The sequence below is a fragment of the Diceros bicornis genome, chromosome 19, assembly GCF_020826845.1.
Source record: "Diceros bicornis minor isolate mBicDic1 chromosome 19, mDicBic1.mat.cur, whole genome shotgun sequence".
Classification (NCBI taxonomy): domain Eukaryota; kingdom Metazoa; phylum Chordata; class Mammalia; order Perissodactyla; family Rhinocerotidae; genus Diceros; species Diceros bicornis.
This window is the reverse complement of record NC_080758.1, coordinates 51,240,856-51,301,803: the sequence shown is the minus strand read 5'-3', so window position 1 is coordinate 51,301,803 and position 60,948 is coordinate 51,240,856. Positions and strand designations below refer to the sequence as shown.

General features: G+C 50.8%; 1 protein-coding gene across 2 annotated transcripts; it reads right to left on the bottom strand.

The window, feature by feature from the left end:
- Positions 1-900: 900 nt before the first annotated feature.
- PYGB (glycogen phosphorylase B) lies at positions 901-52,750 on the bottom strand. 2 transcript variants are annotated; one of them, XM_058563364.1, is made up of 20 exons: positions 52,415-52,750; positions 38,323-38,424; positions 30,358-30,436; positions 27,863-27,966; positions 24,458-24,589; positions 22,280-22,391; positions 21,761-21,843; positions 20,428-20,571; positions 19,695-19,787; positions 18,394-18,540; positions 17,494-17,657; positions 16,431-16,545; positions 15,087-15,188; positions 14,239-14,386; positions 10,851-10,909; positions 8,921-9,062; positions 6,870-7,077; positions 5,320-5,454; positions 3,970-4,036; positions 901-2,368 (listed from the first exon to the last, which is right to left on the bottom strand). In XM_058563364.1, exons 1-20 carry the CDS (start codon positions 52,655-52,657, stop codon positions 2,216-2,218), a joined length of 2,532 nt encoding a protein of 843 aa, XP_058419347.1. In that variant the 5' UTR covers positions 52,658-52,750; the 3' UTR covers positions 901-2,215. The 2 variants fall into 2 exon arrangements, with proteins under 2 accessions (XP_058419347.1, XP_058419345.1); XM_058563362.1 differs by lacking the exon at positions 52,415-52,750 and adding an exon at positions 38,551-38,794.
- Positions 52,751-60,948: the final 8,198 nt, after the last annotated feature.

Genomic DNA, 60,948 nt, shown 5'->3' with positions numbered 1-60,948 from the left:
TTTTTGGGGGGAATGAGGTAGGATACAGCGTGAAAACACAAGCTGTTGGTGTTACAGGTGCCTGACAAGATGAGGAAGCGCAAGAGGGGAGCTCTGAGCTGGCAGCTGCTGGGCCATCGTCTGTCAGTGAGTCAGGTCCAAACACCCCCACCTGGTGGCTTCTGAGCATATCACCTTGGTCTAAGCAGCTAAGCTGAAACTGGGTTAGGACCGACCCTTTGATGATGGGTTACAAAATCAATTTGTAGTCAGGACCAGTCCTTAAAAAAGAAAAAAAAAAAAAAAGAAAAGGAACAGGGGAAAAGGAACAGAGAGAGATGTGCACAGCTGTGAACTCTTCAGTTACACTTGTGTCCTGGGAGCCACAGGACGAGCTCTTAGTGCCCCCGACCTGAGACTGGGAATGGGGAGTGGGCATTCCGGGTGCACCTCAGCTGCCCTCGACCAAGGAGAGCCTCGCAACGCCATGACCCCAACAGGAGTCCACGGTGCTAAGTGCCTGCAGTTCTCGGGTTCTTTGGATAACACTGGTTTTTGATTCAACCTGCAGCTGTACAGTCTAGGGGGACAATCTTTTGGTCCCCAGGGCATTCCACTTCCCAGGGTCAGGAGTGGGTGGCAGAAAACAGGTGCAAAGAGGGACCAATACAATGCACACCAAAAACGCCAATGCCCAGATGATGGTCTCCAATGTGGCTGGACGCGACGCTTCTTTAAAGAGCCAGCAGTTCATGCACAGAGGGCTGTAAGTCCCACCCAGGGCCGGTACAAGAGACCTTTCTGTCCTCAATCCCAGAACGATGGGCTGTAATGTAGCCCGGTCTGGTTAAGAGGGAAGGTCTGAGGCCCGCCCCGGGACCCGGCCATGCCCTCAGTGCTGAGTGAAACACAGAGGCCAGGTCAACCAAGCAGGGGCAGGTTTAATGGGCTTCTCTCACAAGGTAGCAACAGCCAGTGGCATGGTGATGGTCACATACAGCCTAAGGGATGGGACAGTGGAGGGTATTGGGGGGGCAACCACAGCCCCCAATGGCTAGGGTGAAGCGGGCCCATGAGCAGATCCTCCACGGCCTGGTTCCGTGAGCAATCAGGAGCCAGGATGAGGGCAGAGCTCCCGTGCCGCCCAGGTCCAGCATGAAGGAGGCAGAGGCTCTGCAAGGGTGCTTCCGCCCTGTGTCTCCAGCAACCCCACGGGAAAGGGCGTCACCTGCTCCTGGTGCTCTGGGCAGCTGAGAGGGGCTCCCCCGCCCTTCCAGCACCAGCCTGCTGTCTAAGAAGATGCAAAGTGGGCTCCCCTCAGGACCTGCTCGGTCCTTTTCCAGACCAGGGAGGCCAGCCTTGTTACAAGACAGGAAACACACCCTCTGGCACACTGCAGGGTGGTGGGGGGTTGGGTGGGGGGAGGCACAGATCTGCAGCAGGGGCTGGGCATCAGCCTCCCCCAGCAGAGGCAGTGACCCCACTAGGGGCCTCCAGGGCCCGGCAAAAACATCCCAGCATCACCTCCCACAGCGTGAAACTTCAGAAGGACAGTTTTTAGTTGCTAAAAAATAAAAAGCTTCAGCTAGCTTCATTTCCTTGTGAAGTTAATTTTCTTTTGAAAATGTAAAACCAAGCCAGCTCCGCATCAGCCAGCCTGTCCTAATCAAGGCCCCTAGATGCCCTCCCCAGTGTCACCCTCAGTCATCCTGGGGCCTCTTTATCTGATCAATCTGGAAACTGTGCCAGGGCACCCACACAACAGCTGTAAAGACATGGCCTGGAGCACTGGACCCACTCAGAACCAGGCCAAGGAGGACTGGGCCACACTGGCCAGCCAGACCAGGGCTACAGAAATAAACACTTCCCCAGGCTTCACTAAGGCCACCTGCCCAGACCTCAGAGTCCACAGGCTCAAAACCAATAACAAGCTCACAGCAAGGCGCGTGCAGGGGCTCCAAGAAGCGTGCGTGGGGGACTGAAGTGATGGGGCTAGCTGCCATGGTCAGTGCTGCGAGCCCTGCTTTCCTGCAGGAAGCCGGGGAGCACCTCACTCTCGGCACCTTTCCTTCCTTGCCCGCCCCCCTCGAGGCCACCACCATAATCCCCAAGGCCCTCATGGAAATAGCAATGAAAAAGCAGGGACCACTGGCTGCTGGCAAAGTGCTTGAAAACTGGCATGAGGTGCAGAGTCAACAAGAAAACAAGCCTGCTGGTCCCAACGGTGCCGGGGCACCTAGTCCCTGGGGAGGTTGGGGGGCGGGATCTGCAGGTCAGAGGGCTCCACACCCCAGATGTCCCGTGCGTACTCCGTGATGGTCCGGTCACTGGAGAACTTGCCCGAGCAGGCAATGTTCCTGATGACCTTCTTGGTCCACTCCTTCGGGTTCTGCAGAGGGAAGAAGGTGCTGAGTCAACTGCACAAGAGGCCCTGTGCTGCCAGAACTTGAGGATTGTTCCCAGATGAGCTCTTAGCTCTTGCGGCAGCCTGACAGAAGAGGAAATTACAACCTGAAAAGGGGGCCCCCACCGACCAGAAAAGCTACCAAATAACTAGAAATAGGGGCAAGGAGCCTGAGAAGGTCCTGGCCCTTGAAACTCTCCACGTCGTGCTAGGGCATGGCCCACGCAACAAAGACAGAAACCACTAGGTGACTGTTCGCCACTACGTGGATCCAATGCCCAGGGGAAATGGCCAAGCGGTCTCCTTTCTCCCAGGGCTTCCCCAGAGCCTGGCAGCTGCCCCCAGACTCAGCCAGCACCAGGAAGGGCCTACCCCAGAAAGCAGACTCTCCTGAGGCCCAGATGAGGGAAGCAAAGGCTCCTCCCAGATCCCTGCCCGTCCCTCCGTCTCCAGGCCCCCTCTCTCCTGTCCCTTCGCAGGAGGGAGCATCAGGAGATGCTTCCCCAAGGCAGGCAGGGCTGCAGCTTGCCTCGGGGGAGCGGGTGGTGGGGACTGGTGGCAAATCAGAAGCACAAACCCCTCCGGCCTCCTCCAAGAACCTGCTTAAACAGTTTGGGGAAATAGACTATCTGACCCAACTACTCTGCACAGTCACACCACTGTCACAGGGTCCCCTCCCACTGCTGTCCTTGGTGGGGTGCACAGGGTAGGACACCCAGAAAATCCCAGAAAAGGGAGGGCAGCAGGCACAGAGGATCACTCTCCTTAACCTCCCAAAGCTCAGGACGTGGGTCTTCCCAGGAGACCCCCATGGGCATGCCCACTCCCTGCAAGCCACAACAAGGAGGGGACACTGCTCCCACAGGTTGCCATGTGCCAGCTGGGTGCACGCTCCAGACAGTTGGGAAGGGGTTTCTCTCCTGGTCCACCCTCCCCAGGGAGCCAGGAACTGGCTCCAGCAGCCCTGCCTTACAAAGTCCACTCCTTACAGCTTCAAGACCCTCACTCTACTTAATACTTTCTCAGGAAATTGTTCACATTCTCACTCTAAACACAAACTTTCTGCGTGCACACAAAGGTCTTCACTGCTCACCAGGCCCTTCCCTCATCTTGTGCCTCGTGCGCTGCACCTTCTCCCCTGTGCCCTCCCGATCCCACCCAGAGGGGTGGTCAGACTGCAGGCTGGGGCACAGCCCGTCTCCTCCGCTGTCTGCTGGGGCCACGGCACAGACCTCAGGAAGAAATGCCTGTTCTGCTGACGCACTCTGGCAGCTGCTCAGAGGCTGCAGGGGAAACATGCTGGTGTGGACAGCAGCCTGGCCCCAAGGGGTCACAAGACACCAGCCTTGGAGAGGAGAGCAGAGGGACAGCTGAGGGTCCCTGAGTGGAAGACGATGAAGAAGCACTGGACAGCAGGACGGCCCACACCCATGATGTGCCTCAGCTCGCAGAGCCCCCAGCCACTCTGGTCTGGGCCACAAGCTGAACTGTGACCTCCCAGGAGTGACCAGAGACAGGACATAGGTGCATCCTGTGGCTCCCCTGCCAGGGCTGCCTCTGCCAGTTCTGGGGCCCAAGAACCTTACCCGGTACAGCTGGTCCACCTGGGCCTGGCATGCCATGTACGCTTCATAATCTGCAAACACTTTGAACCTGAAACGGGAGACAGGAGGCTGGGCCACAGTGGCGGGCGGCAAGTGGGAGGTCAGGAAACCAACCGCCAGTCCCCTGCCGTCCACGTCCCCATGCTCTGGGGTGATGGAGCCTATTTGGCCACAGGGGCTGCTCTGTGAGCAACACTTCTGTTCTGGGGACACTATTCTAGAAAAAACTTATTTTAACCCAATGTTTCTTTAAAGAAACGGCATTTACAGTGCACCCTCCCTGTGCAATGTGGGTTAGAACTACACAGGCTGAGAGCCATCTTGCCAATGTCACCTCCCAGGGAAGGAACACAGGATGACAACAAGGCTCCATTTAGTCGTCTGTTCTCTGGTCTAACTGGGCCGAGAACCGGTGATATAGAAAAAGGATGTTCTGGAGGAAAACCAAGATTTATGAATACAGAAATGCATTTTTGTTTACGATTGAGTCAGAAACACAATTCATAAAACCATTAAAAGTGTTCCTTGATCAAAGACCTCAGCCAGGGCCAAGTCCTTGGCTCAGCTACACGTGTGGAGGGACAATCTGGTCTGACTGAAGCCAAGCTGACAGCACTCAGCAAAACGCAACAAAGAAAACGAACCAAAAGGCAACTGAAAGTGGAACAGGGGTCAACTCTCACGTTCACCAGATTCAACTTGCACCAACGGGGTGAAACCAAGAACTGCCATGAGCCACGGCAATGCTGACTGGCTCTAAGTCAGGCCGCCTGTCTGGAGATGAGGGAGGACCACCGCCCCATGAGGATGCACTGCCCACAGAGCCATCTACAGCGTCACAAGCTGTGTCCCCTTCAACCCCTTGGTGTCCGCACGGCCAGCATCTGCTGCAGCCGGGACTCCTCTGTCTCACACACCTGCCCCGCCTGCCTCCCAGAGGTTTCTGGGGTGTCCTGCACACCCCCTCTTCCCTGAGGAAGAGAGGACCCAGGAATCGCCTCCAACCAGCCCCTTGTGACACCACCTCCTGCTCCTCACGCCCTTCCAGGGGGTCAGTGCTGGGGTGCTGGGGGGCCTGGGCTGGTCCATGAAGCCAGCCATTCCCACCACCAGGCCCCCAAGACATGCCAAGCACTGCCAGGGGCTCTTCAAGCTCCAGGCCCTGGGTGTAGCCGAGTCTGAGGCACTGCCCATGGGCTGAGGGGGCAGCAAGCCTTACCAAGACCCAGGTTTTACCCCCGAAGAATGTGCAGTTTTCAGCCCACCAGGAGGACCCGTCTGTCTGACTGTCAGTGGGGAGGGACGCAGGGACAAAGGGGAGGCCAGTCCCACCTGTCATGGTTCAGCAGCATGTGGACAACATCCTTGAAGCAGTCTGGCTCCTTGGGGGAGAAGAAGCCACTGCTGATCTGGTCCACAGCCTGCCTCAACTCGGGCAGACGGTCATAGAACTCTCTGGCGTTGTACCTGCGGGGAGATGGGGCCAGGCTCAGCTGCCCAGGGTCTCCAGGAGGCAGCCTCGGGGTCAGGCAGCGGGGCCGTCTGTGCTGGGCACTCCCCTGGCCCAGGACTGCCCCAGGCTCCAGGCCCGCGAGGTCCGAGGTCTGGGATGGCAGCCACTGGCCACGTGGGCTGCCGGGCCCTGGGGAGGGGCCGATGTGCTGCTGTAAAGTGCAAAGTCCAGCCCCCTGCTCCTTTTCCTGTTTACAGAGTCGTGGTCTCTAGAAGACACACAATCACATGCATAGCTCCAGTCCATGGACGTATTCCTCCGGGAAAGGCTGCTCAAGAACTTGCCGGACTGCTTGATCCCTGTTCCCCCCGCCCCCCCAGCCCCTGCCCTGTGCCCCTTGCCCTCACCCTGCCCCACCCTTCTGCTCCCCGCTTCTGCCCCCGTCTACTCCCTGCCCCTGTGCCACCATGATGACAGAGGAGGACGGGAAGGACCTGACATGGAACACCAGGCAGGAGGATACACAAGAGGCCCGTGGCCACCAGGGAGTGTGGGACGAGGGAGGCATGTGGCAGATGTGTCTGTCCCAGGACTTGGGGACGGGGCTGATGGAGCCTGAATGAGGGGTGAGTAGAAAAGGGCAGGTGGGGGTCTGTGCTCTCAGGCTGACATCTGGCTCACTCTCAGGCAGAGACTTTTTAGGTGACATTGGGGTTTTCATCCGGCTGGTGCCTGATGCCTCACCAACTTCCCAGTGAGCTTTCAGACAATTACGAAACGCTGCCTTTTCCTTTAACTATTAGTCAGGATTAGGCCGGGGCCAGACTCCTCAAAAGCATCCAGGGAAGTGAAAAGCGAGGACGGGCTGAGGATCTGTCAGCAGAGGAGATGGGAGACCTAAGGTCTAACACAGGGGTCACTGACTAGTAAAGACGGAAGCACCAGGGAGCCTGAGAGAAGGTCCATGGCACACTCTGTACTGTCCCTGCAACTTTGCTGTAAATCTGAAACTATTCCAAGACAAAAAGGTTATTTTAAAAAATTAGGCCAGGGAATCTCAGCAGTGGGTCAGCCCCAAATCCCCAAACTGGCCAAGAGTGCTCAGGGCCCCGTTCCCGAGGGCTCCCCTGACAGAGACCAGGCCCTTCCACCCTTCTGCAAACACTGGGTCTGGACCCTAAGGACTGGGCTGTGGAGAAGCAGCACAGAGCAGCCAGCTCCCACCCAAGCCGGCCTCCTGGGACAGCCCACTGGGTGCTCAGGAAGAAAGCAGACTTTGCCAGTGCACCGGCAGCCACAGAATGCCCAGCAGGCAGGCATTCACCCTGGCAAGTGGAGGCCTGGCCCTGAGAGCCCTCACAACCTCCCTGGTGCTTTGGGCAGTGCCCGGGATGCCGCTGTGTCCCTGATGTCGGGGAGAGACACATACCCTTTCTGGTCCAGGGCCTCGACATCCTCTACCCGCAGGCCAAAAATGAAGAGGTTCTCGGCTCCAGCTTCCTCGGCCATCTCCACATTGGCACCGTCCATGGTACCGATAGTGAGGGCCCCATTGAGCATGAACTTCATGTTGCCCGTGCCTGAGGCCTCAGTGCCTGCAGTGGAGATCTGCTGGGACAGGTCTGCAGCGGGGATCACTGCAGGGGGGCAAGTGCAGGAAGGCAGGTCAGCCACAAAGCACTCCCAGCACGAGAGCGACGGGAGGGCACAGGAACGCCACGCTGCCTCCTCCCAGCCCGAGGCCAGCACTGCCAGGACAAATACCACCTCCTGCTCACCGCAGGCCCCACCTCGCCTGTAAGGGCAGCCTAGGGCAGAGGGTCCAACATGGGGACCTCCTCCTGAGGAGAAGCCCCCCAGGTGGCAAAGGACCTTTATTCTGGAACCTTCCAGGGACCAGGGCGTAACCGAAGTATGGTGGGGCCCCAGGCCCTGGCCCATCAGTGCTGTCATTCCCAGTCACCCCAACATCACTTCTGTCTTATCAGCCCATAAGGCTCCTTAGACCACTTCAGGAAGAATCCAGACTCTTAGGGAACCAGAGGACTAGAAAAGCAGGGCAATTTCCTCGTGTTCACATGCACAGGAATTACCCTGTGCTGTACGCAGACTGGGCACAGCGGCCACGATGACAACCTAAATGCCACAGCCCTGCAGCTTCTCTCAAGCGTGGGTCCCCACGCCTCCAAGACGTGGCAGGTGGGAAAGCAGCCTCTGTCCCGCCTGCCTTGGCACCCCTGCCCCCACGTCTTCAGCTGGTCCACGGAGCTGAGGCTGCTTCCCTAGCCCAGCAGGCTGGTACTCAGGGTCAGCACAGAGCAGAGCCCAGCTCTTCTTCAAGGTGCCAGGGTAAAGAGACACAGGCGCCTCCTGCCCTGGGAAGCCCCACTCTCAGGACAGAGGAACATGAGCAGATGCGACCGTGGACGTGTTTCCACACCAAGTCCAAGAGCTGGGGGAGAATGAGGGGGCCAAGACCCCAGCTCTGAGGCCCCAGACTGGGCATCCCCAAGGTCAGCTCTAAAGATGTGCAGAGCCAGGCCCCCCCCAAATAATGGCGAGCGGGGAGTTCCATGCAGCAAAGGGCCCTAAGACATGTCAGGAGCCCGGTGACGGACTAACCACAACAGCACCCCTGATCCACGCCAGGCTGCAGCAGCCAGACCACAGCGATGTTCTGATGACCAGCCGAGCTGACGGGAGGAGGCGCGCATCAGCCCGCATACATTTACTCAGACCAAGTGCGGGAAGCGGCAGCTGGTCTGTCTGAACCACGAGGGGCCTGCATCTCAGCACCAGAATTCCAGGCTCAGGTTTCCCACCATTTGGTTGGGCAAATTGATTTCCTGCCCGGGTTTCCAGAAGCGGCCACTTTAGAAAGGCCCATCCAGGTCAGGATGGCCGTGCTCCAAGTACATCTGGCCGCAGGACCTTCTCCAGGCAGCAGTACACATCCTGGGTGAGTCTCCCCTGGACCCTCAAAGTGGAGCAGCCCCAGACAACTGTCAGCAGAATGGGGGGGACGTCAGCCCCGAGCTGCCTCAGAAAGGACAGAAGAGGCAGGGCTGGCCTAGAAGAGAAGTAGGTAATGCCCTTGAGAGCAAACAGGTGAAAAGCAGAAGCATCTTCTGGGGAGGGGAGAGGAAAAGGGGAGGGAAGAGGTGGCTGTGGAAGCTCATGCCGCCAGCAACAGCGAGCCCCAGGGGCAGAGAAGAGAGGGAGGAGGAGGGACAATGAGATCACGGGCAGAAGCGAGAAAGTACAGAGACTAAAACGTCCGAGGTTGAGAGTATTCTCCGCACCCAAAGACAGACAGAGAGCTTCCCCAGAGCCTTTCACTCCTAGAACAGAGGTCCCGCTCAGGCTGGGGGAACCTGGTGTCCTGGGCAGAGTTAACCTGCCTGACCAGCAATGACCACTCACGTTGTGCCCAGCAGGGGTAGCTTTTCCTATCTAACGTGGCCCCCCGCCCCGGGCTACCTTTCTCAGCCAAGGACACACGGTAGTTCTCCAGGAAGATGACTTTGAGCCTGTCACCCACAACTGGATCGTGGTTGATGACATCGCCGATGGACGTGACCAGCTTGATGATCATCTTAGCCATGTGGTAACCAGGGGCTGCCTGGAAAGGGGGAAGGCGGGTTAAGCATGAACACAACTGTGCTCGGGGCAGAGCAGGGTCCTCGGGGGTCCCAGCACTGCCACCAGTCACCGGAGCCTGGTGCCAGACACAACTGAGCGGTGCTGCCAGTGTTGGGGGGGGTGGTTCTCGGTGCCACAGAGGGACTGCGGCTGCGGCACCCCTGCCTCCTTGCACGCCATCTGGCAGACTGACTCATGACAGAAGCACCTGCACCCACACCAGCCACGATGCCCCACACTTGTCTCCCTCGGCTCCGACAACGTGTCTCGTGATGGCCACATCAGCCATAGGCAGAGATCTGTCAGTCTCAAGCTCGTTTTCTGATTCTAGTCAGTTTTTCAGAAATGAAGAGGTAAAAGAAACAGGACTTTTAGAACTGACTACGAACTTACAAGAAATACAGGGAAATAAGGAATAGTCTGGAACACACCAGAGGGATGCAGTCAGAAAAGGCCAGCCTGGGGAAGACACAGCCCATTTCTATAACAACTAAATTGCAAGGGAAAAAGAGGGAGACGTGGAGGAAACCTACAGATGAAGAGATTGAAGAGAAAGCAAGCAGCCGGCCCATTAGGCCCTCGCTAGGTCCTGATGCAAACAAACTGCTCAAGGCAGCTGTCACCTGAACACCCAGGGTGACGGTGGCACTGTGTGATGGGGTGCAAGAGTTGACCACCTCGGGTTCTGGAGGAAGACGGCACTGTGGAGACGTGAGGTCTGCAGGGTTAGGGCTATGAGGTCTGGGATCTGCTCTGAAATGGCCCAGCAGAGCCTGTGGAAGAGCTTCACTGATGTTCTACAATTCCTCCCACTCTTCTCTAGGCTTTTAATAACTAACATTTTAAAAACCGTTTGAAAGCCCATATCTTTAAGAAATGCATACTGAAATGCTGACAAATGAAAGGGCATGCTGTCTAGGTTTTGCTTCAGAAACAGCAGGAGTTGGAGCGGGCAGAGACCAAATGAGGTGGGTGTGAGCTGCTGTCAGAAGCTGGGTGGGCCCAGGGAGGTGCGTGGACCTCCCGTCCACCTTCAGACGTGCTTTAGTTGGAGGAGAGGACAGTGCCTGGGCCCTGCCCCACAGCCTCCCTTAGGAAGCTGCACCCCAGAGCATCCTTGTTCTCTGATCAGGCTCCTGGGGAAAAGTGGCAGAGGATGGAGACACCAGCCCTAGCGCACACAGTCCGATGATGGGACCCGCCAACGCCTAATGGCAATACGCTGGGACTCCACAATAGCATGTCCAAAAGCATGCGCCATAGTGAATAAAGTGAAATAAAGTCACGCTGAGCTCAGAGCAGGCACACCTCTGGTTGATGAAGCAGCCAGCACCTGTGTCCACTCAGCACATGAGTGCAGGGGAGCGAGTGGGGCAGCGTGCTGGGGCCGGAGAGCCAGGCACAGGTGCAGAAGCACAGTGGTCATGCAGAGAAAGGGCACTGCCCCATTGGATGGAGGGGCCAGCAAGCCCACTGGGGACTGCCCTTGGGGCTAGGGACTTCCACTCCATGTGTTGGGCACGGAGGGGTCCCATCCAGCTCCCTCCTATTGCTGAGCTGACGGTGAGCGAAACAACCCAGCCCACAAGCACCCTGGGGGCCAAGGGACCTCTGGCACTCTGTGCACGCCGGCTCCGAGCCACCCACAGAATCCAGCCCACTGGGAAGCTGTTGCCCGAGCTGGGACGCAGTGGCACTGCCAGAAAACATGGCGGTTTGTGCATTCTGACCAAATATCAAGCGAGGAGCAAAGCCGATGTTACCTCACCTTGCCCCCAATCACGACAGTCCTGGGCACGAAGGCCTTGGCCGGGTCCTTCTTTATTCCTGCAGGACAGACAAGAGATGCAGGTGAGGCAGCTGGAGCCGGACACACCACTGCCCTGGGGCTGCAGCAGCCAGAGCCCTCAGAGGCCTGCCCCACACAGACAGTGGGCATAGCCACCGGGCCCACGTGCCCGCCAGGATTCCCACTCACAGGATGGGGACGAGGCCCCTAGATTCTGCACTTGTGTCCCAGGCTGGTGAGGAACACCAGCCAGGAGCAGACTCTTCCAAAAGGCTCCTAGGAAAAGCTGCACCTCTGTTTCCAGAACAGCCCGACACAGGAGCGTGGTTTGGCCTGTCACCAGGACTCGGGGCCCTTGCACATGACGGGCACTCGCAAAAGAGGTGACCTTGGGATTGTGGCAATGGCACTGCCAGCCCTCGAGGGGAATCAGGTGAGACCCCAAGTCCCCCACTCCCGCGCTGTGACACAGAGGTGCGAAGCCAGTCCTGAGCTCTCTGCACAGGGCAGACAGAGTGTCAGGCCACAAGGGCCGGCTCACTCTCAGCCCCAGCAAACTGAGGGTGTCCTCGCCGGACCAGTGTTTTCAATTTCAGTGCGTGTCGGGGGCTGTTGTCTACACAGAGGAGATGACAGGAGGCCCCACACAGCATTCCCCAGAGCCGGAACCAGCCAGAAGCAGTAAAGAGGCTGATCTTGAAAACCTGACTTTAGGGTCTAGTAGGAACACAGCTGTTCCTTAGTTCTCAATCTTCCTGCTTCCAGAATCAGGCAGAATGACATGGAGAATAGTAAAAAATAAAAACACAAACTACATTTTCACCAAACCTACGAAAGAGAAAAAACATGCGAACTCCAGATCATTGAGCAGGTTCTGCCAGGTCATGGGGTGGGTGGGGGACAGGGCTGCAAGTGTGGAGGGTCCTGGGGCCTGGCCTCTCCAGAGGGGGCTGTTAATAGGGCTTGCGTCCTGGGGGGCAGGGAAGGAGCCCTGGGGGACCAGGCGGGCAGACCTGTCAGCGCCTCTCCTATAGGGAAACCTTGGGAGGAGGGTCTGACATCCTGGTGGACAGAGGCCCACAGGGCAGAAAGCAGAGAGCCAGGACAGTGGGGGCGCTCCTGAACCAGCCTGGACTCGGAGAGAAAGAGGAGACGGGCCCCAGGGAGCAGCACAGGCTGGGGAAGGCTGCAGCTGCCCTGGAGCGCCACATAGCCCCTGCTGGTGGCGCTGGGCAGTGCAGCTCACTCACATCCGAGCAACAAACGTGAACACACGGCTCGCGACAGACAAGGAAAAGAGGAACCAACCTGCCGCTGAGAATCTCCAACCTGAGATGACCATCAACTTGGAAAGGAGACCACGGGGCAGAAACACAAGCCCTCGAGGAGAGAAGGCAGCACACGGGAGCCCGTGAAATGAGAACTGGCAGGACACAGGAGCGAAAAGGCAGCACCACCACGCGGACATGCAGCCTGATTTCAGGAGCTAAGAGGGAGAGGAGACTCGCAGAAAGCACCACAGACCCACAGACGATGGAAACGAAAAAAGCAGACAACACAATGGAAAAACGAAAGAGCTTTGGAAACATTCAGAGAGAAATCAACAGACACGAAGACAGGTAGGAGAGACCACCACACCCCTCGCTGGAGTCCCAGAAGAAGAAAAGCAAAACAATGGCACCAAATAAATGTTGCAAATAGATTTCAAGAAAACTTCCTAGAAATAATACAAGACATCAGTCGACATATCCCAAGAGCATACTAGGCATCGGCAAAAACTGCCCCACAACGGTCAGGATCAAGACACAGCCGAGTGAAATGAGCACAGGCAGTGGGACAGGTTCACGCATGGGACCAAGACGAGCCAACAGCCCAGCCTCCAGATAGCAGAGGGCAAGCACCTAAAAGACACTCAAGGAAAAGAACTGAAGCCAATAATGTCACCTTCAAACTGTCCTTCATGTTGAAAGGCCACAGGCTGTTCTGACAAGCAAGAACTAGGAGTACAGGTCACATGAGCAGTTGCTGTGAACTAGAGGGAAAGTGGGGCACTGTGGGGAGTACTGAATGTGCTCATCCACAGACTAAGACACAACTCAAGTCCAGGACGGGGTGGCAGAGCAGAGCGTCAGCGTTGTCTGCTCCGACCATGGAGCAACCACGCGCACACACAGAGGCAGGAGGCGACGAAGGAGTGGAAACAAGCACAGGCCCCCAACGGCCTCAGGGGAACAGCCGGGAATCCCAGGGGGAGGAAGGGCAGGGCGCCTGCGACTGCACTGCTGTTCATAATCTGGGGACCAACAGGGCCATTCAAGCAGGGAACTTGGGGATACCACTGGGCAAATGACAAAGAAAATGCAGAGAACCACAACTGCAAAAGAAAGACATTGCAAAGAAAACCAAACAACGTCTCCATGAAACACTGTTTCTGGCCAGGGAAGCATCGTGAAGCACCTCCTTTGGCTGTGCACACAAAGGTCCTCCCCGGGGCCTTTCCTCAAGGCCCAGCAGCAGGCGCACTCGACCACACACACCATCTCTCCTGCTGCTCACCGTCTCCAGGGCCGGACTCTGCCCCTGACCCAGTCTTACCTACTGCTAACAGGAGAGCTGATGTTCTTGAAAGGAGCTCTGTATCTTGAAATGAGTATCTGTGGTTTCTTTGGTTTTCAAAATTAATGTCCACTTTACTACGTTACAAAATTTTTAAAACCAAGTTTTCCTTAAGGTTTTGTTATACTTATAAACCTAGCAAATATTCATATTTACTTTCAAGGGATCTTTGATTCCTGTTTGCTCTCACAATTAAATGCTGCTTAAACAATTAAGGTATGTGTATAAATTTAACATAGCTTTTTATTTTTATAGGTGTACTTTCAATGCCTCTAATAAGTAAAATCTTTCCACATAACTCAAGACGAATCTGATAAAGATAATAACTAAATTTAAAGTAAAAACTAAACTGAACAGAAAACCCGGCCTTCGAGTCCCACGAAGCCCCTGATCACCAAGGCCCCACTGACTCCTCAGGCTGCAGCTGAGGTCCCGCAGCCCCACAGACCCTCTCAGGAGTTCAACTGTTCACCTGCCTCATGTGGCTCAGGCCTGGTCCCCAACCAGACTGGAGGCCAGCTCACCTGCACTCCTCTGTAACCACTCTGCCACTGAGCACATACAAAACTACAAGGCTACTGCTTAAAATCAACGTGCACTGTCACACACACCCCTCCGCGCCAAACCCCAGGAAGAAGAGGCCCAGGTCCCAGGGTGAGCTGGCGAGGGAGAGCTGAGGGGTCCAGAGGAAAGACGGCTGGCAGAGGACGCAGAGGGAAGTTGGCGCTGAGGCCCCTAGTGGCACACTCACGGTTGTACAGTGTGACAATGTGCAGGCAGTTTAGCAGCTGCCGCTTATACTCGTGGATCCTCTTCACGTGCACGTCGAACATGGAGGAGGGGTTGATTTTCACCTTGTATTCCTTCTCCAGGAAGGCAGAGAACTTCAACTTGTTTTCCTGGGGAGAATAAACGAAAGGACAGTTAGACGGTTCACAGGAATGAACCCTACGAGTTCCCTGAGGCTCGACTAACGCTCTGGCTTCCCACCCAGGTGGGGGATGAGGAAGAGTGATCCTGAAAGTGTACACACCAGGAGCGACAGAAATGAACGGGAAACTAGACGAGAAAGCAAACCTGGAGCGAAGCAGAGGATAAGAAAAGCAGAATCAAAGGATACCAGCGAGTGTTGCATCAAGAAGACAGATGGGGGCGGCTGGGGAGAGAAGATGGAGGGATAAGACTCCAAAATGAAGGACCATTTCCGGGCCTCCAGGTCCATGGGGCGGCACAGCAGAGAGGCAGGCATTCGAGCACTCGGCGTCTCGGGATCGGTCCTCATTCTCCACCAGGCTGCCGCCTGTTTGCTTTCAAAGGTTTCAAGCAACCTGGGCCTGCTCGGCTGGGGGCCGGCTGCAGGGAGGGGCTTGGGTGCAGCTGACAGCACACCAGGTGCAGAGAAGCAAGGATCTGAACTGGCTTTCTGAGCGCTTCCCTCTGGACAAGCTTTTCCTACAGAACTCCAAGTGAAGGCTGCTCAGGGCCACTCCGGGCGTCTGCACTCACCCGCCCGCCCGCCCGCTGTGTGACCTGAGGTCAGTCAGGTCCTCCTCTGAAAAGCTGAGTGAGGTGGAAGGACTTCCATGCACGCGGGCCTACCTGCTTGACCTTGGCCACATCCCTGATGAGCGCCTCATCACTGACCAATGGCAGCAGTTTCTTCAGTTGGCTCAGGTCAGTCAGGAAACCTTCCCCGATTTTCTGGAGAATTGTAAAGGGACAGGGAGCTTCTGCTCATTGAGGGGACCCGTCCTCCTGAAGACTGTCCTCCTCCTGTTCTGTCATCCACACCTCTGCTTTCCTCCTGGGATCTGTCCCCTCCTCTGGGCTTGGCCCCAGGCCTGCGTCTCTCTCACAACACCCTACTCTCAGGAAACACCCTCACACCAGTGGCCCGACCACCACAGGCAGTCCCGCCCCAGCCCCCCCTCAGCCAGACGCGGTTGCGCTCCCAACTGCTCTGCCAGGACGCGCAAGTCCCATCAAGCTCAAATGTCCATGACAAACGCACGAAGCTCCCTCGCCTCCATCACAGGCCCAAAGCCTGGGGGCCAACCACGGCCCAGCAGCTCCTCACTGCCCGAGCCCCGTCTCCTACCCATCCCCAAGGCCCTGCACCCATCCCACCAGAAACTAATGAAGGTCTTCCAGCTGCCTCCGCACCTCGACCTGGGACCTCCCCGTCCTCCCCACACTCCAGCAGGGTGGTCATTTCCCAGTGAACGTCACAGCAAGTGCGCCCGCTCAAGTCTCCCTGTTGTTAATTCAGGATAAAGAGGAAAACTCTTGGCCTCCAAATACCTTGGCCATGTCTGTGGCCTGTCCTCCCTCTGCCCGCCTCACCCAGCACTGAGGCCTCACTGGCCTTCCAGACCCTGGGCCCGCACCCCGGGCACAGGACCTTGGAGCAGACGCTCGCTACACCCGGAGCGCTACCTCCTCTTAACTCCAGATCGCGCTCCACTGTCCCTTTCTCAGGGGTGCCTTCTCTGACACACACAGCCCCAGACGAGCAGTGTCCCCACGCAGGCCCTCACCGGGGGCACTGCCCCACAGTTGCCTGCTGCATCCTCGAGTTGTATACCGCCTGGCATCTAAGAGCGCTTGTTCCTTTCCTTCCTGAGTGAGCACATGAACAAGCCAGTAACTACCACATCTCCGGCTCATAAAACCTCTCAGGCCAGGCAGCCCCACCCAGGCCCCTCCCAAAGCCCAGGACCTCACTTCTGAACTGCTGTGGCCCGGGCCACTGGGCCCCAGCCCAGCCCAGACCAGCGCTCCCACAACTGGAGGCAGCAGCTGGACCCCAACCAAACCCATCCAGGAGGCACTGCTGGTCAACACACAAGGAGCAGATCGCTGCCTGCTCAGCACCCACTGGTGACAGGCCTGACGGCAGTGGGCAGACAGCAGCCCCTGTGGACTCAGAGGCGGCAGGCTCACCTCCACGATGGTGTCAGCCAGCCCTGGGTTACACAGGAGCAGCCACCGCCGGGGCGTGATGCCGTTCGTCTTATTCTGGAACTTCTCTGGCTCCAGCTCATAAAAATCCTTAAAGCTAAAAACATAGAACACAGGCAATAGTCATACAAGCTGTGTTTTTAACAAGATGAGCAACAGAACGTGAGGACCTTTTAAGGAAATACCCTGGAAAACACCAAAGCTCAGTTTTTCATTACCACACATTTTGAGACAGTGGGCATGCAGCACACACCTTTCAAAGCACTCCCCATCCGGCCATGTAGCGAGGGGCTAACTATAACCTTATGCACAAGTGGTCGAACCTGGCCACTTTCCAGAATGGAAACATCTCCACAACAGTGGAGAGTGTACAGGCTTTAGAGCTCAAGAAACCGGAGCTCATTCTGCTCATCTGTAAAATGGGGGCACACCCCACTGCGAAGTTTGCTGTGGGGATTAAAGACTTAACACATAAACCGTCGGGCCAGCACTGGGAACACACAGCCCCCACACGGACAGGCCTGCTCTAGGGCCCGCCTGGGGCTGACGGGGTGTGCTCCGCACGTCTGGTGTGATGATGGAAGGACAGAACCCCGAGATCATGTCCTACCAAGAGGGGGACAGGAATCATGAGATCTAAGAATTCCTCCTCCCTCTCAGTGACGAGCCCAGGCCCGCCACGCCCTCACCTCCACCCTGTCCAGGCCTGGGACACTTGTCCCGAGGTGGGGTGCTGGTGGCACTCAGCCAGCAGCAGATGGCTCCAGGAGCAGAGCCTCTGCCTGGACAGACCAAGAACACAGAAAACAGGAGGAGCCACTGTGACAAGAAGGCTCGGCTCCCCAACATCACCTGCTAAGTCAGGTCCCTTGATGTCCCCAACCACCACCGAGTGTGCTTCGGGCAGTCCAGTCACTGGCCCCAGGGCAGCAGGTAATGGTGTGGAACATGGGCCGTATGCCTCAGCCACTGTGCGTATGGGTGGTTGACAGTCCCTCGAGGCAGGTCTGGGGTCAGAAAGGGGGTATGCCCCGGCCCCACTCACACTGACTGCTTCACGATCTCCGAGTGGATCCTCGCCACGCCGTTGACAGCGTGGGTGCCGATCACACACAGGTGGGCCATGTTAATCCGCTTGCAGTCCCCTTCCTCGATGACAGACATTCTCCGCAGGCGGGCCACATCCCCAGGGAACAGGGCAGCCACGTGCTGTTGCCAAATTGGAGAACCATGACGGGAGAGCAGGAAGTCCCAGAGGCTCCCCGAGGGAAATTCTGTTTCCTCAAGGAAAATCCCGGGGCTGCCGCACCCCCAGACCTGCACTCGAGCATCCTGGACGCCCCTCCGAGAGCCCCGAGAGTAGGGGCCTCTTCTCACAGGCCTCAGCCCAGGGCAGGCCCGGCCTGGCCGGAGCACTCGGCAGAGCCGCTGTCAGAGGCAGAGGGCGGGCCAGCGGAGCCGAGGAGCTGAGGACACGCCACGTAACCTACTACACAGAAAGGCGGGACTGGTTCCCCCTGTCCTTGTACCATTCTCCTCTCTCCAAGTAACAGGGAAAAGACAAATGGTGCTTTGTTTTCAAATCACCCAAAGGCTGCTCAGGACAAAGGTCTCTGGCATTCTAGGAATAGACACATCTAAACCCTGCTCGGAACTGGAACGTTTTAAAAAGACCTGAATCCACAATTCCCACATACATAGCAGGGGTCTAGGCAGGGGACTAGCCAGCAGCTCTGCCAAGTGACAGCCCCTAGACCCTAAAGTCCTCTGCTGGACAGAGGCTATTCCATTCAAGAAGTAAAGCACTTGTCCCAGGCCAATTAGATCAGAAGGACAGAGGAGGGCCCATCAGCATGGTGTCTCCCGCCACCTCCGCGTTGCTCATGACAAGAGGGGTGGCCACCACGGGTACAGCCCACCCCTGTCCCAGCAGGCTGGTGCTCACGTCCAGGTGCCTCTGGTTGATGGCGTAGATGATCTCCAGGTGCCGTGGCAGCAGCTGCTCAAACATGGACACAGGCCAGCGCTCCAGGGCCTCCGGGAGCACGGTGTGGTTGGTGTACGCACAGGTCTTCTTTGTGACTTCCCAGGCCTAGAACATTCCAGTGTTTTGTTTAGAAACAAGCAGCTCTTTTGCCAGAGGCCTAGGCAAGGAGATCGAAGGCAGACTTTCAGATCCCACCAGAAAGGGGCCCAGCCAGCCGCATGTCTCTGCTCTCTGAGAGGCCTGTCCAGAACCTTCTCAAAACCCGAAATTAAGCCGTGTCCTTCACTTCCCTGACGTGACCCACATACTGTGCACATGCTGACACAGTGCACACACATATCCTACCACCTGGGAATCACCCCGATTGTTTTCGTGTGTAAATCATTTTTTATTAGTAAATGAAACGAGCCCCAACCAGTTTTCTATTTTATTTCCAGTAAACTGACTTCACACCCATAGTCCGGAGATCACTGGCAAACTGTGTGGCCCTACCCTCTGCTGGCCAGGAGCAGACAGGACCTGAGTTGGGGCTGCCCAGCCCGACCCAGAAGTGCACCCCAAAACCAGAGGGACTCTGGGTGCTATAAAATGGGGTGAAATTGCTTTATGGTTTTACAAGTTGATTTAGTTAAACTAGATCAAGAAAATCCCATTACACTAAAGAATCTAGGACCAAAACATGTCGAGTCAGGAGAAGAAACCTATAAATATGTCAAGATATTTTCTTTAAACTTAATACTTCCAGGTTTTTAGCCACAATTCTAAGACGAGAAAATACATGTGAGAAGCTCAAAGAAGTGTCAGAATCTTTTCTTGTCTTCCAGAAAATTGCTCTTCTGTGCTTTTGCACCACTGCTTGCACTCACTGTGTGCCAGTCCCTCAGGAGAAACCCGGACCTGCTCCTGGAACGTCCTTCTCATCCCTATGGCCCTGTCTTTTCAGGAACAATACCCCTCTGTGCTCCCAAGGCCACAGGGTAGAGGCCTCCCTCAGGACGCCTCCTAGGACTAGTTGAGTACTCACGACTGTTATTGGGATAGGCTCAAAGGTCAGGGAAACACCGTCACCCCATGTGCCCAGGTCTGCGGGGACACCATCACCCCACGTGCCCAGGTCTGCGGGGGACACCATCACCCCATGTGCCCAGGTCTATGGGGACACCGTGACCCCATGTGCCCAGGTCTATGGGGACATCGTCACCCCATGTGCTCAGGTCTGCGGGGACACCATACCCTGCACACTCGTCCTCAGTGCTCACCTTGTCCCAGTCCACTTTCTCCACGTCCACCAGGATCCGCATGAGCTCAGGGATGGCGAGGGCCGGGTGGGTGTCATTCAGCTGGATGGCAACCTGCGGTTTACACAGGGGGATCCCTTCAATCCCCTTGCCCGTGTGGGTGCCATGGTGGTCGGCACGCATAGAACTGGGGTCCTTAGCCGCTCCCCCCACCCCAGGAAGCCTGGTCTACAGGGTAGACAGTAGGAAGCAGATAGCACCACACAGGTGCTGGCTCCAGCGTGAAAACCAACCAAAGAGCAGGGAGCAGGAACAGGGCCCGAGGGGCCCAGGGAGGGAGCAGGAGGACCCTGTGGGCTGGCTCTGCAGCCCAGTGTGCTCTGCAGCAGGTGTCCAGGAGCTGCAGCTTGTGGGTCCCTCTGAGGCCCGCGGTGGTACAGGGGGCTCTCCCTGACTCAGAATGTTCCTCCCACCTAGGTTATGTTGCTTTGTTTAGAATCACTGAACTCAGCCTGCCACACACGTCAGGCTTTGCCCACAGTAGATTTTAGTGTCCCTTGCTGCCTCAACTCCAAAGCATGGCCCTGGTCGGGGAGGAAGGGGGCCCAGCCCCTGTCAATGAGGAGACCAAGATTAGGGGTGCTGCTGTCCTGCCCCAGCCTCTTCCCGCCCACGCCATAGCCTAGAGGAAGAAACGGAGCCTGAGAACGTCCTGTCCTTCCACATGACCTCAACCCCCAACAGACAAAGGCACCTTGTCTGGGAATGTCTCGAAACAGGTTCTCACGGGGTCCCGGCAGCCGAACTTGGAGGACTTGAAGCGGCGGATGATGTCCTGGAGGGTGGCAGCCACCACAAAGTACTCCTGCTTCAGGCGGAGCTCCTTCCCCTCAAAGAACTGCAGACACAGGACAGCTCTGGCACCAACAGCTCACCCAGCAGGGCCACCACAGGCCTCAGGGGTCCCCCAAGCTGCAGGACGGAGTGCTAGGCCAGGGGTCCTGCCCCAGGGACTGCAGAGATGTGCACACAGACGAAACAATAAGAGCCCTTGAGAACCAGAGTGGTGCTGACGCCTTGACCTCACCACTCTGGGGCCCAAAGGTCAGGGGACCTGCCTCAAGGGCACAGGCAGAAGATCTTAAGCGATCTAACCTGCACGTGACCTCTAGACAAGGAGGGAGCAGAAGGGCAGCAGCAGGGGGTCACGCGGCCCTGTGTGGTGTGGGGTAGGCAGGAAGGTCTAGTCCCTGTTCATAACGCCTAGCCAAGCAGGAGGAATGCCAGAGCCACTCAGAAATGCACTCTCCAAAGTGCAGGCATTATAAAAAGGCCTTGCACCTGAAACTCCAGCACCTGCCCCCAACCCCGGGATAGGGGGACGGAAGTACGTTTTGTCGTGCGCCTTTCAGTACCAACGCCCTTCGTTATTATGTGCAGGTGTTTCTCTGATAAAACAAAACAACACGCGACCCACTGAGATAGGCAAATTCCAAGGGCTCTTGTCTAGCAATAACCAACCAACCACCAGATGCTAAATTCGGTGGTAATGGAGAATATGGCTGTGACCTTCACTCAGCACACGGTGGGCACATGCTAAGAGCTTTTCAAATCATGAAAGTCTTGTCTCGAGATGTCACTACAAAATAAGAGACTGCTGTCCCCACTTGACAGGTGGGTCATCCAACTCTTGGGGAGGCGGCATCACATGCAGGAAGAGCAGGAACCGCTGAGCTCGAGGTCTGACGGGCTCCGAGGACCCACACGCCTCATGTGGAGTCGGCTCAGACCCAGCCCTTGGGGGTGGCCAGGTATCACGGGAGAGCGCAGGTGTATGCAAGAGGCCAAATCTCCTTAAGTGTCCTCTCAGGGAGAGAGGGCAAAGGGGAGACGCCAACAGGCACGGCTGGACTCGCTGGGCTTCACCAAGGATGCCTTGCCCGTCCTCACTTCAAGGAGCCACTTCCATGGTCTCACCTGACAACCGTGAGGCCAGCAAACAGGTTCCACCAGAGAGCCCAGCCTTGCAGTTGACTTTCGTCCTTGGAGGACGGCACAGACAGGAACTAAGCCTGGGAGCTACTCACATTGTCATTTGGATACAGGACTCTGGAGATGTTCTCGGCCAGGTTCCTGTCCAGGACCGCCTCGATGTAGCCGCCCACGTTAACTAGGAGCAGAGATGGTGAGGTCAGGACCCGCAAGCCTTACCTCGAGACTCCCTGTGTACCCTTACATTGCGGTTCCTCACTCAGTTCCCTCAGCAGTCTGAGGACAAGCGCTCCAGAACAGAAGGTGCCCCCAGAGTGACCGGTTTGCTCGGCCGCACACCCTACCCCTTAGAGCTGCGCTGGGAACCATGCATCCCCGACACCCTGCAGTGCCCCAGGCCCCCCGCTCTGTCCTGAGAACATGGGGCCCACGAGTGCGGACTTGGCCTCTGAGCCTTCCCTGTGCAGCCCTGGCGCTCATGAGGAACCGGCCCCCAGCCCTCCCACAGCAGAGGAGCCATGTGGTCTCTGCAGCAGTGAGAGTGCAGAGACGGGACAACAGTGCATGGAGCGAGCTGGGGACAAGCCACCCGGGGACGAGCCAGCAGAACACACAGTCGTGGAGCTTGAAGTCGTTGGGCGCCTTGGCGGACCACAGCCTCATGGTATTGACAGTGTTGTTCTTGTAGCCCGGCACTGGCGTATCGTAGGGCATGGCCAGCACCACCTGGTCGAGGAAGAGATGGTCAGGATCGAGTCAACCAGAGACAGTCCCCAGTCCTGGGGCGCGCTGGGCGGGGCAGCTCCAGCCTCGCAGGAAGCAGAGTTCCACCTCCCTGTTGGTGGCCCGCCTACTCACCCTCCTCCGGCTTTTCTCCTTCTGCCCGAAACACACTCAACCCACCCTGTGCCCGGCCGCAGTCCTAACCCCCTCCCACCCTGTCGCTCACCTGTGCCACAGCCCCAGTTCATGGACGTCCTGAGGTAGGAGCACACAGCCTTGCTGGCAAGCCCCTGACCACACGCCCAGCGTCACACTGTCTTTCTAGCTTTACCTTCTGCGATACTGGCATCGCAGACTTAAGAATGCCTCCTCAGCTCCTCGAGGGGCTGCTATGTTCACCTGGCTCGTGCTCCCTGAGCAGCCACTCCTCACGTCCTCGTCCTCGTCCTCTGTCCTCCACACCTTCCCTCTTCTCACTCCACTTTGCCTGAGCAATGTCAGGACTCAGCTAACTCCTGACAACAGACGACTTTCACCTCTGTCCTCCACTTCCCAGTGTCTGCAGCCAGGCTTCTGTCAGATGCCTTGACCTCTAACCCTCAGTGAAACCAACCAGCCCACACACTCCACTCCTGAAAACACGGGACCTGCTCTCCTCCACAGGGCCTGCATGCTCCTTCCCAATTCCCATCTGTCCAAAAGCACCCGCTTTGCTCTTGCCAAGCACAGAAGCACACAAGCCTCAAGGCCACTTCCAGCCCTCGGCCTCTCTGATGGGTTCCTCACACTCGGGCAGGCTTATGGTGGCCCAGAGCGCAACTGTGCAACTTGACAAGATGAAGTCAGCTCTGACAGGCACAGGGGACTGTGTAACGGCATCAAGTTCAAGCCCAGTATCATCTTTCCCTTCCTTTGTCCTCTCAGCCCTTGCCTCTGCCCCCGGCTCCTCGCCCCCCATGGCCTTGTCCACGCCAGCAACAAGCACTGCAAAGCATCTCCAACCCCCTCCCTCCCTCTCCACGGCCAGCCCTCCGGGTCAAGGCCCTCATCATACCCCGTCTGGGATGCCCCAGCAGCCTCCAGGCCTCCTTACCCACAGGGACACGTTTATCTTCTACAAGCACACACACACTTAGAAAACCAGGTGCTCTGCTCTGCTTTTTCAAATTAACTACTACTTATTATGGCATCTGAGGCTTCCACAACGTGGCTCCAGCCAGCCCCAGCCCTACGTGTCCTTAAAACTTATGTTGCAGAAAATCTGGACGACTCATTTGCGCATGTCTGCGACTTCCCCAGTCTCCCAGGCTCACTCACTTCTGCTCATCCTATCTACACCATTAGACAACTAAGTCTCACTCTTTACAACTACTCCTCTTCTCATGAGGCCTCTCTCCTGCTAGCCTCCTCCACCCTCTAAAGCCATTGAGATGTGCACTCTCTGCTGTCTCTGAGCCCGGACTGGACTCTCCATGCTTGCGCCCCACTATGGCTGGCACTACATTAAGCCAAGCACTCCGTGCTCTTGTCCTGGCCCCCTCATCAGGGCACAACTGGCGGGGAGGGCCTGTGCCCCATGCCAGGACATCCACCTAGGTCTCCCCACACGCTCAGGGTTCTGATAGCTCAGAGTAACCCGTGGTCTGCACCCGGGAGACACTACTGAGGTCCATGGGCCACACGTGGGACCAGGAGCATGTGGCGAGGGAGCACGTCGAGTGCCTGCTCTCCGGAGATGCTGGGGGGCTCTTCATGTCCCCCAGGGGATCAATGCCCTGTCCCTGTCACAATGCTAGCCTGCTTGCCAGTAAACAACTGCTGGTCTCCACCCCAACACACCTCCTGTTAAACCACAAAGAGTGTGGCCTCACATTCACCATTTCCTGCTGTCTGGACAGCTCCTGACGAAGTGTAAGAGGAGCAGAGAGCGTCCCAGGCTTGGACCTCAAGTTAGGTCCCCCAGGGGAGCAGCACGCCTCCCACTCCCAAAGGGAAGCTGCTGCGACAACGAAACACAAGCAGTCACCATCCTCAGCCCCACGCTTCCCGGAAATGCGCTGGTCGGATACCTGCGTGTCCAGCCACCTCACGCCCTCCGGGGTGTGCTCCACTCTCCCGTAGAAGTGCACAGGAAGCATGTACTCGGGCCGGGCTTTCTCCCAGGGGTTGCCGTAGCGCAGCCAGTCATCAGCCTCCTCCACCTAGAAAGGGGCCAGCAGCGAGGTCAGCTCTCAGGAAGGAGGAGACAGTCTTGGGCACTGGGCTGACCCCGTCCTGGCCCACACTGACCACACTGTCAAGATGATGCCGCCGAGCACTGAAACCAAACTGCGGCCTCTGTACGATGCAAAGATTTCAATTCCAGTTAAGGCCATGTGGTTAAAAATTAACACTTTGGGCTATTAAAGAAACAAACTCATAAAATTCAGAAAAATGCATCAACGTAAAAAGACACTAAGAATCAGCTGAATTCAGCAATAAAAACGAATGAAGTCCTGATGCATGCTACAACATGAATGAACCTTGAAAACATTATGCTGAGTCAAAGAACTGTGTAATTCCATTTATATGAAATGTGTAGAACTGCCAAACTCATAGAGACAGAAAGCAGAGCAACGGTCTTCAGATACAGGGGTGTGACTACAATTCCGTGTTTTTCTATGGGGTGATGAAAACATTCTGGAAATAGATAGTGGTGATGGTTACCCAACTTTGTGAATACATTAAAAACCACCTGCTATGTCAAAAAAGCTGCTATTTAAAAAAAAAAAGAAAGAATCCCTGGAAGCCCGCTGCTTTGAAACGACACCACAACGTGTGGGGCCAGGGCCGAGCTGCCCCCGGGAGCGCCTGCAACAGGGGCACCCGCTCACCTGCCGGAAGACACCGCCTTTCCTCTAAGCCTTCCTCAAGGCATCTTATTTTCCAAAAACTGCACCCAGTGGCATCCAAAATTAGTAAATTTTGTAATTTACTAGTAAATTTTGTTCTAATAGTAAAAACAAAGAACACTCCACCGACAAAATACCAAGTCATCCACAGGCTCTGCCGGTGCTTTGAGTAGACGCACTTGGGGGAGCTGCTTTTCCCTCCACACTGTGGGATTTATTCTGCTTACAAGCCATGGAATAAATTAATTTGGTAAGGCACTGAATGAAGAATTATAAATACAAATTAACTAAAACTTCAATGAGGTCAAGTCTTTTCTGCCATCTTAATAGACAACCTTATGTATGCTACTCGGAGGGTTTTTTAATGGTCCTCACATAGCAGCAGCTGGTCACTAGAGAGAGCACAGCATTTATGATGTGGGAAGGTAACATGGCTGAGGCTACAGCTCCGACAGGCACCTCTCCAGCTCCTCCTGGCTGCCACTGGGTGCGGCAGATGCTCCTCATGGGACCAGCCCTGCCGTTGACCTGGCGGCACGGCCCATACATCAGCGAGATTCCCTCACACCACAGCCTGGCCATCTCCCGCACAGTAAGTGGCTCTATGAGTCACCTGCAGAAGCAGCATCTTCCCAAATACAAGAGACATCGGGGTCTCCCCTCTGGAGCCCCTGTCCCTGACAAGCAGGTTGGCCTGTGACCCCCATCGGCCACAACGCTGCTGTGCAACCACTGCCCACGCTAACTTCTGCTACAACTAAACTCTACTAAAACGATTCCAGCTGACCGGCTCCCAGGAAAACAGGGTGGGAGGAGGGCAAGTTCACCACTCACCTGTCATCCAAGGACTGTCTTTAAACTGTGAGGCAAGATGGCAAGAGGTAGAGGACCGAGGAACCAGAAGAAAGAAATGTCTGTGGTCAAACAAACAGAAAACAATACCAAACACCTTCCTGCTCTAAACCACGACAACAACCAGGCGAGGAGGAGCCTCCGAGTTTCTGTCTTATAAACACACACATTAACGGACTATAAGAGCCAGAATGGGTCCAAGAACACAAGTGCACGAGGGTGGAGTACATCCAACACACACACACACACAGAAGTGTGAATGAAATCACTGGAAGGCACCAGGAGGAAAGCTGTGTTTCTCTTCTTCAGGTTGGAGAGAGTATGTCTATAAATTAAGCAATGGATACAAATCTGTTTTAAGTTTTCTTTTATTTTTAGCCATACTTTTCTTTGCCAACTTTTTATTATGAGCATTTTCAAACACACAGAAATGTCAGAATTGCCAGTGAACACCCACATCCACCACCTAGGTTCTAGAACTGTTAACATTTGCCATACTTGGGCCGGCCCCGTGGCTTAGCGGTTGGGTGCTCGCGCTCCGCTGCTGGCGGCCCGGGTTCAGATCCCGGGTGCGCACCGACGCACCGCTTCTCCAGCCATGCTGAGGCCGCGTCCCACATGCAGCAGCTGGAAGGATGTGCAGCTATGACATACAGCTATCTACTGGGGCTTTGGGGGGAAAAAATAAATAAACAAAATCTTAAAAAAAAAAAAAAAACATTTGCCATACTTGATTGATCGCACATCCATCCATAGATCCAGTAAAGTTTTGAGAATTTCAAAGTAAGCTGCTGACATCTGCACACTCCTCCACTGAACACACCAACATGCAGTCACTAATCACAGTTGTGTGTTTACTTGTAGGTTAGGATGTATATGGTGAAATGTACAAACTGAAAGGTACCACTGAGGAGTTCTGACAAGTGCACACACCCATGTGACCCAAGTCCCATCAGGACACAGGACACTTCATCACCCCAGTCGGCACCTTATCATGTAGACTCTGCTACCCGCATATAAACTTCTTGATCCTAACCCAGCCCTGCTTTACCTGTGACTTTGACATCCCAAATTACATTCAATAAACTATTCTCCATCCAAGTAGAATAGTTTTGTCTTCCACTTTGAGGTTCCATGAGAGAAGCGGCTGCCGACCTGTGGAGGGTGCTCAGACTGTATTTGGAGATTCCCTTTGTACCAACGAGGTCTTGACCGCCTTACTTAGCTGTCTGCTGCTTTAGAACCAGGCTCACTCTTCCTAAGGGCCACTTTGCTTTGCAGAGTCCATCCTCTCAACCCACAGGAGGCCGTCCCTTCCATGGTATCAGGGAGTGAAGACAAACGGTGGAAACAAAAACTACAATAACTGTTTTTCCTACTATTCCAGGTCAACTTTCCCACTGGGGGTGAACCAGAGAGGGCCACCTTCGCTCTGCACTGAGGTGTCACAGGAAACCAGCACACAGACCACGGCGTCCTCACACCTTGGCGTCTCCTGTAAGGCCCAGCCCACCAGACCTCCCCGCCGCCACGCAGAAGCTGATGCAGTGAGCTTGCACGAGAGCTCCTGGCCTCGTCCTGACCTGCCTCACCTCCGCTCTGCCTGGGACTGGCATGCAGTCTCTCCGGGGAGGCGGGTAAAGTAGAAAAAGCCAACCTGATAAGTGTCCCTGTCCATTTTCTCGTGTGAACGAGAGCTGCAAATGAGTGAAGGAACCAAACCTTACCCACCTGCCAGCCGTTGACAATCTTCTGGTTAAAAATCCCAAACTCATAGCGGATTCCATAGCCGTATGCTGCCAGGCCTAAGGTGGCCATTGAGTCAAGGAAGCAGGCTGAAAATTCCAAACACAAAGAACTTCTTGAGATCAAGGACAGCAGATTCGAGGCCCACCAGAAGCAACACCCAGACACCCAAGTTAAGCAGGCGACGAGAGGCCGGCCTCCAGGGCACCAGTGGTTTAGTGGGGACCAGTCAGCCTCAGGTTCAAGAGAAGGAAAACTGAACTCCCCTTCTCACCCCCCGCAGCTTGGGAGCCTGGGGCTGTGCCAAGAAGATATCAACGTGGGGGCTATTTGGGGGGTGTGGGAAGAGCAGAAGGGAAGAGGTAAAGAATCCCACAGAAAATACCCTCAAACTCGGCACGTCTCTAAACGCACTGTCCCCCCACTACCAACCTTCTCTTAGAGAGGCCCCCTCAGGCTGAAGGCCTGCCCCTCCCCACACACATTCTACTTACAGTCCAAGCTACCTGGAGAGTAGGACAACATCACAAAATTATCTCCCCCCACGCTAGTGAAGAAGGCACAAAAGCCGGGGCTGGGAATGGGCATTTCACAGTCCACAACGCCAAACACCCAAGGCCAAAGTGCCACCAGGCCCCCCAGAAGGTGGCTGGAGCAGCATGCCACCAATTTGAGCCTTGTTCCAATCAAAATGTCTTGAGAAAAAACCCACAATGTATTGAATAAAGATCCAGAAGACAGCTTATTAAACTTCTGGATTAAAAAGAATAGAAAAGCAGAAAAAACTCCACACGAAACACCAGCAAATAAAATACATGCCCAACTCAGCAAAAGTGCACAGAGCCGCGGCACAGAGCTGCTGAGGGGGAAGAAGATACACGAGTGTCAGATCTGGGCTCTGGTTTTGAGGAGATCATTCCCACAGGAGGGACACACAGCATATCAGGCTATGGCAGCCTGGGAGTGCCCCTGGTCTGCACAGGTGAGAGGAATCCGCAGAACCAGAGGGGCCCAAGAGGAGATGCCGGCACACAGTTCACAGGGAAGGCCAATGAGTGACACTGCAGACATGGCAGGAAAGGTGCCTGAGAAGTCGACAGGAATCAGATGGCGAAAGGCCTGAGAATGCCTGAAGGGAGGCAGATGCCCATGGGCGGGGGTGGGACAGCCCGCTGACGGGCACCTCCTTCAAGCGAGAGGTTAGCTGAGGCAGCCATTCCAGTGAGGCAGACCAAGGGGTCTTCTAGACCCCTCGAGCTTAGGAAAACAGGTTCTGTTTTTACTGACTGAGAAAGGACAAGATGGGAAGACGACCACGATCAACAGAACGTCATCGGGCGTGAAGGGGACTGCAGGGGACTGAAGCCCTAGGGGCTCATGGTTCACTGGGGCTTCCTGGGGTCTGCACTCTGCCGCTGGCCTGGACGCCACGATGTGGTCTGCAGGGGAGTAAGCTACAGCCTAACATGTTTGGTATGATCTCAGCTTCGTAAACCAGAACAGAGCCCTGCATCTGAGGCAGGATGCACAGGACACACATAGGCTTTCACACTAGGGGGAGGTGAGGCAGGCCTTGAGAAGTGTTTCTTTATATAGATCCATGTGTTATTTTGTTTGAGAGAAACACATGCTACATTTATAATTTCTGAAGAATTTAACTTAAAATTTGAAAACATACACGTATACCCCACGGACAAATTTTAGTGTGTGCTCCCTTTACAAAATGACAATTCCATTAAGGGGCAGTGATGTGAAGTGGCAGGGCCCAAGCCCACCCTCTCAGGGACTCTCCACACACCAGGGCAGCACAAAACTTGACTTACTTCTGCCCCAGAAACACTGTGCCCACAAAGTGGACCGCTAAATCAAATTCACCATGACTGCTACTGCCACTTCCGTGTGCTTAACCCAGCTCCCTCTCCCCAAAAAGCCCGGCAAAGTAATTAAAACAGAAAAAAGCAGAACAAAACTAAGTATGCTCAGAGTGGTCCAAGACAGCAATATACCCAAAAAGAATGGCTCTGTTACTTCAGGGCCATTTTCCTGTCTACTGTAGGAAAGCAGGACTATCTTGCTGTAAGCTGGGCTACATTCACAAACTCTGTGTGTGTCTGTGTGTACCTGTGTCTATGTCTGTGTTTCTATCCATCTGTCTTTCTCCCAATTACTGACTTTTGGATGGTGCGAGTGCTTGGCATATTGGAAACTCCTCCTAGCACCAGTTACCCAACACTGGCAAGCCTGGTCTTCGTGATAATTATGAAATGCCCCTTGTGAAAGAGAACACATATTTTTTATTTTTTTTTCCACTGGTGGCAAAGATTTCAACCTGGAGAACACACTCTCCCATCCACTCTCAGGGACCTATTCACCCCAACCGACCAGCATCGGGAACACAGCTGAGCTCGGCCTCACTAGGTGACCACCGACAAGGCACCAGGTCAGGAAAGACCTTGTCCTAGACAGATGCCTGGGGTTACCTGCCAGCCTCCCCAAGCCTCCGTTCCCAAGGCCAGCATCCTCTTCTATTTCCTCCAGTTCTTCCAAGTCCAACCCCAACTGTGAATAAAAACACAGGTCACATTTTCATATCACTTAATATTTTCCCTCAAGCAACAAGTGGAAAGATACTTAAATCTTGTGAGCTTATATCAAAGGTTAGAGTCTGCTTTATTTTAGACTTGAAAATCCAATGTTAAAATCTGGTGTTAAATCAATGCACGAAAATGAAAGTTTCCAGGTATTTTAAAAGGTGCCAAACTACTTAAGAATTAACAGCCAAAATGTGACATAGTTTAATAGCTAGAGATATTTATTGCCAGGTTATTAACCTACTTACAGTGGACAGATGATAACATGTATCCTAAAAATTCTGAAACCAACGGTTTCAGTAATTGTCTAATTTCACCTGGTCTAATGATATTTATGTGACCTCTTTTTAAACCAAAATCTAAAAGCACTTTCGCCATGGCATTCCAAATGCATTCAAACAATCTTATGAAACAGATATGGCACATAAAAATCAGAGAGAGAGCAACAAAGTCATAACTCCTTCACTTGACTTAAAACCATTCCAGAATGCAGATCTTTAGGCTCTCAGTTATGATAGACAGATAACTGTTCTATTAATCTGTCTTTAGTGTATTCAACTTGACAAATTGTTCACATTAATTATCTTAATCAGTGGTTTTTAAACTTTCTGGTTTAGGAGGACCCAAAAAGCCGTTGTTTATTGGGATTATATCTATCAATATTTATCAAATTATAAATTAAAATGGAGAAATGTTTTTTTAAAGTATATATGAATTCATTTTAAAATAAAAATAGGCCCGGTCCTGTGGCTTAGTGGTTAAGTGCACGCGCTCCACTACCGGTGGCCCAGGTTCGGATCCTGGGCGCGCACTGACACACCGCTTGTCTGGCCATGCTGAGGTGGCATCCCACATACAGCAACTGGAAGGATGTGCAACTATGATATACAACTACCTACTGGGGCTTTGGGGAGAAAAAGAGAAAAAGGAAAAGGAGGAGGATTGACATGGATGTTAGCTCAGGGCTGATCTTCCTCACAAAAAAATAAATAAAAATAAATAGGGCCGGCCTCGTGGCTTAGTGGTTAAGTGCGCGCGCTCCGCTACTGGCGGCCCGGGTTCGGATCCCGGGTGCGCACCGAGGCACCGCTTCTCCGACCACACTGAGGCCGTGTCCCACATACAGCAACTAGAAGGATGTGTAACTACGACATACAACTATCTACTGGGGCTTTGGGGGACAAAAAGGAGGAGGATTGGCAATAGATGTTAGCTCAGAGCCGGTCTTCCTCAGCAAAAAGAGGAGGATTAGCATGGATGTTAGCTCAGGGCTGATCTTCCTCACAAAAATAAATAAATGAATAAATAAAAATAAACCCATTATACGTTAACATAACACAGTTTAATGAAAAACTACATTTTTTAAAACAAAAAAAAAAACTTTACTGAGAAGAGTGGCAGTGTTTTCTATTTTTACAAATCTCTTTCCTTGGTTTCAATCTGTTGATTACATACAGCCTCTGGAAAACTCCACCGCATACGTGTGAGAGAACGACCTAGCAGACCCCAGCAAAGGTCTCAGGGGCCCCGGCCATCTCCAGACCACACTGTGAGAATCTGATAAATTACAAAGGGTGGAAGAAAAGTTGTGAGAAAATGAAAACATCAAAGTCCTAAATGAATGGTTTAGTGTCTATGAAGTAAATTGAATGGTATTAACACATAATAATCTGATTCAGAGTAAAATTTCAAAATATTGACTTTATTCCCATAGCAATTTCAAAGAGTGTATTCCACCAAAAATATTTTGGGTGAGTGTGTGCCAGGGGTAGAATTTACCCAATAATACATTACTGGCTTGAAGTTAAGAAATATGTTTACAACATTTTCCAAACTTATCTGACCATGGAACCTCTTATTCACGAAACATCTATTAAACTCAGAGACCAGTAAACTAAATAAAGACAGGCTAAGAGTAGATATGGAAAGATGTTTTGTTCGTTTAAGCTTTTACTTTGAACGTTATAGGCACACACAGCCTAGTAGCGCGAATTTTGCCTTGAGTTTGAAAGTGTTCAATACAGACACAAAAAGTAGCTAATTGATAGACCCTAAAACCTTGCTAAAGTGGACTTCTGAACTGAAGACAGAAAAAGAGCATAACAGAGCACTCTTAACAACCTGTTTTTTATTGAGATATAATTCACATACCATAAAATTCACCCTTTAAAAGTGAACAACTTAATAGTTTTTAGCACATTCATCAAGTTGTGCAACCATCACCACTGTCCAATTCCAGACCTTCATCACCCCAAAAAGAAACTTCACACTCATTAGCAGTTACTCCCTATTTTCTCCTTCCCTCAGGCCCCGGCAATCACTTTTCTACTTTCTGTCTCTATAAATTTGCCTATTCTGGACATTTCATAGAAATGGAAACATACAATATGTGGCTTTTTGTATCTGGCTTCTTTCAACTAGCATGTGTTCAAGGTTCACCCATGTCGCAGCCCGCATCAGTACTGCATTCCTTTTTATCACTGTATGGCTCTACCACATTTTGTTTATTCATTCATCAGTTGATGGTCATTTGGGGTTATTTCTACTTTTTGGCTTTTGCGTAGACTTTTGTTCAATTTATCTATTTTTTCTTTTATTCCTTGTGCTTTTGGTGTCATTTTTAAGAATCCATTGCCAAATCATGAAGATTTACCCCTATATATTCTTCTAAGAGTTCTATGGTTTTAGCTCTTATATTTAGGTTGTTGATCCATTTTGAGTCAATTTTTACATGTGGTGTGAGGTAGGGCTCCAATTTCATTCATTTGCATGTGGAGATCCAAGTGCTCTAGCATCATTTATTGAAAAGACTGTTCTTTCTCCACTGAACTGTTTTGGTATTCTTTTCCTTTTAAAGATTTTATTTATTCATTTTTTTCCCCCCAAAGCCCCAGTAGATAGTTGCATGTCATAGGTTCACATCCTTCTAGTTGCTGTATGTGGGACTCGGCCTCGGGTTGGACGGATAAGTGGTGCCTCGGGGCGCACCCGGGATCCGAACCCGGGCCACCAGCATCAGAGCGCGCGCACTTAACCACCAAGCCACGGAGCCGGCCCCTTCTTTTCCTTTTAAAAAATCAATTGACCATACACGACACCAAAAGCACAGGTAACAAAAGAAAAAATAGATGAACTGAACTTCATGAAAATTAAAAACTTTTGTGCATCAAAGGACACTATCAACAGAGTGAAAAGAAACCTACGGAATGGGAGAAAATATTTGCAAATCACATATCTGATAAGGGATTAATATCCAGAATGGACAGAGAATTCCTAAAACAACAACGATAAAAAACAAACAACCCAATTCAAAACCAGGCAAAGAAGTTGAATAGGCATGTCTCCAAAAGAAGACACACAGATGGCCAATAAGCACAAGAAAAGATGCTCAACATCACTAATCATCAGGGAAATGCTAACTAAAATCACAGTGAGAGACTATCTCACACCCTTTAGAATGGCTACTATCAAAAAAAAAAAGAAGAAAACGACGAGTGATGGTGAGGATGTGGAGAAAGTGGACCCCTTGTGCACTCGGTGGGTAAGTAAAATGGTGCAGCCATTGTGAAAAACAGTATGGTGGTTCCTCAAAAAGTTAAACATAAAATTACCATATGATCCAGCAATTCCACTTATAGGTTTAAACCCAAAAGAATTGAAAGCAGGGTCTGGAAGAGATATTTGTACACTCATGTTTATAACAGTATTATTTACAATAGCCAAAAGGTGGAAGCAACCCAAGTGTTCACCAACAGATGAATAAATAAGCAAAATGTGGTATATACATACAATGGAATATTATTCATCAGCCTGAAAAAGGAAGAAGATTCTGACATATGCTGCAGCATGGATGAACCTTCAAGATATTAAACCAGTCACAAAAAGACAAATATTGCATGATTTCACTTATATGAGGCACCTAGAGTATCAAATTCATAGACAGAAAGTAGAACAGTGGTTGTCAGGGGTTGGAGGGGGATAAGAATTGGGAGTTAGTTTTTACTGGCTATAGAGTCTCAGTTTGGTAGGATAAAGAGAGTTCTGGAGATGGATGGTGGTGATGGCTGCACAACTTAATACCAGCGATCTCTACTTAAAAATGGTAAAGATGGTAAATTTATGTTATGTGTATTTTACCACAATTTTTTTAAATTGGTAAAAAAATCACAGGGCCAGCCTGGCGGCATAGTGGTTGAGTTTGGTGTGCTCCGCTTTGGCAGCCCGGGGCTCGTGAGTTCGGATCCTGGGTGCAGACCTACACCACTCATCAAGCCATGCTGTGGCTGTGTCCCACATACAAGATAAAGATGGGCACACATGTTGGCTCAGGGCTAATCTTCTTCAAGCAAAAAAGAGGAGGACTGGCAACAGGTGTTAGCTCAGGACCAATCTTCCTCACCAAAAAAAAAGGGGGGGGGAATCAATTGACTATAAACGTGAGGATTTATTTTTGGACTCCCAATTCTATTACACTGATCTATATGTCTATCCTTCTGCCACTACCACAGAGTCTTGATGACTGTAGCTTTGTAGTGAGTTTTGAAATTGGGAAGTGTCAGTCCTCCCACTTTATTCCTCTTTTTCAAGATTGTTTTAATTATTGCTGGTCTGTTGCATTTCCATGTGGATTTTAGGATCGGCTTGTCAATCTCTGCAAAGAAGCCAACTGGAATTTTAGTGGGGATTACACTGAATCTGTAGAACAATTTGGAGAGTACTGCCAGGTTAACATTAAGTCTTGCAAGCCATTAACATGGAATGTCTTTCCATTTTTAGGTTTTCTTTAATTTCTTTCAACAATATTTTATAATTTTCAAATATAAATTTGCACCCCTTTTGGAAATTTATTTCTAAGTATTTTATTGTTTTTGATGCTATTTTAAGTGGAATTGTTTTCTTTTCTTTTCTTTTTTTTTTTGTGAGGAAGATCAGCCCTGAGCTAACATCCATGCTAATCCTCCTCTTTTTGCTGAGGAAGACCGGCCCTGAGCTAACATCTATTGCCAATCCTCTTCCTTTTTTTTCCCCTTTTCTCCCCAAAGCCCCAGCAGATAGTTGTATTTCACAGTTGCACATCCCTCTAGCTGCTGTAAGTGGGACGCCGCCTCAGCCTGGCTGGACAAGCGGTGCGTCAGTGTGCGCCCAGGATCCAAACCCAGGCCGCCAGTAGCAGAGCGTGCGCACTTAACTGCTAAGCCACGGGGCCGGCCCCTGGAATTGTTTTCTTAACTTTTTTGGATTGTTCATTGCAAGCATCTAAACACACAGCTGATTTCTGTACATTGATGTGTCTGCAAACTGGCTGCACTGTCATTTGTTCTCATATATTTTTACTGGATTCCTTAGGATTTTCTAGATCATGTCATCTGCAGATAGAGATAGTTTTCCTTCTTCTCTAATCTGGATGCCTCCTAATTCGTCTTCTTGCCTAAATACTCTGACTAGCACCATCAGTACAATGTTGAGTAGAAGTGGTGAGAATGACACCCTTGCGACAAAGCAGCCGGTTAAACCCCAGCTGGGGACGCAATCAGTCAAATGCAGATGGCAGGACACTCCACTGGACAAACCTAGTTTTCAACAAATAAACTGCAAGGCAGAAAAATAAAAGAGAGGAGAAGCCTATAGATTAGGAGAGATTTAAGAGACATATCAATCGGGCCGGCCCCGTGGCTTGGCGGTTAAGTGCGTGCGCTCTGCTGCTGGCGGCCCGGGTTCGGATCCCGGGTGTGCACCGACGCACCGCTTCTCCGGCCATGCTGAGGCCGTGTCCCACATACAGCAACTAGAAGCATGTGCAGCTATGACGAAGCATGTGCAGCTATGACATACAACTATCTACTGGGGCTTTGGGGGAAAAAATAAATAAATAAAATTATAAAAAAAAAAAGAGAGACATATCAATCAAATGCAACTTAGTTTCTGAACATACTGTTGAAAAATTATAAGGCAATCAGAGAAATTTGTGCACGGTCTGAAAAACTGATACTAAAGAGCTATCAATATTTTAGGGGTCATAATTGTATGACCCTGTCTTTTAGAGATACCTGCTGAAATACGCAGAAATGAAATATTATGCTATCTGATACTGGCTTAAACAATCTGGGCATGGTAGGGTGTGAGTGGGACAAGACTGGCCATGAGTGGAGTGTGGCAACTGGGGAAGCCAGCTAAGGGGTGTGTGGGAAAAGTTCACGCGAACAGTCACTCCATTTTTGTACATATTTAAAATTTTCGATAATGAAAACACTTTTAAATGTGTCCTTGATAGCTCAATCAGGAGACAGCGGCTGCTTCTGAAGTCCTAGCTTCCGTTAAGTGGCTCCCTGGTACTCCTCCCCACCTGTGAGGCAGCGGGTCCTGTTTTATGTCGGACATCACGTCATCAGTGTGGGCTGGGGAGGAGGCCCGTCCAAGCCCTGCATCCTCGTTTTGTTTCCCCTCAGAGCATCTGGACTCTGCTTCACAACTAGAAGGGCCCAGCGATGTGTGCCTAGAGACACTAAAGCTTCCACCATCATAAAAACCTTTCAAACGCAAGATTAATTAAAAGCTATACAGCCAGGGAGATACCACTTTTAAGGAGAAAACAATATAATGTTTAAAAAGATATATGCTTCCCTGTATTTTCTAAATCCCTACAATTAACACATTATTTGTGTAATAAAATTTATAAACAAATATTGCATATCTACAGTATAAACACTCCGTAAAATCTTTACTATCTGTAAGAACTATATTAAGAGAAAATGTTTTGAAAAAGAAAACATTTTATACAACTGTCAATTGCATTGAAGATCTAAGTCACTGTATGTTCTGTAGTCCTTACAGACATGTTCTAACATTCATGTTCAGTAAATGGAACTCAAACGACAAATCACCTGCCACGATACTCTCTATCTTTTTAGATAACTTTGAGCATAAGATTCCTATTTGGAGGAGTCAAACTTTTGTTCCAAAGTTTTATTGTGCCAAGTGAAATGGCCTGCCGCAGACACTCCTTGTCACTGAGTCCTGGGAGACAGGAGCCCCGCAATGCTGGGCTGACAGTGGTGTGAAGCTCACACCACAGCGCCTCCAACAAGGCCCCCAGAGCGCCTACCCCACCAAAGAAAACCGAACAAAAGCAGACCAGTGAAGGTGCTGGGAGGAGGGACGACTCTGGTGAGGACCCTTCTATGTACTGCAAAAGGGCAGGAGTGCTGCATGTTCACATCCTGGCAACTCAGACTGAGCGTCCTGGTGGTGGCGGAGAAAGACGGCATCCAGGGAGAGGGGACAGACACAGAAAACAGAGGCGACCAATTCCAGCTCCGCTTTAAAACTGCAAATGAACTGTGAAAGGCCTCCAAGTGAATAACTTAATGAAGAACCCTTAAGCAAAGGCAGCTTCTATTCTGATTAGGGAGAAAGGGCAACTTCATAAGTAGAGGGTAGGATGTGTGCAAGAGGTTATCTTAGGGGTAGGGGAGAGAAACCGGAGAGAGGTTACTAGTTCAATAAAGCAAGGAAAACTAGGACAATACCAGCCACTTCTGCCACAATCTGCCCTTGGGGTGGGGGTGAGGAGTACAATGGTTTCCAGAAGCCTCCAAACCTTAGCAGCACAATGCAACCCAGTCCTTGAACCCCAGAGTATTAGCTTCCTGTCCAATTCTTGCTTTCTCCCCTTGAGAAAGAGGAGCGTTGCCCATGAACTCATCCTCCCCCACGTGGGGTAGAATACACCATACGACATCTCCCAGGTCCCAGATGGCTGCAAATCTTACCATCAGTGCTCGCCTCTGTGGGGCCTGGATTAAAAACCTCAGTGCACCATTAGGCTACCCAGCAGCTGGCCCCAAGGACCCCTACCTGATAGATGGCTTCATCACAAGCATTCTGAAGGCCCAGGTTCACCATCGTGTTCTGCAGTGTACGGCCCATGTAGAATTCCAGGGAAAGATAATAGATGCGCTGAGGAAGCAGAAGAAAGCATCTTAGATTTTTTGCTCTGTCCCCACGCACAAGGCAGAGTACAGTGATGAGTGGACCCATAAGAGCACCTGCTCAGGGGCTTCACTTACGTTACCCTGCACTTGCCTGCAAATCCCCAAATGGGCTCACTCCTTCACCGTGGCCATCCTCAGCTTTCCAAGGGCAGCCCACCAGGGGACCCTTCTAAAGCAAAGCCTCTGTTCATCGCCCTTCTGGAGTCCTCAGGGGATATAAACCAACCTCCCCCTGCTGGTGGGGATCAAGGCTCCCAGAACCGGACATAGCCTGATCTGGGCTTAGCTGGGCCGGTCCCCAGCCGTGCACCCTTGAGCAAGTGACCTCTTCACATCTGTAACATGGGATAAAACAGCCCTGTAAGGGGGGAATATTTTCAAGTATTAACAGCTTCTGACACCCACCTTAAGTACTCAATAAACAGCACAGTCAACACACTGGGATGGATGGGAGGACGCATCCATTGCTACCAGGCAGCAGTCTGGTTTCTGCCTGCTGTTTGTTTGCTGGTTTTGGGGATTGAGATATGTGACAGCTCCGTGTAAATGAGGAAGACGATCAGCAACACTTACTGGGCACCAAGGAGGGTTCTGAGTGCTTCCCTTGCCTGGTACCATTCACTCCTCACAGCCCCCCAGGGGCAGGGATGGTGGTGGCTGACGGCTCGGAGTCCTGCTCTTACACAGGACTCCGTGCTGCCTCCTACTGTGCCATCAAAAGTAAGGCCTGGGAAAACTGTGCAGGCAAGAAGGGAGAAATCTTCCAATTAATAAACGTAGAAGGAATGAGAGGAACAGAAAATCACCACAGGAACATCACGGGAGTAACTGCTGCTGACGACAGCCAGTGCGAACACTGAACTCAGTGGGCACAGCTCTGAGGACTGACAGGATACCTGCACAGCTTCCAAGTGCCTCCCCCAGACACTTATTAAATGCCATGGTGGTTCTAACAAACATCCCCAAATTCTCTGATAGCCTTCACTCCCGGAGGTGGTGCTCAACTCCCCTCCCCTTGAGGGTGGGCTGGACCCGGTGACTCCATTCTAAAGAATAGTTTGGAAAGGGAAAACTAACTTCACAACCAAGAGACCTGACTGACGCTGCCTTCCCCAAGTCATGGAGGTCAACTCGCCAGTAACAAGTTGTGGTGATAAGCTGTGATGAGAAGGGGACTTCGCTTCTGTGATATTTTTTCCAAACCTGCCTAACCCCAGACTAATTGTGAGAACACATCAGATAAAACCAAACTGAGAGACGTTTCTATGAAATGCTGATCAGGATTCTCTGGATTTGTCAAGGTCGTGAAAGACAAGGAAAGATCAATAAACTGTGGCAGACAGGAGGAGACTAAGGAGACACCACAACTGAACACAGTGAGGATCTTGAATCAGATCCAGGGACACAGAAAGGACACCAGAGGAAAAACAATCAGAAGTGCGTGCTGAGCCAGCGCCAACCTCTTCATTTGATAACTGTGATCACTGCAGTCATGCGAGGTACTAACACGGAGGAGCCGAGTGAAGGGTACATGGGGACTCCACACGATCTCTGCAGCCCTCTTAAATCTAATAGTCCTTCTAAAGAAAACGTTAGGAAACAAAATCAGGCTCACATCTGTGAGTGTGCACATGCATGATGAGAGAGTGCACGACTCGTATTCAGGCAAGGGTACTGAGTGTATCATGTTTTATCTTTCCTGTGGGTTAAAATTTCCAAAATACAATCTAAAAATCTATTTCCCTATGGGTTGCAGAATTCAGGGAGAGAAAAGGCCTGGATCCACTCTCCTTAGACTGCAAGGAGGGCTTCTGAGGCTGTGGAGTTTACTGGGACGCCCGTGCAGGGCAGCCTGTCTGAGCAGAGGGGCCCTCGCCACCACACCATGAGCTTCGGAACCCGCATTCCATGCAGTGATGTCCTTAAAGTGTCTTTTTTACACCCCATTTAGAATTTTGACCAGCAGCTGACCAGCAACATTGTGAGAAACCCAGTGGCCATCTGCCAGCCAAGGGGCATCAGCAGAGTCCCCTTCCGGGTTTTCCAGCAGCGTCTGTACCATGACTCCCCACTTGACTGCAGTAGTTTTTAAACTATTCTCAGAATGAAGAAGCAGCCTCAAAGGAGAGGCTGGGTAGAAAGCGGCTCTCAACTTCCAAAATACACAGGTAGAGAGCCTAAGTAAATGGAAAGACATCCCATGTCAATGGACATTGGACAAGGCTTAACATTGTTAGGATGCAATACTCCCAAAACAGATGTATAGATTCAACATAATCCCTGTCAAAACTCCAGCTGGCTTCCTTGCAGATTCACAAGCTGATACTAATATTAAGATGGAAATGCAAAGGATCCAGAATAGTCAAAACAATCTTTCTTGAAAAAGAAGTACAGGGCCGGCCCCGTGGCTTAGCGGTTAAGTGCGTGTGCTCCGCTGCTAGCAGCCCGGGTTTGGATCCCAGGTGCACACCGACACACTGCTTCTCCGGCCATGCTGAGGCCGCGTCCCATATACAGCAACTAGAAGGATGTGCAGCTATGACATACAACTATCTCCTGGGGCTTTAGGGGGAAAATAAATAAATAAAATCTTTAAAAAAAAGAAGTACAAAGTTGGAGGACCCACACTTCCTAATCTCAAACCTTACTACAAAACTAAAGTCATCAAGACTGTGTGGTACTGGCACAAGGATGGACACATGGAGCAACAGACTAGAACAGAGTCCAGAAATAAACCTTGACATTTACGGTCAAGTGATGTCCTTCCACAAGGATGCCTACAGAGTTCAGTAGGGAAGAATCATCTCTTCAAGCAATGGTGCTGCTACAACTGGACATCCACATGCAAAAGAATGAAGCTGGGGGCCGGCACAGTGGCGCAAGCGGTTAAGTGCGCGCGCTCCACTGCCGTGGCCCCAGGTTCGCCAGTTCGGATCCCGGGCGCGCACTGACGCACCGCTTGTCAAGCCATGCTGCAGCGGCGTCCCACATAAAGTGGAGGAAGATGGGCATGGATGTTAGCCCAGGGTCAGTCTTCCTCAGCAAAAAAGAGGAGGATTGGCGGATGTTAGCTCAGGGCCGATCTTCCTCACAAAAAAAAAAAAAAAAAAAAAGAATGAAGCTGGAACCCTACTTTACACCATATACAGAAATTAATTCAAAATGGACAAAACACCTAAACGTAGGAACCGAAACTACAAAACTCTTAGAAGAAAACACAGGAGTAAATCTCGATGACCTTGGATTAGGCAATGGCTTCTTTCGATGATATGACATCAAAAACACAAGTAACAAAAAATAGATAAATTGGACTTCACAAAATTAAAAACTTTTTATACCATAAATAAAGTAAAAAAGACAACCCACAGAATGGGGGAAAATATTTGCAAATCATATAACTGATAAGAGATCTGTATATAAAATATGTATACAACTCAATAATAAAAAGACAACCCAATGGTTGGGCAAAGGATCTAAATAGACATTTTTCCGAAGAAAATACAAATTGTCAATAAACACATGAAAAGATGCCTAACACCACCAACCACAAGGGAATGCAAATCAAAACCACAATGAGATACCACGTCACATCCACTAGGACGGCTATAACCAAAAAGTCATCAGATAATAACAAATGTTAGCTAGGACGTGGACAGATCAGAACCCTCATACACAAATGGCGGGATTATAAAATGGCACAGCTACTTTGGAAACCAGTCTGGCAGTTTCTCAAAAAGTTAAACAGAGTTACTACTCGGCCCAGCAAGTCCACTCCTAGGCATATATCCAAAAGAAATGAAAACCTAAGTTCACTCAAAAACTTGTATGTAATAGCCAAAAGGTGGAAACAACTCAAATGCCCATCAATTGATGAATGGATAAATAAAATGTGGTATATCCATATAATGGAATATTATTCAGCCATAAAAAGGAATCAAGTACTGACACAGGCTACAGCAAGAATGAACCTAGAAAACATTATACTAAATGAAAGAAGCCAGTCACAAAAGACCACATACTATATAATTTCTGTTATATGGAATATAGGTAAATCTATAGAAACAGAAAGTAGATTAGTAGTTGCCTAAGGCTAGGGGGATAGGGAATTTGGGGTGATAGCTAAAAGGTGTGGGGTTTATTTTTGGGGTAATGAAAACATTCTAAAATTAATTGTGGTGATGGTTGCACAACTCTGTGAATAAACCAAAACCACTGAACTGGGCACTTTATTTGGGTGAATTATATGGTATGTGAATTTTATGTCAGTAAAGCTGTTACCAAAAAAAAGTTGAAATAATGTACAAAAATTGGAGAGATTACAGTAAAATAAATGCTGTATATAAAACATACACTTGTAAAGACAGTAGAATAAAAAGGCCTCTGCCTGCTTCTCTCTAACACTCACCAACTATTAGAAAATAGAGGTGGAGGGGCCGGCTCCATGGCTTAGTGGTTAAGTGTGCACGCTCCACTACTGGAGGCCCAGGTTCGGATCCTGGGCACGCACAGATGCACCGCATGTCCGGCCATGCTGAGGCCGCATCCCACATACAGCAACTAGCAGGATGTGCAACTACGACATACAACTATCCACTGGGGCTTTGGGGGAAAAAAGGAGGAGGATTGGCAATAGATGTTAGCTCAGAGCCAGTCTTCCTCAGCAAAAAGAGGAGGATTAGCATGGATGTTAGCTCAGGGCTGATCTTCCTCACAAAAAAAAAAACAACAACAAAAAAAGAAAATAGAGGTGGAAAGTTAGCGCAGGTAGAACTAAACTAGAAAACTGGCCCTTGTGCCACTTTGCCACCAAGGAGCAGGGTGGGGACAAGGGTGACTATCCAGTGCTTGTCTCTGCTTTCTGAAGACAAGGAAATGATAAAGCACTTCACATTCACATATGCACACTCACACGTGCATGCACACACTCACACACACAGGTGCACACTCATACACGCATTCATGTGCATACTCGCACGTGTGCACACTCACACTCGCACACATGCACATTCACTCACGTGTGTGCACACACACTAACGCACACACTCACAAATCTGGGAACACAAATGTGCTCCCTCCAGGCTGCACACACCAAGCCCCTGCCCTACAGTCCAGCTGTAAACAGCTGGTTCCCGAAGAATTCTCTCCACTCCGAGAGATGGAGTGAAGGATCCACATCCTGAAAATAAGAACAGGAAGACAGGACAGGAAACATAGTGGGCAAAGTACACCCAGCATTTACCAAGAGGCAAATGAAATGTGTAAACACAGACGCCTCCAAGAAGCCAAGAAACACTGATAAGACCAAGCACGGGCAAGAGTAAAATGAATAAGAAATGAAACAACTACAGAGAAGGAGGTGCCACTGAGTGCACACCAAGGGTGAAGCTGGAAACAAACACCTGGTTGAGGAAAAGTGAACAAAATGGCGGAAAAGCATGAAAAGGAGAGAAAAATGTCCATCTGGAAGACAAAGGATACCTAACATCTGCATAATTAGTGTCCCTAAAAAAAGAAACTGAAGAAAATGTTAAAATTTTTTTCAATATATAATTTAAGAAAACTTCCTATACGTTTTAAAATCTACAAATTAAAAGAACATGCATACATACAAAAAAAACCATACAGGGCTCAGTCTTTGACGGCCTTTCTTTACTTTTTTGATCATTAGAATGTACGGCTTCTAAATTACTATCCAAATTCTAATATCCTTTAAATCACAAACACAGCAGTATAATGAATGAATTCACACCGCACGCTAAGTACCCTACTGTCCTGTCTGCTCACGGCCCATTGCTTCTTCCTGACTTCTCATCATCCTGGACGTTATTTACACTACACTTCAACTGAGCTATTATTATATGGGGTTTTCATAGCACTGAGCCCCCTCCCTCCAGACAGGGCTTAATGACCAAACTTGAGAACACCCCGAGCCCAGTAAACCCAGCTATCTGAGCAGAGCGTGGAGACGGTTTCCAGCACGATCATTCCCTTTCCCTATGCACACACGAAGGCTTGTTTCTCCCCCACACACCCACTTCTGGGGTTCTCCCCAAGAGGTTTTATAAAAAGTAGGTAGGTCAGGAATATAATCAAGATGTTTTTATTCTGCCCTTTACTATACATATGTATTTTTAAAGTTGCTGTAGCTTGATCTTTCTGCTAAAGTTTCTAACTTTTAACTAGTATTAAGAAAATAACTTGATTACCTCTTTTTGTACGGGATGGATAGTGAGGCATAAAACGTTGGCTTAGTTTTTAAATCTTTGAATTTCTTTCATTTTTCTCCAAGCTGAGCAGATGTCAAGGGTTCAGCAGTTTATTTAATTCTGCAGTGAGCACTGGGCAGCCTCCTGCTGCAGCTCTGCATAAGAGGGGAGCAGAAGCAACATGGCAGCCAGGTGCCCTGGAACCCCACCCTCTCACAAGAGATGGGCGAGTCAGCACTAAGCCAGGCACTGCTGCAAGACCCTGCTTGCTGCAGCTCTGGACTCAGACTCGGCTTGTTGTTTTAGAGATCTGTTTTAAGAACTTTCATAGTTTCCTCAAATATGTGGATTTTGTTTTCCCTGGTTTCCTTAAGATGGTTCAGAGTGAAAACCATCAAGCTGAAGAAGGCTTGCTGGAGGAGCTAGCCAAGGAGATGCATAGACTTTTGAACCGTGTACACTGGGCTCTAAGCCAGAGGGGTGACCTAAGTCCCTTCACCTCTCTGAGAACACCACGTCCACCTTGGTGTTCAATACAGGGCTAGACCTGGACTCAGACAATGCTGGTGCCCTCACCAGGCCAGATTTTCAGGGAGCATTGGCAGTTCTGGAAAAAACTGCCTGAGAGCACAGGCTTGGTCCCAGAAGAAGCCTGGGGGACTGCCTGCAAAGGGCCAGCTCCTCGGTGGCCCTCAACTCTGCTGCTGCAGGCCCAAGGCCATGCCAGGCCCAGTCCAGCCTCTCTCCTGCCTCCCTGACCAGCATCTGTGCAACCTTGCAGCAGAGCCGGGAGCGCTGGCTGGAGAGCCAGATGCGCCCTGCTTCAGCCTGAGAGAAAGAGGGACCCCTCCCCCTCTCTGCAGCAGCTCTGGGGGCCTGCTGCCTGCGGGGCTGAACTGGGCCACTCATCTCTCTTGCACGGTCCCTTCTCGCAATACGACCATAACAAGTGTTAAGTGGCCCAGAGGCAGCCTTTCTTTTTCTTTAATTGGGTTTATTTATCACATGCAAAGCCTACACCAACAGGCAACATCACAGAGAAGCATAAACGAAGCTCTTCGGCACAAACAGATGGAAAGATGATCAACAATATATTAATCTTCTAAAGATATCTTAGGAGGTAATGAACTCTACCTGTGGAAATGGAGTTTAATATCAATAGGTAGAGCCTTATTTTGCTCTTTACACAACTGAGATTAATTAATAGAACTGGACTTTTAGAGCTCTCCAATTTCTTTTCCCTCTCCTAAAAGGGTGTTTAGAGTCTTTGTTTAACAGGAGGGTCTGAACGTTCTGTAGGAAAAGGAGAGAAAGAACTTTTCCAACACTCAGGGCAAAAAAACACAGATCGGGGCAACAGCTCTCACCACGAGGAAGAACCTGATTCTACGGGCAGGTCTGGCCAGAGACGTGTCATCTTGTGCCCAGGAAAACACAGCGACGCTGCTCTTGTCTATTAGAGTCGCTGTGCTGCAGCCACATCTTAACACACCAGGTGCCATCTCGCTGTGGCTAGGTGGGCACAGAGTGGCTCCCAGGCAGACTGCCGGCTCCCTGCCGCACAGGACAGAGCTGGCCCTGACATGACACAGGGACACTGACCACTGACCCAACACAGTCAAGTGAGCACAGCGTTCCGCCAGCCAGCTCTGGTGGATCCCCAGCCTCTCCAAATGCACCAGGGCCGCCTCCCTGGCCGGACCTTTGCTCCCACAGGAAGAGAAGCCCACCTTCTCCTTGCCGCCCTCCCCATGCCAGGTGAGCCCAGTGAGAGGATTACTGGGATGGGGCGATCTTCTCACCTGCCAGACAGCTGCGGCTCATCCTCACCTCCACTCACCATGTCCGGTCCACTGCGTCCAAGGGGCTTTTTGGAGGGTCATGCCAGGGGCAGCTTTACAAAACCACTACTACGTTTGTGTAAGGATGCTTAGCATCATCTGCCACATCTCTTAAGCCCCCAATGAAGGCACACTCAAGCACTTTCTTTTAGAAATAAGTGCCAGGGAAACTTGGCTTCCCATGAGTAATTGGTCGATTTTGTCTCAATGTGGATCACAGATTTCCTTTTTCACTTTAGGTACTGGTCCCTAGGACTAGAACATGGGTCCGTTTGCTCAAAGTCAATTTGGAAAAGTAAAACATAATAAAATTCTAGAATGTGAGAACTTACAGGGATCTTAGAGATCACTTAGTGCTGTAGGAAACAAATCTATCTTGCACTCCATGACATTACACTGCTACAATCCTCAGCTTGCCACCTTCCATGCAGTTAAGCTCTATAAAATGTCTACTCGCTCCCATCCCATAGCCAATCACAGAAGGCTCCTTATCACCGACAGATAAGCCGGAGCCTAAGCAATTTATGCTAAGTGATCTGGACTGTGTCAAACTACATTTCTAACTCATGTGGTACTAGTCAGCGTTTTAAATAGCCACTTCCACACTTCATTCTAAACTGTTGCAAGGATGAGAAAAGACACTCAGCTGAAACTGAAATTACATATAATTCCTACTCCAGAAGATCTCGTTGAAGGCACCTTTAACCAAACTTTTCTGTTGTCCAATTATTTTCTAAATTTGTGTTCTTTGCCTGCCCTTCACCGTTTCCTAAGAACCCCATTCTGTATAAGGTAGAAAAAAAGCCAGCTATCTCCTGTTGTTTATTTGCTTCATGTCTTAGTATGCAAGGGTTTCTAAATGGCTTAAGGCCTTGCTCTGTTTAATGAAAAAAAAATTAGGTATGATCTGAAAAGGCTTTATAAAGTTCTCTCAATTTTCTTACTTGTATTTCTTATTAGTGGGACACTGGCTGAGTAAGGTCTGTGGATGACAGCACTGCGTCTATGTGAACATCCTGAGGTTAATCTCGCCTGTGGTTGTGTAAGAGACTCTCCCCGCCTCTCGGAAGCACACACTCACATTTCTAGGGGTAAAGGAGCATCAAGTCTGCAACTTACTTCCAAATGGTTCAGAGAAAAAGTATATTAATATAGAGAGAAAAAGACATAACAAACGTGTTAAAAGGTTCAATGTTTGGGGAATCTGGGTGAAGAGTACATGGGAATTCTTTGCATTATTCTTGGAACTTTTTCAAGTCTGAAATCATGTAAAACAAAGCTTTAAAAAACCATTTAAAAAGGGCAGGGATGCAGAAGTGAGATCAGTATTTCATAAAGATACAAAGGCCCCGTGCAGCCATCTACACCACCTGGGTACTATGGTTCTCCAGAGAAACAATTAACAGGATATGTACATAGAGATGTATTTTAAGGAATTGGCTCATGTGATTGTGAAGGTCGAGACCAAAATCTGATCGGGAGTGGGCTGGCAGGCTGGAGACCCAAGGAAGAGTTGCATTTGGAGTCCAAAGACAGTCTTCTGGCAGAATTCCTTCTTGCTGGGGAGGGTTGGGGGTGGGGATGGGAGGGTGGGGGTGTCAGCCTTTGTTCTATTTAAGGCCTTCAACTGATGGGAGGCACACCCACATTATGGAGGGAAATCTGTTTTTACTCAAAGTCCACTGATTTAAAGGTTAATCTCATCCAAAAAAGCACCTTCACAGAAATATCCAGAATATCTGACCAAATATCTGGGCATCATGGCCCAGCCAAGCTAACACAAAAAATTAACTATCACAGCCTGTAAGAGAAGAGGCCAAACTGTCGTCCACAAAAATTCATGGCATGCACTCTGGGAGGCTTCTTAATCTCACAAAATGATGGCTTAACCCTACCTTCCACTTGGCAAGCTGTCAGGGTAACTGTCAAAACAGAACATCTGCCCATCATCAGCTCCTAGCCAGAGAGAATAACTGAGCTATCTGCTATCAGGGAAGTCTGCCCACGGGACGCAAGGTCCACTTCACACAGACAGGTGGCAACACATCAGAACAACTGGGTGTGTTAAAAAGATTCCAGCGGCTGGTCCCACCACTGACCAATTAAAACAAAACCCCAGAAGTGGGGGTTACAGGCAGCCAGGCTGCAAAACACTGCTCTAGGTCCTCTTCCTTTAACTCTCGGGTCCAGCCAAATCATAAGATGAATTCTATTCATCATGATTATCTTATTAGAAAGACATAATACCATTCTGTGGCAGAGCTGCTTTTCCTTAATCTACCACTGTGGTTATGCCATGAGCTTATGGCAAAGAGCCATAGTAAACTGATTATTTTATCCACAGCAGGGATGCAGTAGGCCAGGCACAGTAAACTGGCTATTCCATCCACTCAGGGCAGGGATGCAGTAGGCCAGCTGTCCACATTATCCAGCATCTGCTTTAACGACCCATGGAAGAAATCTCACACCTGCTCATTCTAGACGTTATTGCAGAGACTCCACGACTCCCATCACTGGGCATGATCTGCCATTTGCTTTAGTTGCCAGAACTTATGTCTGCATTTTGGTCCTGACCTTGCACCTGAGTTTAACCTTACTGTCCCTCCCCAACTTTCTCTTTGAGGTCTTCTATTAATTTGAACCTTTTGTGTCATATCTTACTTCAGCACTCTCAAATTCTTTTTGGATAGAGATGGAGCATCAATATAAAATGGGAACATTTTATAAGCAAACTTAAAACGATAACGTTTTAGAACAGTTTAGGACCTCAGAAATGGATCACCTAGCTCAATCCCCCTTCATTTTACAGGTGAAAAAACTGAGGCCAAGAAAGGTTAAGAAATCCATCCAAGCCTCAGGTTGCACAGGCGGAACAGTAAAGCCAGGACAAAGGAGCTTGGACTCCTGCAAGCCATCCCTCGCCATCCAGTTCTGTGTTCCTGAGTCTGGAGTGGAGTCCCAGCCTTGCCATCACTTCAGAGAATCCTTGAACCATCTTTAGAACTAAGTGCTGCCTACTGCCAAGCGCAAACCTCTCAATTTTAGCCAGATTTTTTGACTTGCTGATCTGCCAGGCAGGTTGCTTTAAATCTCTTCCTCTGAGCACTCGAGTTTCAACCGTGTCCGCTGCTACCAAAAGCAGAGTTAAAAGAGTTATAAAACAATAGGTACAGCACGATACTATTATGTGTAATGAAAACAAATATTCCTACCAGTATAGAAAAAAAGACCTAGAATACAAAATGTTTATAGCATTTATAGGGTTATTACTAGGTGGTGAGATGACAGTTAATTTTTTCTTTTGGCTTATCTGTGTTTTCTAATTTTTCCTCCAACAATCATAAGGACTTGTATAATTGTTTAAAAGACAAAAATAATAAATAAAAGCACTCTAGTTTATTAAATATAGATCAGGCTACCCCAGCCTGAAGTTCTGTGGTACGAGTCCCTGAGGCCATTCCTAGGGGTGAGGGTGCGCCTCTGTGGGATTTTTACTGGGAGCTCACCTCCCCTCGCAGGTTCTGACCCTCATGGGCTTGTTGCCAGTCCATTACAAGCAAACATACAACTTTTGCAGAAAAAGGAGATGACAAGCTCATTTTCAACATGAATTAGCCAGACTGGCTAATTAATTAGCCAGCACTTATATTCCAATTTTCCATTTTTAAATGGCTTTCTATCCAGAATAGGCAAACAATCTTCCATTTATGGGCTGTGTGGTTTCTTTACAAGAGAAAGGTTTCTGCCTGTAGCCAACACAGTAAACAATCAAAACTCAGACCTCTCACTGAGGATTAGCAAACCTGTTTTGTCAGAGGGATTAATTCCGTTTACGCAAGTCCATTTCCATAATCCCTGAGCCCATCACTAGCCTTTTCAGGATCTAAACATACATAAACACTCTAACAGGTGTGGGGGTATGTCCTGGTCCAGCTCCAGGGAAATACCCTTGAACATGCCCTTGTTGTCTACTACCCAGACAATAAAAATGATGTTGTGAATCAGAGCTCTGCCATCAGCAGGGAGTTCTGGGGGAGCCACTGCCTCTTGGGCAGTTTCCCTGGCAAAGTCATCCCAAGTCCTTGTTGTAAGAACCTGTTTTAGCCATTTGGTGCCACTTCTCTCTGTGCTGTCTTGCGTACTAAATATGAAGAGGCCCAGTTAGTATTCTACCAAATCTGTCCTTTTTACCATCTCTCTTTTAAAACACAGAGTGCCCTACGAGGCGGGCACGGTGGCGCAAGCGGTTAAGTGCTTTCGTTCCGCTTTGGTGGCCCAGGGTTTGCAGGTTCGGATCCCGGGCGCACACCGACGCACGGCTTGTCCGGCCATGCTGAGGCGGCGTCCCATATAAAGTAGAGGAAGATGGGCACGGATGTTAGCTCAGGGCCGATCTTCCTTGGCAAAAAAAGAGGATTGGCAATGGATGTTAGCTCAGGGCTAGTTTTCCTCAAAAAATAAATAAAAAAATAAAAAAAATAAAAAACAGAGTGCCCCAGAATAAGTTTGGAAAAGCAATCAACATCACTCTTAGTCATTATTAAACATTTCTTAACGCCTCACAAAAATACTCTAAAATACTATCAACAATGCAACTACCCAGTGCCCAGGTATAGACTGCAAATCAGATCTTTGCAAACTGGCTTCAGGCCTGCAAGCGTGTCCTTTCCTCATCAGTTTTCACTCTTTATCTTAGTATAGTAGAAAGGAGAAAATTCTCCATGGTCAAGAGCCAAAAAAAAAAAAACTGGCAGCAGGGGGCTGGGCAAGACTATGATATACCTGTCAAATTGAAAATGACCAATGATATTGGAGAAGGATATTCACTGACTTGGAAAGCTGTTGAAAAAGTTGCAAATGTCAATAAATGAAACAGAAAAGCCACAAAACTGTATATGCAAAATATCTCTTTTTAAATGTGTACGTATATTTAGGAATAGAAAAAGATCTGAAAGGACATACACCTATATTCTAACACGGTTAAGAGTAATGGAGACACTTCAGTTACTTTTCTTTTGTGTGTTTTGTATTTTTCTGCTGTAAACATGTATTTTTGCAAGATATACAGAGAAGTAACAAGTACTCAATCTCCGTGAATTTTAACATAGTAAAGTTCTTCAAGGAAGGTTTGGGTACTTCAAAGATAAAGCCTCCTTTGAGGGCTCCTTCTGGGAGCTTTTGCCCCCTCCTGCTTTAGCGGGCATCCTCAACGATTTTCCTCTAATCACTGCTTAGCCAAAAAAAGCCCCACAATTCCCTGCAGATGACTGAGCTCACCCCCTTCAAACACATCAACTGCCCAGGCCCGGTTCCAGTACCCTTTTCTCCCACACGCTGCTGCAGAAAAACAAAGGCGGGGGTGGGGTTGGGGGGCACCGACGGTGCAGCCATCACGGAAGCACACGATCGGTCAACAAATCCTGGAAAATTCCGCCAGGATTCCAGGGCTCGGAAATTTCGAGGAGCAGCGCAGCCCTGCAAAGCCGGGCTCCTCACGCAAGGGTCCTTCGGGCTCCGCCCTGAACAGAGGGAGCCAAGGCCAGACCCCCGGGGCCCGACTGCCACGGCTGTAGACTACAGCCCGAATCCGCTCTGCGCCCTGGGTGGCGGGGCGGGAAGGACCGGGTCAGGCCCGTGCAAAGCCGGCTGCCCCCCGGGAAAATACGGTGGGGGAGGCAGGGGCCCCACCCGAGGCTATTCTCCTCGGCCAGGGGCCAGAGCGTGGACCACCGGGGAGCTGCGGGGGCCGACGGGGCCCACGCTCAACCCAAACACACTCTGCCGCGGGGTCCCCGCGCGCGTCTCTCGGGGCAGAGAGCACGATCGCCGCAACAGCAGGGGCTGCGGGCCGCCGCCCTCCTCTGGGCGGGGCAGAGGCGCGGCCCGCGCCCGCCCTCGGCCGCCTCACCTTGGGGTCGCGCTCGTAGTAGTGCTGCTGCGTGCGGATCCAGCGGCCCACGAGGTGGTCGCGCACCGTGTGCGCCAGAGCGAAGAAGTAGTCGCGGGGCGTGGCCACGTTGCGGTCCTTGACCAGCGTGAAGTGCAGGTGCCGGTTGAAGCTCTTCCGCACCTCGGCCACGTCGCCCAGCCCCGCGATCCCGCGTACGCTGATCTGCTTCCGCTTCTCGCTGTCCGTCAGCGGCTTCGCCATCGCGCCGGCCGAGGAGCAGGAAAAACAGCTGGAGGAGAGCAGCGAGGACACGCAAACAAGAGGATGCTGCGACGGCTCTGGCACCAGGGACCTCGGCGACGCCGGCTGGCGCGCGCCGCGCCTGCGCGCTGCGCCGGGGGCGGGGCCTCCGGGAGAGGCGGGGCCTCTGGAAGGAAGGGGTGGGGCCTCCCGGAGGGAAGGCGCCGCGGGGAGTGGCTTTAGTCCTTGGACGTTGGGAGTGGCGTCCTGTTTTATAGATGAGAAAGGCGAGGTGACCGCCCACGGCCGCCGAAGAGCTGAGATCTGACCCCAAGTTGGCCAAGACCGGCAGAAGTGGGGGGCGACTAGAGGAGCTGGACGGCTCGGGAATCGAAGCGCGAGCTCCGCGATGCCCCTGCCCCCCAAGGTAGTCAGGGGGCAGGACCCTGCCCTCGGGGCTTTTGGGATTTCCGGGCGGTGTCCATCGCCTGCCCAAGGTTACCAGTTGCCCTCCACCCGAGTGCCCTGGTGCCGGGTGTGGCCAAGGCCTAGTCAACGTTAGGGGAAACAGAGTACAGGTTGAAAGGCAGCCACCAACGCCTGGTGGGCCTGGTCACCTGCGTTGTGGGCTGGGGTGGCTCTCAAAATACCAGTTAAAGTAAAACTTAGTTTATACTGAGAAAGCTCCACCCTGCCTGTGATCTCCAGACTGAGATGACAGACACTGTTCGTGAACAGGGGACAGCTTTCCCCAGGGCACGCTGTGGCCCTGAAGTATCACAACCCCTCCTTGAGGGACCACTGCTTCCTCACTCACTGAGAAACCTTGTTCCATAAATCACAGGCCCTCAGGCACTTTGCCCTTTAAATTAGGGCAGGAAGAAGGATCTGGGTCACTCTGACAGAGACGCAGCCTCCTCCATTCCACCCCAGGTGCAGCTTCAGATACGGCGTTTCTGGACACAGCTTCCCACATCTGCTTAACGCGGTGGTTCCGAAGGAAATAGGGCCCAGTCCACTTGCACACAGCCCTGCTTTGCTTTGAGCCTGTGGGAACGCTGCTTCATGTCAGTTTCCCCAAACCCCACAGGAACTCTGCCTTTTCCTCTGTTCTCAGGAAGCCCCACGGTCCCACCACGTGCCTGCTCTCTCACTGCGGTGGGTCAGTAAACCCAATTTTGTGGGACTGCAGATTTGCTCCTGGTGGTCTAAGGCTGATGGGCTGCAAAAGTTCCTGACTTACACGGAGGTCAGAATTGCCCGCAGGAGATATCATGAAGGTCCAGGTGCAGGAGTTTTCCTGGTGTGACACTTTCCAAGTTATCTTCTCACCTGGACCCTCTTCCAGCTGCAGACTTCTCAGGGGACAATAAATCTGAACTGCACTCTTGCCCCACCTAGTCACATACCCACCTGCTTCAGCTCTTGAATTCAGTCCCGCACTAGCTATTCCCTCGGGATTTAAGCCAACAAGGTGGAACTTCAGTCACTGATGGCAGGACTGTGAGATGCAGATTGTATCTGCAGACTGATGCAATCTCTCTGAGAGTTATCTGGAAATTCATGAAAGGAGTCATAAAAATTATTGTGCCCTATGACGAGCTGTACCACTCTAGGGCACAGATTTCAAGGAAAAGTTCAAAAAAACAAAAAACAAGTTGTCCAAGGATGTTTTCTGTTATGCTGTAGGTTATACTTAAAAGCTGGTAAAGGTTCAACCACTGAACCATGGAGCAGGCTAGGTAAGGAATGGGAGAGCTAACGGTTATTGCTTCCTACTGTGCTCCATGCATGTACTAACTCATGGTCCCCACAGATAGCCTTCTGTGACCACCACTTGACTATGCAGAAGCAGAACTGCAGAGAAGTTAAGATGCTTCCCTAAACTCAAACAGCTAGTAAAGGAAACCACCAAGATTCACCCCCAGGGCCAAGTCCTGCTCCACTGCGTGAGCCCACACAATTTCTCTATACTCAAAATTAATATCATAAACTATTGTGTTGCTAAAGGGAATGACAATTTTCATAACCAACTAGGAAGGTGTAAAGGATGATACAATAATGATAAATGAAAAGACAGGAATAAGAAGGATGTGATGCAGAAATGACAGTAATGTTAGTGTTTGCAAATGAACACAGACCTGGCCTTTCAGGAAATGGGAGGCAAACAACAAATACATTATTTTTGAGAGGTAGGTAATTGTAAAGCTCAGTAGAATGAAGATTACCCAGCTAGAATGACATTGTAGAATTGGGTCTCTCCCTTCACTGGGGTAGGTAAACAGATATTCTTAGTGACAATGTATTTTAACACATTGATGTTAAAAAAAAAATCCTTCAGACCAGAGTGATACTAAAAGGAAATAAAACAGAAATAAAACAGGAGTAAGGAGGAAGGAAGCAAGCTCTTCTCTACAGAAAGATGCCAGGTAAACGTAGGAGTGGACAGTGGCTGCAGGGGAACACGATTTTCATTCAGTCTCAAAGTATCACCCCACAGATCACCTTATTAGTTATAAAGAGGAAAAGGCATTTTACAATGGAGAGAGATGACAGACTCCAGCCTCATGAAGTGATTCAACCTAGCATCACCAATAAGGGGACAAACCGAGACTTGTGCCTCCTGATTCAAGGCACTGGGAAGGACACAACATCACTTATAGTATAGAATTATAATACAGTTTACTATATATACCATAGTAATATAGTAAAGACTCCTAGGACCCAGCCTACAGACGTGCAGATAATAACCAACTAGGGCAGTTTCCCAAACTTGCTGATAAGAACTCTCTGTAGGGCTTGTTACAAGCAAAGCCCCAAATCCAGAATTCCAAGGGCATTCTTTTTACTGTGCAAATGTGGGAATCTTTGCCCCAGGCAGCCTTTATAACCCAGCACCCAGGTCCTGGTTCTAGTAGGAAGGCTAGTACAGACGTCCCCCCTCATCCACAGGGGACATGTTCCAAGACCTGCAGTGGATGCCTGAAACCGTGGATAGTACCGAACCCTACATATATGCTTTTTTTCTATAATACATACCTATGATAAAGTTTAATTTATAAATTAGACAAGAGATTAACAATAATTAATAATAGAAAAATTATAATAATATACTGTAATAAAAGTCACTGTAGGTCTTAGCGACCTCAGCATATGATTTTTTGTCCTTTCTTATGAAGTCCAGCACTCTCACCTTTTCACTTAAAGGAAGCACCTTACGGCTTCTCTTTGGCATATCCGAATGGCCAGCATCACTCCTCTTGCACCTTGGGGCCATTGTTAAGTAAAACAAGGGTTACTTGAACGCAAGTACTGCGATCTGATAACCCAGACAGCTCCAAATGACTAACGGGCAGGTGGCATATACAGCATGGATAAGCAGGACAAAGGGATGATTCACGTCCTGGGTGGAACGCAGCAGGACAGTGTGAGATTTCGTCACACTACTCACGACGGTGTGCAATTTAAAGCTTACGAATTGTTTATTTCTGAAATTTTCCACATAATATTTTCAGACCACAGTTGACCATGGGTAACTGAAACAGTGGAGAGTGAAACCACGGATAAGGGGGGACCACTGTAAATGCACCATGGAGTTGCCCAGTGTGCGGCTGGAGGGACACCGTCTCATCATGCTCAGCTGGGCCTTGAGGCCAATGTCTGTAACCCAGGCCTAAGGTTCCTACTTCTTAAGTGATTGTGAGACTAGTTCTAAAGTCAGGTGGCAAGAGTAAGCTTGAGATGTCCACCTCATGGACTCACTCAGGTGCTTCCCTCCTCCTCCAGAAGGGAGGGTGGCGCAAACAGCAGTTGGTGAAGGACAGGGGCAATGAACATGCTAAAGAAAGAAGGTGGTGGTCATACCTCAGGGCCATCACCCTGCCATCCTCCAAGCCAGAAACATTCCCCTGCTTTGGGGGATTGAACTGGACAAGACCTTGGAGTTTTGATGATTACCCTGGAGTTGAATATTAGACTGGACTTTCTGCTGCTCCAGAGTGACCTGGGGGACCATGGTTTCATCCAAGGGGCAGGGCGAACCGACAGCCTGGAGGGCTCAGGGGGCCAGGCGTAGCAGAACTCTGATGTGCATGCCTGCACCTACCATCTCCTGCTCATTCAAGGTCAGGCCCCCGTGAGGAAAGCAGCACCTAGAGGAACAGGGGTCTTCAATATCGCTCTGTCACTCAGCACAAACCTCCTGGCATCGCATGGAGCAGAAGGTTCCAATCAGCAGGCAGGCCTGGTTGTAGCACTGCCTGTCTCTCCAGGAGTTTGTTAAGCTCACAGTGAGAAAGTCTCAGTCTTTGCACAGCTTATATTAATGTAAATGAATGATAACCACCGCCTGTGGAAGTCACCCTGGAAAGCACGAGTCTCTGAATTGGCTGGCTGTGCTATCCAAGTGTGCCTGCACATCCCCTCAGAGGGCTGGGGAGGAGTGGGGACTTGTGCTTGCTGTGTGCCCTGGTGGGGTCAGCAGCCCTGTGAGGTGGGGCTGAGTGAGGCTGAGACGCCCCTCAGGCTGGAAGAGGAGGTGCTTGGTCCACAGCACCTGCTCCTCTGGCCTGTGAGCTCCCAAAGTCTTCAGCATTCATCCAACACTTGTTCTGCACGACTCTGGGACACGTGCTATGCTCCACATGCACAGGAGACACAAAGACAGTGGGCAGGAAAGAGAGAAGGGCTGTTAAAAGACGGCGAGACCGTCAAAGAGGAACTTGAGGATGCTTTCTGTGTGATGAGCTGTGTAAAAATCCCATAAGAAAGCCAGGGTAAAGAGCTCCATTATCTTTTAAGGCTCCTTGAGTCAGATTTCTACCTTCTTGGAAGCATCTTCAGGTAGGGTCAAGCCTCCAGGAGGCCCAGCTTCACCTGGGTTACAGTTACAGTAGGTCCCTTAGATGGTGCTTCCTGTAAGAATCACCTGGGGGTCTGGTTAGGAAGCTGATTCTGATTCAGCAGGTCTGAGGTGGGGCCACATTTTGCATTGCAAACAATCCCCCAGGTCCTGGGAGCATCTTAAGAGCCAAGGCTTTAAGGTGCAAGCCCCGAACAGAAGTTTTTAATGATGAAGATTATTGGAAAGGAGGTGTTGAAGAATCCATACTTTTCCATACTCCCTGCTGCAGAGTCCTGAGAGGGGAGGGGAGCAGGCAGCTCCTCAAGGCAGCTGGGCCGGACAGCGGGGTCCCCCCAGTACACATAGCTCTCTTCTGACCTGGAGTTTCCAGACTGTGCTGTGATTCTGGGTCAGCCAACCCCTGGGCTATGAGGGACAATCAATGCCTTTTTGGGGACCAGGTATGCCACACCATAAATACATCAAATTCTTTCTTTCTTTTTATTAACTGGTATCTCCTGAGACTTGCTACATGACAATTTCCTGCCACGTGCTTACGCCTGGATGAATGAATGAAGTTGAGTTTCCCAACATGCAGAGCTGAGAATGAGGTCCTGGACGTGTGCTCCACTCCCGCCTGCATCTCTCTCCCTCTCCACGCATGAGATTCTGTCTCAGCACCCTTTCCCCTTCCAAAGCCAGGGCACCTGCTTCCTACCTGCAGGCCCTGGGCTCGGGAGCCCCCTTGCTCTTTCTCGCCAGCAACCATCAGGTCTGCACCCACTGTCATCACCGCTCGTGTTCCTCAGGGCCATCTTTGGGTCCCTGGCTTCAGTCCTGCTCCCACCGACCCTCATCTCATCTTGGCCTCTGTCATTTCTACATCTACAAGAGTCCTTACAGGTAGGGACATTTCACCACTTTGAAAAACTGACAGTATTCACTATAGCTAAGCAAACACCTAGCTCTGACCCAGCAATTCTACTCCAAAGAAAATATCCAACAGAAATGAATGCTCATGCCAACCAAAAGGCATGTACAAAAATGCTCCTAACAGCCCTATCCAAAACAGTCCCAAACTGGAAACCATGCAAATGTCCATCAACACTGGAGTGGATAAATAAATCGTGGCATGTTCCCACAGTTGAATAATCTGCAGCCATGAGAAGGATCAACCACACCCAATAAGACAGATGAATAATGCTGGGTGAGAGAAGTCAGCACTGATGAGCACATCCTGAAGGGTTCCGTTTACATGAAGTTCAAGGACAGGCAGACCTCTAGGCTGCCAGACCTAAGGATGATGGTTGAACGTTAGGCGTAGATATAATTGGGGGTAGGTGGGTGTAAGTGAGCCTGTGGGGTCTGGGAAAGCTCTTTATTGCAGTGTGGTGTATCACACACACACTTAGGAGCCGCCCCTGTGGGGAGCATCTGTGTGTGTGGTGGAAGCCACTGGGGCAGGGCCTGGGGCTCACACTGTGCAGCCTATGGCCTTCCCCCTTCTTCCTCCCCTACTTATCCTGGCTCCTTGCCCTCCACCTACATCCAACAGGGCTCCAGATCCTTCTTTAGGCCAGTGGCTTCCTGCCTGCTTCCAGATCAGAAGCCAATGACACAGAGGCCTGGTGGTCCCACCTCCTCCTCCAGGCTCCCAAGGACTCTGTCTCAGCAGCCGGTCGTCTTAGGCGGAAGTCTGGGGCCTCTAGCCGTTTTGTTCCCTGTGGCTCTAGTCTCCCCTTCATCCATCCTCAGCTGCTCTGTTGGGTCCTCTTGCTGGAAGTCCTCCAGTAGTTTCCTCATGGGCTCCCCTGCCTCTCAGACACTCCCGAGGACCATCCTACACGGGCTCAGACTGGACGCCCCCTCAGCAGAGGGCTGAGCCCAGCACTGGTCCTACAAATTACTACCCTATCAGGCTAGCTTCCTAGGCCAGTCTCAACCCCTCCCTGGCAGGTCCTCAGGCTGGGCCTGGGGCTGGACAAAGGAGGACTTGAGGAGGTGGTAGGTGAAGGTGGGCACCCACCCACTTTTAAATGATTGAAAAGAAATCGAAAGAAGAATTCATGATATGTGAAAATTATATGAAATTCAAATTTCAGTGTCCATAAACCCAATGTGATTGGAACACAGCCACAGTCATTCATTTACATTTTGTCTCAGGCTGCTGTCACACTTCCACAGGAGAGCTGAGCACCTGTGACAGAGACCATGTGGCCTGCCAAGCCTAAAGTATTTACTATCTGCCCTTTATAGGAAGAATTTGCCACCCCCAACCTGGAGCGTGCACCCTGTGGGGAGGGACTCCTATGTCCCTAGCACTGCCTTCCACGCACAGGCCCCACGAGTGAACACTGGATAAAGTCGATCCCAGTGGTTCTCCATGCAGCCTGCCAGGCAAGGGTGGACAGGGGGTTGGGGAGGTGGCTGGCCTGGGCAGGATTCTTGAAGCCTCTTTAAAAATCACTAGATCACATGAGGAAAGTGCATGTTAAACCACAACGGGGTGCCAGAACTCACCTGCTGAATGGTTCACATTAAAATGACTGGCAGCAGCAAGTGTTGGTGAGAGCGCAGAGTCCCGCTAATGAGAGAGTAGAATGGTAGAGCCACAATGGAAAATAGTTTGGTTGTTTTTTTTTGGGGGGGGAGGAAGATCAGCCCTGAGCTAACATCCGTCGCCAATCCTCCTCTTTTTGCTGAGGAAGATTGGCCCTGGGCTAACATCTGTGCCCATCTTCCCCTACTTTATATGGGACGCCGCCACAGGACGGCTTGACAAGCGGTGCGACGGTGCGTGCCCGGGATCTGAACCCGAGAACCCTGGGCCGCTGAAGCAGAGCGCACACACTTAACCGCTACGCCACCAGCCAGGCCTGGTAGGTTCTTATAATAGTTCAACACACAGGCTGGCCCGGTGGCGCGTTGGTTAAGTGTGTGCTCTGCTTCGGCGCCTGGGGTTCACAGGTTCGGATCCTGGCGCGCACCGATGAACTGCTTGTCAGGCCGTGCTGCATCCCATATAAAGTGGAGGAAGATGGGCACGGATGTGAGCCCAGGGCCAATCTTTCTCAGCAAAAGGAGGAGGATTGGCATCAGATGTTAGCTCAGGGCTAATCTTCCTCAAAAAGAAAAAAAAATAGTTCAACATACACCTATCATATGACCCAGCCACTCCACTCTTAGGTATTCATCCAAGAGAAATAAAAACATATGTCCACAAAATGACTTATGCAAGAATGTTCACAGGACCCTTATCATTAAAGCCCCAAACTGGAAACAGCCCAAGTGACTATCAACAGAAAATGAAGAAGCAAAGTGTAATACATTGAAATAATGGAATATTACTCAACAATAAAAAGGAATGAACTACCAATATGCACATTGACATGGGTCAATCTCACAAACATTATGCTGAACTGAAAGCCAGACACAAAAGAGCACACACCATACAATTCTATTTATATAA

Excerpts from the sequence above, each read along its gene's own strand:
- PYGB (XM_058563364.1), bottom strand. The coding sequence starts at position 52,657 with ATGGCGAAGCCGCTGACGGACAGCGAGAAGCGGAAGCAGATCAGCGTA. Across the intron at positions 21,844-22,279 it reads CGACTTCAAGCTCCACGACT|TTAACGTGGGCGGCTACATC; the intron begins GTGTGTTCTGCT and ends CTCTGCTCCTAG. Across the intron at positions 5,455-6,869 it reads GAGGCCCTGGACCAGAAAGG|GTACAACGCCAGAGAGTTCT; the intron begins GTATGTGTCTCT and ends ATCTCCCCGCAG.